This window comes from Phaseolus vulgaris, chromosome 5 (assembly GCF_051622355.1).
Source record: "Phaseolus vulgaris cultivar YP4 chromosome 5, ASM5162235v1, whole genome shotgun sequence".
NCBI lineage: Eukaryota > Viridiplantae > Streptophyta > Magnoliopsida > Fabales > Fabaceae > Phaseolus > Phaseolus vulgaris.
Genome location: NC_143502.1, coordinates 15,278,012 through 15,350,100, shown reverse-complemented (window position 1 = coordinate 15,350,100; position 72,089 = coordinate 15,278,012). Strand labels below are relative to the sequence as shown.

General features: G+C 41.0%; 2 protein-coding genes across 2 annotated transcripts; both read left to right on the top strand.

Moving 5' to 3' along the window:
- The first annotated feature begins 16,676 nt into the window (after nucleotides 1-16,676).
- LOC137835205 (protein SRG1-like) lies at nucleotides 16,677-19,433 on the top strand. The gene is made up of 4 exons (XM_090302749.1): nucleotides 16,677-17,076; nucleotides 17,419-17,666; nucleotides 17,816-18,140; nucleotides 19,146-19,433. The coding sequence occupies exons 1-4, from the start codon at nucleotides 16,825-16,827 to the stop codon at nucleotides 19,386-19,388; spliced, it is 1,068 nt and encodes a 355-aa protein (XP_090158875.1). The 5' UTR covers nucleotides 16,677-16,824; the 3' UTR covers nucleotides 19,389-19,433.
- Nucleotides 19,434-33,556: 14,123 nt separating this feature from the next.
- LOC150027503 (uncharacterized) lies at nucleotides 33,557-52,335 on the top strand. The gene is made up of 3 exons (XM_090302873.1): nucleotides 33,557-34,909; nucleotides 35,322-35,470; nucleotides 51,993-52,335. Exons 1-3 carry the CDS (start codon nucleotides 33,557-33,559, stop codon nucleotides 52,333-52,335), a joined length of 1,845 nt encoding a protein of 614 aa, XP_090158999.1.
- The last annotated feature ends 19,754 nt before the right edge of the window (nucleotides 52,336-72,089 follow it).

Genomic DNA, 72,089 nt, shown 5'->3' with positions numbered 1-72,089 from the left:
TATCCGCAAACCCATACAGGCACCCCGTGTAGGGCCTCAACAGGTCGGGGGACAACCGTAACTTATTAAACGTCGACAAGAACATGACGTCCGCCGAACTTCCCTGGTCGACAAGGACTCGGTGCACCTTTCTTCCCGCTGTGACTACCGAAATGACAACGGGGTCATAATCGTGCGGCACCACGTCTCGGAGGTCCCCTCTTGTGAATACGAGGTCCGACTCCCACGTCTCACCCGAGATCCTTTCTTCAATCGAGTTGACCCCCCTCGCGTATTTCTTTTGCTGGGAGGCAGTGGGTCCCCCGCCGGAAAAACCTCCAGCTATGGTATGAACCTCGCCGAGAACCGGCGTCTCGTGTACTGGTTCTTCCGCCGCCGGCGACAAGGTGGCGGTCGTTGTGGGCTCCGCGACATAATCCTTCAAAAACCCAGTTCTCACCAGCTCATCTAGCTGGTAACCCAACGACAGGCAGTTATCAATGTGGTGCCCGAAAGCCTCGTGGAACTCGCACCAAGAGTCTTTGCGAGGCCCTAACACCTTGTCAGTTTTCGCCGGTCGCCTCAGCCTCTCAGCTATATTAGGCACGGCGATCAGGTCCTTCAGCTCCACAACAAAGTTGTACCTCGCTGGTCTCGCTCTTTCTCTGGCCGGGCGATCGCCTCCCGCTGGACCCCGGGGCTGGGGCTTTCTGGCCTCGTAGGGGCGTCTCGCATCCGGCTTCTTTCTTCCCGTCGTGGTCTCATTGACCCTGACGGGTTGAGCTCGCGCCGGTCCCCTCAGGCGTGAGGGCACGACGCTGGTGTGCTTCACGCACACCTCCCCTTCAGAAGCAATATGTTCTACCGCCCGACGCCGTAGCTCAGCGAAAGTCCTAGGGCGGTTGCGAATAATGGATTCTCCAAAAGGACCGAGGCATACGCCTTTCACGAACGCGTACACGATCATAGGCTCCTCTGTCGTGCCAACCTTCAGGACCTGGGCCCCGAAGCGATTGATGTATTCCTTCAGGGTCTCCCCTTGATACTGCTTCACATCAAACAAATCGTAGGAGACCGGCAGCGGGGCCTTGTTTGCTAAGTATTGTTCCCTGAACAATCGTGACAATTGGCGGAAAGATGTGATATGACCGTCCGGGAGGCTGATGAACCAGTCCATAGCCATCCCAGTCAGGGTGCTCATAAAGAGCTTGCACTTGGCAGCGTCAGAACCGCCTACCAGGATCATCTGTGTGTGAAATGCAGCAAGGTGCGTCTCTGGGTCCTCCATCCCGGTGAAGATCACCTTGGGCCCCTCGAACGTGTTCGGGATCACTGCATCTAGAATCTCCTGCGAGAAGGGAGTGGAAAACTCCCTTAGGGGGGAATGGTTCTCCATCTCGTCATGTCCATGCCGCCCCCGATCATTTCTCAGGCCCTGGCGCAATTCCTCATTTACGCGAGGGAGCTCTTCATTCCTGTCATGCGAGGCGTCGAGATCTGCCTGCATGCGTTCCTGTTCCAGCTTCGACTCCGCCATATCCTGCTGCAGCCCCCTCATTATCTCCAGGACCTGTTGCATGGATAGATCTGCTGGGGCTGCGCGTGCTGTACCTCGTTTGGTGGGGGCCATTGTCACTCCAACCTCCTCCAACGTTACTGTAACGTGGTAGACTTTCTCGAACTTGTGATGGGACTGATGTTTTATATCGGCCCCACGGTGGGCGCCAAATGTTCCGTCCGGTTGACTGGGACGTCTTCGTGCGCGACCTCAGCCGTCAGCTAGGGACTCCTTCCCACTGGTTACCTGTGGATTCCTGCAAAAAGAGGACAAAAGGGCGCCCTAGCGGCCGTTTGCACTCCGACGCTCAAGTCAGCCAGCAAGAAACACCAAAACTGTGCACATCCGTGTCTGAGCACCGCGTGTGGCACTCTAAAGGTGGTAAAAAAGGAAACTGTGTGTAGTGTGTATTCTCCTTCTAGCAAAAATCTTTCCCTAGTCCCTTGAGCATAACCTCAAGGATCGAGCAAGCAACTAGAGAGTTTCTGGGAAATTTGCCAAAAGTTCCAACCCCGTTCCCAACATTCTCCGCGCTATTTAAACTACCCAAGCATTTAAAGCGCCTTAAAGCGCTTTTAATCACAAACGTAACACGCTCAATTAAAGCGTCTAATTAGAAAACGTAGCGCATTTAAGACGTTGAAACGCTTGGGAGCCATTATAGTACCTGAACGCTCGAAACGGAAACTGTATTGAATGACTTTAATTACCTGGCACCTGGCTAAAGGGTGTTTCTATTCTGACCTGGCTGTCGTACACGTGGAGGGCCTCACGACGCCATGACCCCATCTGGGGGCGTTTCTACGTGTGAGTCCTCCTGCCTGGGAGTGCTACTGCGCTAGGGGTGACTTTTTGGGTGCCAACTCATGCCCTCAATCATCTAGCCACTCACTGTGAGAGCGTATCTGCCTTCCTCTTGTACCCTGCACCCGGCTACCCTGGGCGTGACCTTCCTCTTGAGTCGTATCTGTCCCAAAGGCGTCTCTGGGGCGGCAGGGGTACTTCACGAGTCAGGCTGCCCTACACTGGTGTTGTTACTATGGCCTTGAAGCCACCTTTCTCTCCTCTTTATTACTGTTCCCTGGTTATCCAGGGTTTGGGGCCTTCCCACGGCGTCGGCCCCTCCATGGTCTTTCCTACCCATGGGTATCGGGGAACCACACTGTGATTGCCTTGCTTTAGTAACGTTTGCCTTGGCGACGCCTCTCCTTGACGACGCTGGCACTTGGTGTCTCTTTACCTCGGCGACGCCTTGTGTTGACTTTGACCCCTGGTGTTGACTTTGACTCCTGGAGTTGACTTTGACCTTGACTTAGTCAACGCCCGGATATGGGACGGTACAAGGTCCATGGCAAAGAGGATTCAAGAAGATTGAGATTCTGCTACTGATGGCAAAGAAATGTTTCTTTATATGTTCAAAGAGGACCACAAGAAGTAAAGCCCAAGCCATAAGAGCTAGTTTCTTTATTTGTAATTTCAGTAGAATAGGGTTCATTTAGCATAATGGAGGGGTGTGCTTATCATTGTAGCTTGAGTAAAGCCTTTTAGGGTAAGAAGTTAACCTAGCTTCTAGAACTTTGCTCCTAGGGTGCGACATTAACTTTAGTCAAAACCCTAGCAGCCGCTCTTTTGTGTATTCCCCTTCCTACCCTTGCTCCTTGTTCTCCAAGGCACTTGAACCTATATAATGGGGTGCTTGGCTCATGTTTTAATAAGATCAATTTTATGAGTAAATTGTTGCCGAATATTGCAAGCTTCTACTCCCTTGTCTAGTCTCTCTAGGTTAGACACTTTGATCTTCACCTCCACCTTTCTCCAAGTGATATGGCCCAACCAATCACTCTCCATACCTTTCATGCACCTACAAGGAACCCATAGCTCTATATGAGCCCTCCTTGATCCATCACATCCATTGCTTCCGCCACCCTTTTCAAATCTCCAAGAAGAACAACCCATCTTTTGGTATCAACCCATCATTAACCATAAAGCTAAAAGAGTCACATGCAAAACTCATGCAGAGACAACCCTATCAAGTTCAAAATTTGACTCAAAGAAAAGGGCAAAAATGAACTTACTCTGTTTAAGATTTTGATCGGAAAATCTTGTAGAGTTCATTGCCAAAAGTCTAATGGTAGACTCCGATCGTCAAACTAATAACTGAGGATGTCAAAATCATAAAGAGAAGGAAAGGAAAGGAAAAGGGGACAAAAATAAACTTACTCTATCGGAGATTTTGATCGGGCAGTCCTGTAGTCTTCGCTAGCAGGAGTCTAATGGCGTACTCTGATCGTCAAACTGATGAACGAGGAGGTCAGAATCTTAGAGAGAAGGGAGAGGAAAGGGAAAATAAAACTTTTAGAGAGATGGTGGTTCTTTTAAAATGAAACCTGAATAACTAAATTTTCTTTTTATATGCTCTTTTCATTTTAATAATAAAATATTCAGGTGTCATTTAAAATGTATCACTGCTGCTCTAAGGTTATTTTATATATCCTTACAGGCCTCACACCACTTTCTCACGTGTTTACATTCCACACCCGTGTTTCACACAACAAGGCCTTTTTTTTAATGATCACACTACCTTTTACCACTCATTCTCCAACTTAAGGTTCTTACAATAATCAAGCAATCAATAATCAAAAATCACATTCAATGGTAGCAATCACAAGCTTAAAATAAAATTTTGATATCTTAATATCGATGAAAGAAAAGTAGTGAAGAACAATTTCACTACCATCAAACAAGCATGACAATTACAATATATAGAAAAAAAAATATATGTAGACAGGACACTTGAAACTTAGAACTTTTAATAAACATAAAGTATGCACGGGATGATTGCTATTTTTTTTTTTCTTCATCTTTTTTTTTGTTTTCCTCGTCTTCTTTTCTTCTTTTTTTTCCTCTTCTACTTCTTTTTTCTCTATTTTTCACTTTTTTTTTCTAAAAGATGAATAGTACCGTTAACAGTGTCGTGAATAGTACCGTGAACAATACCGTGAACAGTGACGTGAACAATACTGTAAGCAGTCATGAATAGTATCGTGAACAGTGATGAAGAAAAAAAGGATACACAATTGTATTATCACTCAAACATTTATTGTGAATACCAAATGATATGATTTCTGATTCTACTTTTAGTTCTATTTGGAATCATATCAGTCACACCAAAGTAGATGGCATATGCGACAAATATAATAAAAGAATAAGATACGACTCCATGATATTTTCTTAAACTACATCTATACTCTATATTTTTTATCATTACAATAATTTTCGTAAGGAATGCATGTGTAATATTAAAGGGTGCATGCGTAATGTTTTTAAAGCATAAAAAGGCGAGGTGTAATGTAAAAGGAAAATATAATTATCTTTAAAATAAATGGAAAGTTTGTGTAGAATTTTAAAACAGTTAGAATGTTAGTGTAATTCGAAAAAAAATCTCAAAAGATGTAGTGTAATTTACTTTAAAGAATATAAAAGCAATGCCACTTCTACCAACCTCATCCACAAATACATTCAAATATTTGATAGACAGAAATTTATTATATGTATATTTTTAGTATTCAAAACTAGAATAAAAAAAGTCATTTGACAAAGATATCTTACTAACTCTCATGTTTAATAATTCAATAACTCATTGACGAGAGCGAAAGATATGGAGTATGTTTGAATCTCATAAACAAAAAAGTAGCATACTATGACTTAAGATGATAAGATTCGCCTAGACAAAAAAAACAATAAATTTTTGTTCAACCTGTATGATCATAATTAATTGAATGAATTTTCTCTTTGCTATATATATTCTCATATTAAGTCAAATAACAAATTCAAATTAATATGAACATCAAAGTTTAAGCATTAGAACCATTTAAACGTATAATATAAGTTGCTGATAATTAAGAGATAAAACAATAAAAAAATGGAATATGGAGATATAAAACACTCAATATTTAACTCAGATTCATGTGTTGAATATGGTTCGTCATATTTCAGAAATAAAAACAAGCATCAGAGATCAAAAGATAAAACCTGAAACATGTTAAAATTTGATTCTGCCGGTTGACCAGAGCGCAAGAGTCTTGTCACGTCAAAGGTATCTTCCTCTGGATCGACTCTGCACCACGCTAGCTTCCGTCCTTCACACCTCGATTCTCCTCAAGAACCAGCAAAAGACAGAGTGGCGCCGCTGCGGCTGATCGCGCTCCGACGCTCAAGTCAGTGACGGAATCACCAAAACTCTAAGAGAGAAGAGCTAAAACTCAAGGAACCGTGCAAAATCTCTCTCTCAGCGTACTCAAGTATTCTCAAAAGCGTAAAGAAGTGTTCTAAACGCACGTACCTCAGAATCTGTTAAGAGTTCCTTATATACCTGTGCATTTTCTCTCTCCTGACGGTTACACCTCTGGACACGTGGCTCATATCCAGCTGTACACGTGTCACCATCTGGAATGTCTTCTACTTGAGCGTCACTTCTACTCTTCAGGCTGTTCGGCTAAGTTACTTAGGTGAGGAGCAACTCGGTGCATAGCTGCCTTGGAGCGCGATCTTCTTCTAGTGGCGAGCACGGGGTGTCACCATGCACACCTTCTCTGTGGTCTCGCCTGCCGCTATCACGATCTGCATTACTTGCTCATCGTGCATGCTCTGGTAAACTGTTCCCTTGCCTCAACCTCTGGCCAGGGAATGATCATCTGATAACTTCATCCTTCGTACTCGTGCCCTTTGAAAGCCTTGAACAAGCTTCCCTGATCTTTCGGCGATGTCCCCCTCTCGGCGATCTCTGACCACTTGGTCGTCTAAGCTCGCAGACGGCGACTACGACACAAGCCTGGTGACCGCCGGTTTAGATATGCTAGAGATCGGAGCACGCCAACTTAACGATTGGCGACTACACAGACCTCCTGATGTACTTCCCTTCTGTCAGCCAGGTGTTCCGCTTAACACGCCTATATTATCGCTCGCTGCCACGTCATCACTCCCGACTACCTGGTCGGTACACAAGCCCCTCAGTCTTAAGCGGAGACTTGTCCAGCGAAAAGACTAAGAGGTCACGCCACCGTCGATCTACGTGGCGCTAGCGCGGGTTTTCGTACGTCCGTACCCTCTGCGTTTCTGACGCTCCACCAAACCCCTTTTTCCAATCGCTCGACACGTGGCTTCATCAACGGTCATCTTCAGCTGTCATTTGCGCTTCCGAAAACGTTCGAAAAACCCTTAAACCCCTTGCGCTTCCACTGTTCCATCATCTTTTTGCACTCTCAAGCGTTCTAAGTTTTCTTTCTGCAAACCCACAAAGCTTCTCAACTCTCTCAATCTCCAACTCTCTTCAACGCTCATCCGATCATCAAAAGGTACCCCTTTTACTTCTTCTGTTGATATTTGCTGCATTTTAACCGATTCGCATCATCCATTATCTGTCTGGAGCATACGTTGTGGGCTGTTTTTCCTTTTCTCCTTTCTCGTAGCTTAGGGCTTCGTTCTTCGTCACATTCATCCCAGCGAACTCTTGTTCATTCGCTCTGTCTTCTTCGTTCTCAATCGAGTCGTTCTCTGTTAGCTTCGTTTTATCCTTTTTCTTTTTCCCTTGCAGTTCTTGCGATGGCTCACACGAAGTCCACCGCGAACCCTCCTCCTTCGTCGCGAAACCCTCCACCCCAAGCGCGTAACCCTGGGGTTGCTCCTGGGGCAAATCCTCCACCAGCGCGTAACCCACCACGAGCATCTGGTGCTCCTTCTACCCAGGCTGAGAGGCCTGCAACTTCTCACGCCAACCCCGCTCAGGCAACTCCGCCAGTCGCCGGAGGGGCTTCCTTGCCTCCAAAGGACTACAAGGAACTATATCATTGGGCCACCCCAATCTTGTTAAAAGAAACTTCTTTAATAAACACAGAGTTGGGCGTGCACCGACTAAGGAAAGGAGACCAGCCCGACCTTTCCTTCCATAAAGAGCACGATAGCAAAGTGGCCGTGCTGTCCTGCCTCCCGGATGAACCGTTCTGTGCGGACGATAAGGGGAGCAACGGCGAGTTGTTCTGGTTCATCTACACCACCGTGTTCAAGAAGGTGAAGCTTAGGCTTCCTTTCACCCGCTTCGAGAGGGAGCTGCTTACCGAGCTCAATATCGCCCCCGCCCAGCTTCATCCGAACAGCTGGGCGTTTATAAGAGCATTCCAAATTCTTTGTGCACACCTGCTGTTACCGGCCTCCGTCGACGTCTTTCTCTTCTTATTTGAGGCAAAAAACCCTGGAGATCGCCTCTGGGTCAGTCTGAACGGGATTGCTGGGAGATCCATCTTCTCAATCTTCCAGCAGTCTTACAAAGATTGGAAGGGGAAGTTCGTGAAGGTGTGCCAAAACGACCAAGATCCTTCCCTGCTCAACGGCTTCCCCTTATATTGGGTGCATAAGGGGGACAAGGACGCCAAGGACAACTTCAGAAGACCAAGGAGCCCTGACAATATGGGGGAATTGGACAAGGACCTTTGCCTCTTCTGGAAGAGCGTAGCTGTCGCCAACATTACCTTCCCCACTGCCTCGATCATTCCCTACAAGTTCTTCGAAAGCCAACTCGAAATACACATAGGTTAGCTCCTATACCAAGTCCTTCAATTCAAGTTAATACTTAACTTAGCGTCTTTGTCGCTCTGCTTTGGCATTCTATTACTCTGTGTTGACTCTGATCTTTCCATCTATGTATTGTTTATGTTGTCTCCGCATAAATGTGCTTGTATTATCTGATTCTGTTTTGATTGCTCAACCGTGCTTTACCTCATGCAGATAACATGTTGGGGAAGGGGAAACTAGCAGAATTGAAGGTGATCGCCCGATCCCATAAACTAGCGGCGGGCTCCCAAGCCGTATCTAACCCGGTGGTGGCGATCGCCGCTACTCAAGACAAAACGCCGCCCCGAGGTGCAACCACTTCCGGGGTACTACCCGCCCCCCAAAGGAAAAAGCTTATCCTGAGGAAACCAAAGAGGAAAACTCCTCAAGTGGTACAAGAAGAAGAGGATGATGTGGTGACTGAAGATGGCCTTGTCACCAAAAGAACCAGGGTGGCTCCCTCTTCACCACCTGCACTCCCAACTCCTACACCGCCTTCACCCCAGCTCCAACACCTCCTTCACCTCCAGCTCCAACACCGCCAGTCCAAGCAACACCCTTGGCTGTCGCGCCCCCTGTGGTTGAAGGCAGCGAGCCCAATTTTATTGAGAACCCTCTAAGCGCCTCCACGCCATTTGTATCTGCTGGAGAGGGTCCTCCTTCAACCACCTCCATCGCTGGGGCTGCACCAGGAGGAGATGAGGGTGGCCATAACTCGCCAATCCTGATAACGGAGTCTCCGACTTCACCGCCACGCCAAGAAGCCCACCTTGCCATAGAAACTCAAGAGGGTGGTGGTGAGAGTCAACACCAGACTCCTCCAGCAACTCCACCAGCAACAAATTCGAGCCTCCCACCCTCCATTGAAGAGATCATGGGGCCTTTCACAGCCAAGCTGAAGATGATGGCATAAGATCTCCCTGCGATCGTATGAAAGTTGTGAAGGACGCCGTCAAGAAGCTCCAAGAAGAAAACTCAGCGCTCAAGGAGTCAAACTTGATAGCACAGGCTGAGGTGGGAAAGCTCTCATGCCACTTGACGATGGCCGAGTTGGAACACTCGAGGCTGGAGGATGCGATGGATGCCGAGCTCAGGAGCACTCGCCGGGAAGCCTCCGCCCTTCGCCAGAAACTGCAGCTCCAAGCGCAAGAAAAAATCGAACTGGAGAGCAAGTTGGTCCCTTACAGGCTCAAGGTGACCAACTTGGAGGCTGCAATGAAGGCGGACGCGACCAAGGTGGCAAACCTTGAGAAGAGGTTAGCTGACCGGGAAATCCTCCTCGGAAAAGTTGAAAAAGCAAGGGACGACGCTCTTGCTGAGCTCGCTGAGGCTCGAGAAGAGGCTACGAAAATCGATGCAGAGCTGGCCCAGGCTCGGGAGGAAGGGAAGAAAACTGCCGAAGAGCTTGCTCGGGCTCGTGAGGAAACAGAAGAGCTGAAAACACAAACCCACGAGCTCGAGCAAAGTGCCGCCCAAATCCTCACCGCCGGGTTTGACGCCGCCCTGGAGCAAGTCGCTTGCCAATACCCCGAGGTTGACTTGACCATGGTGTCCATCTGCAATGAGGTGGTGGATGGGAAGATCGTTCCTTCTGAAGATTAGCTGCATCTCCCCATCACCTCATTTTTGAACTGCTGCTTATCTTTGATTGTAAAAACTTTATATGTAATAGCTGCTTACGTACTTGATCACATTTGCGTTCAAACTTGAACTGATGCTGCTTTATACAACTTCTTCTGCTAAGATGTTGTTTTCTGCTACCTCTCTTTGAGTTCTTCTTACTCTTACTCGCTGTGTGACTAACCAATGTAACCGGTAGAACTTTACTCAAATAAATCACCTCAGCGATACTCGGGCTTAACCGTTTACTCATTACTTGGAACTTGAACAAACTGTTAATCTTATAATAATTTATCAAACAGTTAACTCAAGGTAAAAATTGAGCAACCATTAACTCTCAAACGATGACATTTTAATAAAACTTGTGAACTTAAGGTAACAAACTTCAGCGTGAAACTACTTACTAAACAGCAAGCTTTAACTCAAACTGATGTTTAAGATACAGTTCATCTGATCTGCCCAACCGAAGTGGGCCCTTACTCCTGTCATCGCCTGTGGTTCTTCTGATCGTCGTAGTATTCTGGCGATGTGACCTTTCTCATCTTCATAGCTTGATCATTGTTCCCTCATCTGGGGGTAGAGGCGCCTTTCGAATCCTTCTCTACCTCCCTGAGTTTCAGAACAATGATCTGGTCTTACTGGGTCAATATTGATGTTTCACTTAAATGGGGAAAGGCATTTTCCTTCCCTTCCCACCATTTAAGGTCACAAACACCCCTGACTTTTCAGCTCATCTTGCCTGAACTCACTCTGCGGTGAGAAGGACTTTATCTTACCTGAACTCACTCTAAGGTGAGAAGGACTTTATCTTTCCTGAACTCACTCTAAGGTGAGAAGGACTTTTTCTGGTGCCTCAACTTGCCCAGGGTGTACATCTCCTCCCCCCTGGATACACTGAGGACTTTTAATTTTGCCTCTATCTGCTGGTGTAGAGAGGTCTTTTAATCTGTTCCAGGTGCGAGGAATCGCCCCTCCTTCTAACGTCTCTAAGAGGTAGGCGCCGTTCCCGAGCACCTCGGTTATTCTGAACGGTCCTGTCCACTTAGGCGATAACTTGTTCTCCATCTCGTACTGATGGGCCTTCCTCATCACCAGGTCGCCCTCTCTAAACTGCCTTGGCACCACCTTGGAGTTATACCTTCGCTCAATCCTCCTTTTCACTGTCTCGGCCTTTACCCTTGCCTCCTCCCTGACCTCATCCAGTAAATCCAGATTCAACCTTCTTTCTTCGTTCGAGTCTTCCTCCACAAAGTTCTGGAATATCGGCGAGCTCTCCTGGATTTCGACTGGAATCATTGCATCACATCCATAGACCAAGTTGAACGGGGTCTCGTGGGTTCCTGACTGCTCGGTGGTATGGTACGCCCAAACTATGTGGGGTACCTCTTCAGCCCATGATCCCTTAGCTTTCTCTAGCCTTCTCTTCAAACCTCTCAGCAACACCCGATTGGCAGACTCTACTTGGCCATTTGTCTGTGGGTGCTCGACGGATGCAAACACCTGCTGTATTCCCACCTCTTCGCACAGCTTCTTCAGTAGGTGACTTGCAAACTGAGTCCCATTGTCTGACATCAGGCGCTTAGGCACACCAAACCGACACACGATGTTCTTCCATACAAAGCTCTCGATCTTGTGTGCGGTGATCTGGGCCACTGGTTTCGCTTCGATCCACTTGGTGAAGTATTCAATCGCCACCACCAAGTACTTCATCTGCCTGACTGCCAATGGGAAAGGTCCCAGAATGTCAATTCCCCAAGTATGAAACGGCCATGGGCTGTAAATGGTTAGATAGAAAACAATTTAGAATAACATTAAACAATTATCGTCTAATGCTGATAGAAACGTTAGATAGAAAATTACTACAAACACTAGATGTAAGACACGGGAGCAGCTACGCCGCCCCCATCCCCCACACTTAATGTGTTTTTTTTGTCAGTCAACACTTTCTCTCTTCTCTCTTCAATCTCTCTCATATACTTTATTTATTTTAAAATCTGATCACGTCATATTGTAATTGTTGAGTCAGGTACATCTCTATGTTTTTCTCATCAATCTTAGATTTTAGAGTGGTTATCCTACCCGAACATGAATTTCCTCGAGATAAGAAATTACACGTAAGGAAAGCTAACTTTAATTTTTTTTAATAGTACTCTAGACTAGAAGATCTGAATATGGAGGGGATGCGGTCAAAATATTCAATTTATCTTGCAGGGATATTGTTTGTTTATATATTGTTTAAACTTGTAAAAATATTAGATTTTGATGGTTTAGTATTTAAGTGTTATTTTTTTATGTGAAATAGGACTTTTAATGTTGTGGTTTGCATTTTGAATGATATTGTATGATAAAAATAATATGGAATTGAAAGGAATTATGTATAGACTGATGTTTGTTTGTGTATTAAGTATTGATGCCTATGTGGTAACAAAGATCTCCGACCTTCAATAATGATCTAAGTTACATAAACTAAGATATCGGGGGTGATCCTCCAGGTTGACTAAGCGCAAGAACGATGCCTCGTCACGGTCTTTCCTCACCAGCTTTGACACCACGTACCCTTCAAGTCCACGCTACAGATTTCCTCTCTGAGAACCTGAAAACACAAGATGGCGCCTCTGCGACCGGTGGCGCTCCGACGCTCAAGTCAGTGACAAGAACACTGAGAGAAAACTAAGTTCTGTAGAACCGTACTAAAGTGCACTCAACCAAAAAACAATGAGCCGTCATGAACGTCCCTCTGCAAATTCTGTTAAGTTTACCTTTATACCTAGGTTTTTTCTCTCTCCAGGCAGTTACGCTTTGGACGCGTGGCTCGCATCCAACCCTGCACGTGTCATCATTTGGGTTGGGGTGACTGGTAGCACCCAACCCTACACGTGTCATCATCTGAGCTAGGGTAACTTGAGCGTCATTTCTATGTAACATCCAGTCGCGTGACCAAGTCTCCTATTCAAGGAGTAATCTAGCACGTAACACGCTCTGGAACACCATCCGACAAGGCGAGTATCGGATGCAACAAAGTACACCATCTCTGTGATATCGCTTGTCGCAAGTGCCACCCTCCTCATTACCACACAATGCATGTTCTAGCTGGGGAAACCTCGCCATCGACGAATGTCCACTCTGGGAATCCCGTCGTCGATGAGCAAGTTGTTTCCTCCAACTCACTCAACCTTCACGCTTCATGCTGACGTAACAATGATCTTTACTGAACTTACACGCTTGAACTTACTCGCCTGAACCTCCAACAGCTTCAACTAAGTTTACTCGGAAGCCCCGACGATGTGCTTCTTGTGGCGATGTGAGACCACCTGATCTTCCATTATCTAACACGGCGATGTGCTTCTTGTGGCGACAACCGACTATGTACACTGCAGAACGCCACTTCCACAAACGGCGACTATGCTCACTTCTGGACCATTCGTCTTTCTCTTGTCCACGTGTCCCGCTAAACACCGCCCACGTAGTCACTTACTATCCACGTCGTCACACCCAATGACCTGGTCGGTACTGGGGTTGAGAAGTTGATGGGGGAATTCAAGCATAGTGTGACAAATGAGATGCACGACTTGGGTTGTATTGAACTTACCCTAATCCTTTCTCTTGGATTCGCTGGTAATCTTTGGATCATGTGTTAGTCTCTGGTAGGAGTTACTTAATACGGGTTTTCCACAAGGTGTTAGTTCTTATTCTGTTTGTTGAATATCCTATATGTGTATATGCATGTGGGATCTATGTGATTATTTTATGTTGAGAACAGAAGAAGATTGAATAATTGAGAAATTGATCTATGTAATTTGGTTTTCTCTTTTGATTGAATTGTGTATATTATAAAATTTATTTTCACTAGCTTACCCTTGTTTTTCTTGTTGTGTTTAAACTACAATGATTGTGCTATGTACACGAGCAAATAATCATACAAGTGTAGGAGGGCTTGGAAGGCTTTAGAGTCTTGTTTTGAGCTATGAATTGTAAATTTTTGTATTACTATAAGTCATAATAATGTATTAGGAATGTTTTGAAAAACTCAAAACTTGTATAAAGACCAGTAGAACTTGTATTGAAATAGTTAGATGTATTTTTTAAGATATTATACTAGACAATTAACGCCTAGACTACGACAACAGTAGATAGTCATCGTTTGAACCTCGACCATGACAGTCTTTACATAACTATCTAACTTAGTCAAAAACATAAGGCAATCATTATAATACATAAGATGCACATAGTATCATCCGACGATGACTATTTAGCCCATAACATTGATCGTCTACTCCTCCAAAATAATTGTTTTAACATCATGATAAGTGTAAGATGAATCAACCCTTAGAATTCCTAAAATATCTAAAATATCAAAGATAGTATAAAAGAGAGACAATATGAAGCTCCTAATAAAGTAATATTTTCACAATTCCACAAATAAATTATTTTAATTGAAATACAAATATTTTTAGAAATTATTCTCAAATGTTATTGTTCCGTCCGGTTGACCTGTGACGTCTTTGTGCGTGACCTCAACCGTCAGCTAGGGACTCCTTCCCACTGGTTACCTGTGGATTCCTGCAAAAAAAAGGACAAAAGGGCGCCCTAGCGGCCGTTTCCACTCCGACGCTCAAGTCAGCCAGCAAGAAACACCAAAACTGTGCACCTCCGTATCTGGGCACCGCGTATGGCACTCTGAAGGTGGTAAAATGAACTGTGTATTGTGTGTATATTCTCGCTCTGGCAAACAACCTCTTTTCCAGTCCCTTGTGCGTAACCTCACGATTTCGAGCAAGCAACTGGAGTGTCTTCTGGGAAAATTTGCCAAAAAACTTCCAACCCTGTTTCCAATTCTCGGCGCTATTTAAACTGCCCAAGCATTTAAAACGCCTTAAAGCGCTTTTAATCATAAACGTAACGCACTTAATTAACGCGTCTAATTAGAAAACGTAGCGCATTTAAGACGTTGAAACGCTTGGGAGCCTTTATAGTACCTTAAACGCTCGAAACAGAAACTATATTGAATGACTTTAATTACCTGGTACCTGACTGAATGGTGTTTCTATTCTGACCTGGCTGTCGTACACGTGGAGGGCCTCACAGCGCCGTGACCCCATCTGGGGACGTTTCTGCCCATCTGGGGACGTTTCTACGTGTGAGTCCTCCTGCTTGGGAGTGCTACTGCGCAAGGGGTGACTTTTTGGGTGCTAACTCATGCCCCCAATCATCTAGTCACTCACTTTGAGAGCGTATCTGCCTTCCCCTCGTACCCTGCACCTAGCTGCCCTGGGCGTGACCCTCCCCTTGAGTCGTATCTGCCCCAAAGGCGTCTCTGAGGCGGCAGGGTTACTTCGTGAGTCAGGCTGCCCTTCACTGGTGCTATCACTATGGCCTTAAAGCCACCTTTTCCTTCTCTTTATCACTGCCCCGGATCATCGGGACCTGAGGCCTTGCCACGGCGTCGCTCCCTCCATGGTCTTTCCTACCCATGGGTATCGGGGAACCACATTGTGATTGCCTTGCCTTAGCGATATTTGATCTTGGCGACGCCCTGGTTGGGCGACGCCTTGCCTTGGCGACGCTTCCTCTTGGCGACGCTGGAACTTGGCGTCCCTTCACCTAGACGACGCTTTGTGTTGACTTTGACTCCAGACGTTGACTTTGACCTTGACTTTGTCAACGCCCGGTTACGGGACGGTACAGTTATTTTTTATATTGCCTTATTATGTACACTATTTCATTGTCTCTCTTTTGAATATTTATGTTAAAAAATATTTTACTTTTTTTTTATCAAAATATATTTAATAAAAAAATAATGTATCATTTCAACGCTCTATAAATCCTGAGTGGACATATGTTTTTCTTAATTTGTATATATTTTTTATTCATATTTTTATTTAATTGTATTATATATATATATATATATATATATATATATATATATATATATATATATATATATATATATATAAGGGAATCAAAACTCAAATTGAAGATCTAGAAAATTCGTTTCTCAATTGGAGGGCGCACCGTGTATATATATATATATATATATATATATATATATATATATATATATATATATATATATATATATATATTTTTTTTTTTTTTTATTTTGTGAAGGGAATCAAAACTCAAATTGAAATTGTAGATCTAGAAAATTCCTTTCTCAATGGCGGGCGCACCATACATGTATAACATTTTTTTCCATGCTCTTTTGGTCACGTTTATCATGATTTAAATATTGATTAAATATATTTGAATTGTGACTCAATTACAAGTTCTATAAGTTATTTTTTTTTAGTCTTCTGTTGGTTGTTTTGTGTGGGTTGAGTGTCGGTTAATTGAGTAGTTGAGTTGAATGTTAATTTTAGGTGATATCAGTTTTTGTTTATTTGAGTTGTTGTTTTAGGTTGAGGTCCTGTTTGTTAGTGTTTTGGTTTCTTTTGTTATAGGAAGACCTTTTTCTATCTGTTGGGAAAAGTTAAGTGAGGTGTGCTCTAATTTCATAATCTGTATAAGGGCTAGATCACCCATAAAATAATTCTATTTATTCATTCTTTTTTACTAATAAAAATTATAAATTATAAACTATAATTAAAATAAAAAGAATAATATATTCTATAATTGCACTTAAAAAAATATTAATGAATAAAATAAACTTTGGTGAAAGTATTATTTTCTAGTAACTAATACTAATGTAACTAATACTAATGAGAAAAAGATAGATTATTCTGAACCACGCCATCACATTTTTTTCATGAAAAATAACAATTCAATTTCAAAATGGTATTGAACAAAATTACATGTAGTAAAAACACAATCTACAAAGTGATCATGGAAATCCTATGCATCCAATTTGGCCCATATCATTCAACGAGTCAGCAATTATATTGGATTATATATCAGCAAATGACCAAGTTTTAAGGTCCCCACTCTTTGACCCAAGATCATGCCCCTAATGATGCATAATAATTATGCTCAAATACTGCGTTTCACTCTCACATACCATCATCACACTTACAACTATTTATAGCTTCTTATATTGAGACGAACATAGGACACTGATTCAAGCCATGGAAGAGACCAAGAACACATCAGGGACTTCACTTTTGGTACCATCAGTTCAAGAGTTGGCCAAACAAAATTTGTCTACTGTTCCACAAAGATACATTCAGCCTCAACATCAAGAACAAATGGTGCTAATCTCTCAACAACCTAACCTTGAGATTCCAGTCATTGACATGCAGAGGTTGCTTTCTCAAGAATCTGGAAATTCAGAATTGGATAAGCTTCACCTTGCTTGCCAAGAATGGGGATTCTTCCAGGTTTATTCAGTGTCCTCCTTTTTTGTCTTCAATATTGTGTAGCGGTTACATTTCTGTTTGATTCTGGACTCTAGAAACTCTAGATATGTATTAGAAATCACTACAAAGCTTAAACTATAAGACAAAACTTTGATAAAGTGTGTTGGAAAATTTTGTTGTTTAATTGGAATTGAAGTTTATTCTCACTGATTTGCACAAACATTAAATAATAACAACATACTTTGCCAGTAAAACTCTTTCTAATGACAGAAAACACTATAATTTTTTTTTGTCCATATACTGCTAAATTCAATTTTTTGATTTATGATTTGATTTAGTTGTTAATTGTTAATCTCCTTGTAGCTGATAAACCATGGAGTTAGCCCTTCCTTAGTGGAGAAAGTAAAGTTGGAGATTAAGGAATTCTTCAACCTTCCAATGTCAGAGAAGAAAAGGTTTTGGCAGAGTCCAGAACATATGGAAGGTTTTGGACAAGCTTTTGTTGCGAGTGAAGACCAAAAGCTTGATTGGGCTGACATTTTCTTTGTGACTGTTCTTCCAAAACAATTGAGAATGGCCCACTTAATTCCTCACCTCCCTCTTTCTTTCAGGTTCTCTCCCTCCCTCCCTCTTTCTTGTGTATGATTACATATATAGGTGCATAGAGATTATTTTCCGAGAAGTTTATTAAATGTATGTGCATAGAGATTTTTTAAAGAAATTTTATGTAACAAACTAAGTATTGATATGTGTGATGCAGGGACAATTTAGAACTTTACTCACAGGAACTTCAAAATCTAGCCAAGGTTGTTGTTGAACAAATGGGAAAATCTCTGAAGATGGAAGAAACAGAAATGAAAGAGTTATTTGAAAATGGGATGCAATCTATGAGGATAAACTATTATCCACCATGTCCTCAACCAGAGAAGGTTATTGGCCTCACACCCCATTCAGATGGAGTTGGCCTCACTATCCTTCTTCAAGTGAGTGAAGAAGAAGGGCTGCAGGTAAGAAAAGATGACATGTGGATTCTTGTCAAACCCCTCCCTAATTCCTTCATTGTGAACATTGGTGACATGCTGGAGGTAATATATTTTCTCTTATTGCTTTCATTTCTCAGCTTTATTATATGCTGATTTGCTCACTAAAGTAAATATCAACTAAAATAACTTAAATAGTGATTATTTTTAAGGGTCATTTTTTTAGTAATAGTTTAAGAAGATTCTTCAAATTTAAGTAGCATAATTGATTTTTTTTAGTATAACTTCAATTTTATCTTTTATGTAGTGTTTGTAAACTAGGGATCAAGAAGCGGGTTCGTCCTGCTAGACCAATGGGTCACCATCATTTAGGAAAGACAGGTTAACTTTTTGAATCCGTAAATTCGTATTAGCCCGACCCGTTTAAGATGTCAATTTGACGGTCACAAGGAGGATGGGACGAGCTAACCCGTCCTTCTTTATTTTTTACACTTTTAAAAAAGAATCTTATACTTTTGGAATTAAAGTTAGTGATAATCAATGTTTTATATAAAAAATTATTTATATTAATTTCTTTATACATTATCTTATTCATTGAAATATTGTTGATATTTTATTTTGTTAGTCATTAAGTTTCTTCTTTGATTAGAATATTAAAGTTTGATTCTATTTTATTCTTCCTTGCATTTTTATTGTTCAACAAACAAGTGATATTAATGACTACAACCAAGTAAATAGATCTAAACTAAAATAATTATAAAAAAAGAAAAAAAATACGGGTCAACCTACCAGTTCATCAACCCACCATATGACGAGATGGATTACTAATTTCAATCTTTATAACCATGACGATCAGTCCACTCCGTCTTATTTTTTACGGATCAGTGATAGGTTCAGCCTAGACAGACCGGGATGACTGATTTTGTCACTCCTATTTGTGAGAGAGATTTGTTAATTAATATATCTCTAATCTATTTGGGTGTGAAAGTTATAATTTTCATTATCTAAAATATCTCATGATAAATTGGTGTCTAATTTTTCTTATGTATTCCGATTCAACATTGATCTCTGATTGATTTTGGTTTTGATTGAATATGTTTTACGTGACAGATTATAAGTAATGGAACATACAGAAGTGTTGAGCATCGTGCAATAGTGAACTCTGAAAGAGAAAGGATTTCAATTGCTACATTCCACACTTCAAAACATGATGGAGTGCTAGGTCCTGCACCAAGCTTGATCACCGAAGAAACACCACCACAGTTCCAAAGAATTGAATTGAAGAAGTTTTTGACCAACCTATTTGCTCGTAAACTGGATGGAAAGTCTTACCTTGATACCTTGCGACTGTAACATTACTTTTTGAGAACTAAGAGTTATAGAAGTAAATGTTCTAGACTTGTTCAAGTAAATAAAAGAAAAGAATAAAATAACTTAAATAACACTATAAGAAAAATTATTATATATAAACTATTTTTTTTAAAAAAATAATTTATATATTTACTAAATTAGATACTATTTTAAAAATTAAAAAATTATTATTATCTAAATTAATTTTTATTATTAATAAATAATTTTTAAATTATTATCTATTTACTTATGAAGATTTTAGTTATCAATTTTAGAAAATTTAGTTAGTAACTAAAACCAATCTTAATAGCTAATTATATGTCAGTTTAAAAACTATTTATTAAAATTAATTTATATTTAATTTAGTTAATATAATAACTAATTAATTTATATTTAATTTAGTCATTATAATAATTATTTTTTTAAAATTAATTTTTATTCAATGATTTTATATAATAGTGTAAGTTTGAACTCATTAGTAGATAACCTATCTAATTTTAAGAGCATTTAATGGTTTTTATTTTAAATTAGATACTTAATAAATTAATTATCTTGGTCCCGTAGTATCACTTTTATTGTTCTCACGATTATAATAAGGTGGTTGTTAAATTGTTTTTTTCATGATATATATTGACATGCTATATCATTCCATAATCCAAAACATATTAATTTTTAGGATAAAAGGTTTAGACTCTTTTTTTTCCGAAACTTGTACTAAAATAATATAACTAAATACAATATTTAGGAACTTAATAAAATTATTTAATTTATTAGAGCTTATTTTTTAAAAATTATATGATTTTTAAAATAAAAATGGATCACATTATATTTGAAATTTATTGAAGCCTAGAATAATTAAACTTTATTGTAATTATGGTTTCATTGATATGTTGTATCTATTTTAAGAAACATATAATTAAGATGGAATCATAAAGAAACTTTGAAATATTTGTGTTATAATGTGCTCACATAATTTAAGTAAAAAGTTGATACAGAACAAGAAATCGAGAAAAAAAAAATTTGATTGCAGGTTAAATGTTCTTCAAATATTTAGCTAAAAATCAAGATGAAACATTTTATAAGGAATGAGAGTTATATGAAACATGAGAGATTGTTTTCACCACAGTGCACAAAGTTTTTTTTTTTAATTACATCATACAGAATCATTTTGAAAGTTTTTTTTTCTTCTATTTTAATATATCAAACTATAAATATTAAAATATTTCTTGTACAAATTGTTTTGGCAAACATATCTATAGGGATTTGTTGTTTAATAATGGCAAACAAATTATTTCATTTTCGTTTTCTTGTATCACAACCTATGAAACTCGGACACTCCTTTTAAATGACGTGTTGGTGTCCGATACGACACTCGTATGACACTTGTAGAACACGTATCCGTGAAATGTCCAATTTAAAAAGTATTTGTTAGATTTCTGAAAATTTTAGTACGATTCTAACACAATTTTAAAAAGGAAAAATACATTAATTTTCTAAAAATTCAAACTTTATTGTACAAATTGTTATTATGATTATAAAAATAAGAAACAAATCCTTGTGAACCAGTCATGAAAAACATCTTTTTGCTCCAAAAATAATCTGAAACATATTTGTGCACTTAAATCTTTATTGTCAATTTATATAATTCATAATTATATAATATATAGATTTGTGTTCCCGTGTCCTACATTTTAGAGATTTTACGTATATCTGTGTATGTATGTTAGTGATACATAGATTACAAGTAATTAATAATGATTAATAATGGTTTGGGTAATGCAGTGATGACCGTGACTCACTAATGTTAATCAATCAAGAAGTCATCATGTTCACACACTATGCATATTTAATGTCAATGTTTTAAAATTTAACTTCAAAAAGGTGTTTTTGTACCTTTAATAATTTATTTATTTCCACTAACTTTGTGTTGATTTTAATAATGTTTTAATTTTTTAATTTCTTAATTAGATTTCACTTTTTTTAGAAAACATATTTTTTTTTCTTTCATATTGATAAAAATACTATTAACAAATGGTGAGGTGATAAGTATATGTTATCTCCAAAAAAAATAAGATAAATCATAAAATAGGAAACACAAATGCACACACCTTAAAATGAAAAAAAAAAACAAATTCCTTTTAGATTCTTTCATATATTAAAATATTAAAATATTAAAATATAACTAAAATATACAATATTGTATTATAATTGGGTTTAAAGCAAGCTATTAGAATAAGTGATAACATAACAATATTTTCTTCAGGTCGGATGATTTCAATTAGAAATGTCTAGCATCTAAACAACCAATTTTTTTTTTTAAAAAAAAATAGTCCAATAAGTGAAGAACTACTTTACAGTTGACTAATCCAACCATAATTGAAAAGATAATGATTTAATATTGATAATATTTAATCTGACATATTAATAGATATTTCATAAATTAAAAGTTAGACTTAAAAAGAGTAAAATAAGAAAGAATTAAAAAGATTGTTGTTCTTGCCGGTTGACCTGGTCGTTGGTGGACTTTGAAGACAAGTTCTGATCCCGTCTGTCTCTGCTAGAATTTGCACGTCCCTTTGGATGTGTTGGAACGCGACTCCGTTGAAACAGAGAGGTCCTACCTGTTGATTGCAATCCGACGATCAAGTCAGTACAGAGCTTATAGAAACAATAAGTAAGTAAGTAGTTTTAGTCTTAGAAACAGTGTACCTTTATTTGGGATCTCGAGTCCCTTTTATAGACTACTTTTAGGTTACTTCTTGTATTAGCCCTCTCTCACAAGAACCTTATCTCGAATGAAAGCATGTTTAATGGGAGGAGAGTCTGTTACAATGCGCAGAATCTTAGCACGACAACTGCACAGAACCTTATCTCTTTGGAATGCATAAATCTTAACAAAATAGTCGACAGGGTACCAACTCATGTACAAACATTAGGGGTCCAATCTGTCCATTGTAGGCGTACAAGCCACTACGTACCGTGCATGGAACTTATTCCCCAAAACCGTAGCGCTCTTGGGCTTAGGCTTTATATAGAGAATGTTTTACTTGTGCTATATATGGCCTTAAACGGGGGGGGGGGGGGGGGGGGGTGAATTGTTTAAGAGGGGTTTTTGAAAACTTTTTCAACTAGAACAAAATCCTTTGTATGAAACTAGAAATTCAGTTAGACAAGATATTAAGCACAAAACAGCAAAGCACCAGAAAAACAATCGGTTGTTTATACCAACAAAGCAATAACAACTGAATTTAAATGAGTTTAAGGGAAGAAAGAGACACACTGGTTCACTCTTAAACCAAGAGCTACATCTAGTCCCCAAAAGCCACTGGGCAATCAACCAAGCAATCAAAACAGATTACACACAAACCACCAAAGAAGTGACCTTGAACCCTTTAAGAAACACACTCTCTTTGGCACAACACACACCAAGAATGATGATCTTGACCACCTCAAGAGCACACAACACTCCTTGGCAACAACACCAGAATATTCAGAATGAATTACACTTGTTTATAGAACAATATGAAATCAATACAGATGTAATCCTATTCCACTATCTCTTGAGAAAACTCAAAGCTTGATGTGAGTGTTCAAAACTTGAAAGTAATCTTTCACAACTGAAAAACTCAAATTTGTTTTTCCTTGTTTGTTATAAAACATAAACAAACTATTTATATCTTTCAAAGATTGGTCAAAGCATTTAATAGAGGATCGTATTCAGTTGGAAATCATTTAAAGCACACCGAACTAACAAAACAAAATTCTGTTAGGATTTTCAAAGAAACAATCGATTGTTTTGGTGTGACAGCAAGTCAACCAACCAAAACAATTTTCAACCTTTCCAAAAACACCTAAGAGTAAAACAATCGGTTGTTTCGACAAAACAACAGGTTGTTTTTCACTTAGTTTGAAAAACACTTGAAACTTAAAAAGGTTTTAAAACACATTAGCTTTAGATTCAACAAAGAGTGGATTACACATTTAAACTACCCAAATCCTATCCTAAACACAACAACAACTTCAGCCTTGCATCAAACACATGGATTTGGATTCTTCAAAGTCTTTGATCACTCTTGATCAACAATCTCCCCCTATTTGATGAAGACAAATCCCTGGTTGCATGTGTTGGACTTTGTTTGAATCTGAAGTAGTTCCTGCAAAACAAAACTTATGCAATACACAACATCTATAGCAGCAAGTTAGAATAACACATTTAGCTTGTTTTCTGCATAACCATTACAGCAGAGAAAACCAACCAAAAAAGGCAAACCATATTCAAACTATAAAACATCAGCAACAACAACATAATAAAATCCACTTAAGCGGATAGAGTTTGCAGAGTTTTACACAACACAACACAAAATTCTCCCCCCATTTGTCTTCACAAATAGACTTTAGGAAGAGATAAAACAGAAATTGTTCCAGATAAAATAGAATATGAAAAGAAAGAGCAATAAACCTTCCATAGACCAAAAACAATCGGTTGTCCCGAGCATTCAACCGATTGTTTTCCTTCAGTCATCCTTGCCATATTGCAGCTCAAAGATCTGATTCTGAACAACTTCAATCTGTTCATCCAGGGTCTGAAAGCGAGTGTCCATGCTCTGGAATCTGTTGTCAATGTTCTGGAAATTTGTAACACAAAGATCATGGAGATTTCTTTGATTTTCAGCAAAGCCATCAAGTCTATCCACCATGTATCTTTCAAATGAAGACATTGAGGGAATCCTATCCCCTTGATGTCCAACACTTGTTCCAACATCAAAGTCAGTTGCAGGCTGTTCTTCATTGTGAATATTCATATCAACATCTTGATCTTCTTCACCTAAATCAGCAGCTGCAACACTTGAGGAACCACCATGATCACCATCTTTGCTTACCCATCTTTCATTGATCTTGGTGAAACCCATTTTTCTTAGTGAACCATTGTTCACTTCTTGTGTTGATTTTACCAACTCAGAGGTTTCATTTTCAAGATTCACTTCAAAATAGAGTAGAAATTTACAAATTAAAACAACATAGGGGTAATGGTAGTCACTTAACCTCATGGACTTTTGCATATGCTCTTTGGTGATATGAATCCAATTGATCTTAACTTTCTTCATGATGTAGTAGATATAGACAAGATCTTCTTCTGTCAAAACAGAATGGTTGCTCCCCCTTGGAGTTAGAATCCAAGTGACAATGAGAGCCAACACCCTCTCATCTAATTTCAGTCCTCCAACTGAACAAGTTCTTACTTGAGCTTGTGGATTCTTCAAACAACTTTTGTAGTATTGAATCTTGTTGAAATCTTCCACTACACCAATGTTTCCTTTATTGATTCTAAGACCAACATACTTCAACCAGTTACAGCAGCCCATACATCATGGGTAATCTCCATGTCTACACCCTTAACATGTGAAACAAGATTGTTTCCTTCAAACTTCAAGTTTGTGTAGAACACCCGAATTAGATCTAGATATATGTTCCCCTTCATCTCCAAGAACCTCTTTAGTAGCTGTTCCTTGAGAAGCCTTCTCACATTGTCCAACTTTTGGCTTTTCAACCAATCAAAGGAGACAACTTTTGGATTGTTGATCACTTTTGTACTTGTTTCAAAGTGATACCTCTCAATGAATTCATTATCTCTTGAAAACCAGCCCTCAAGCCTTCCTCCTGACCTCACAACCCTCGTTTTGATCCTTTTGGATGTAGGTGGAGTGGAATCCATGAAAGCAGAATGAGACAAAGGCACACACATAAGGAAAGAAAGAGATGTTGCAAGAGATGAGCCAATGGGTTGTTTTTGTGAAGGAAAACAGCTGCAACAAATTTTATAGCAAAGCAGAAACCTTCTTTGATCCTTTGGTGATAGTGGGTTCAGTTTTCAAGATAGGAAACTGGTCCAAGCTTTGCACAGAAAACGTCAACATAGAGCAGAAAAATTCATGGTCAGCACATGTGACTTTTGACTAGACATAAAGGCTCTTGAATTTCCAAGATATGGAATATATTCCTTTATGACAACTTGTAACTTCCTCCAGAACCAAATTAGGCTTTCAAGATTGCTTTATTGACTCAAGATCCCTTTATGATTGAGATCTGCAACAGACATAATGTATATAGAAATTAAATCAATTATTCACAGTGCTGTCAGAGGAGAAACAATTGGTTGTTTCGAGGAAATAATCGATTGTTTCGAGGAAACAATCGGTTGTTTTTTTGCAGCAGTTTAACAGAATGTGAATTTCAAGCATAAACTGAGAAAGGTTCAAAACATATGTAATTGCTCATAAAAAAATGAAATTAATCATGAATTAGTAATTTGAAAAGTAAAGACAAGGAAGGTCTTATCCTTTTATGAAGTCCTTTTAACGAGTCATTGTTTGTGATCAAGAATGCTTCTTTTGGCTTTTGAAACAGCTTGGACTGGTACACACCCTTAATTCAGTTCCAGTCACAATCCTTTTCTTCCAAGAACTTTATCAGATAACTCAGAACTTCATGTTTCTCTAGTGATGAGAATCAAATAAAGGAGGCTTTTATTAATGGAGGAAGAGGACATCCACCCTCACATTTGAAGTTCTTCCTTCTAGTCTTCTCAAAATTAAAAGAAGAAATAAAATAAAGATGAGGCCCAAGCCCAAAGCCCAAGCCCAAGCCCAAGAAGGCCAAAGCCCAAAGAGCCCAAGTCCATCCCATGAGGGGCAAGGCCAAGCTTTGAAATACTCTTGTATAGTTTTAGGAGGTTTGGTTATTAAATAAAGGTGTGTGAAAATGTAAAATAAAGTCACATTGTCCATGTGACTTAGGAGAGTGGTGTAGGTGTAGTTTTTGGGAGGTGTCATAGTAGAAAAAGGTCACACCTCCCATGTGACTTGTTTTTGGTGGGAATTTCAAATGAGTTTATTTGAAATTTCCCACCTATTTTTCAGCACCTTAGGCTATAAATAGAGGTGCTTCCTTTGTAAAATTCAGATTTGAATTTTATCTAAAGAAACTATACTCAAAATTGGAGTGAGCATTTGGAGAGCTTTGAGCTTCTTCTCTAGTCTTATCTTGAAGGACCATGGTTTCCTCAAGTGGCGGCTTCCACACTCATCTAGGAGCATCCATTCTTCTAGTGGCGTGATCATCCAACCATTCCTCCATCTTCATGAGCATTCTCTTCTCCTTCCTTTCTTCTTCTTCAATTTGTTCTTATTGCCTTGAGTTTTGAGTTGTTTTTGTTTCGGTTCCTTTAATTTTCCAGCACCTATTTTCTGTTTAGTTTTTAAATTCTGTTCGGTTCTTTTGTTTTGAAGTTCAATTCTGTTCGGTTTGTTCTTTTCCTTCTCCTTTGTTGATTCAATTTGACAATATTTGGTTCATCCAAATGAGTTTGGGATTTGGTACTTGTTTTGGTGAGTTCTTGATCTTAGAACTATGATCCAACTTCTAAGAAAGTGCCTCTACATTTTCCAGCTCAAGGTGATTCCTCAAAGTGTCAAGAATCTTGTTCTATGTGGCTATTGGAATCACATCATGTGGTATCATGAGTCTTAGGTTCATTCTTGTTTAATTGTTGAGTTGTGTGCACTTTATTTCAAGAGCTCTTTAATTTTTCTTGCAATTTAAGTTTCTGTTTTAGAATTTTAATTGAGTATTCTTGCTGTTTTTCTTTTGCTCCAAGTGTTTGTGGAAAGGTTTATGGCACTCATAATTCTTATGAGTATGGTTGCTCTTTTGGAATGGCATTATCCTTCCTAGAGTTTACCTTAAGCTTCCTTCCACTTGTTACAATTTGTGTTGTGTCTTTTAATTTTTGAATCTTGTTAAGTTTTGTCTTAGTCATGTTATTCCATATATGTCATTACTTCTAGTAGTACTTTTATTGTTTTGATTGTTTCTTGCTTTGGTGTCATATATTTTTCTGAATTGATGTTGATCCTTTGAGCATTTTCTTTTTAGCATTGAGTTCATACTTGTATTCTAGACCTATACAAGTTCCAATACATCATTTTCTATTATGTCTTTGCTAGTTCATCATCCTGTTTTTTTATTCCTATTAGGATTCCTCTGTTTCTGAAAAAAGTGCTTACTGTTTTTCCTTATTGCAATTGATTTACGTACTGTAAAATTCTGAAATTCTGGATTTGAGATATTGAAAGTGTTTCGCCAAGCCATCAAGGTAGAATCCTATCTTTTGAAAACAACTTTCAAAAATACTCATGATTATAATTTCTACAACTCTTCTAGGAAGGATGCCAACAAAATGTCTACTCAAAATTGTCCTTCCAATTTTTCCAAACAAACCATGTTTCCAAACAAAGTTTCTACTACAAATCTTTCTACTCCTAAGTCACCTACCAAAACTTCAAATATCAAATGTTTTAAATGTTTAGGTTTTGGGCACATAGCTCTTCATTGTCCACAAAAGCAAATCTTAAAGATAAACAAGGTAACACAAGACCTAACTCACCCACTTCCCACAAGTCAAAATAAAAAAGACAAAGAAGAACAAGTTGACATGAGTCTTCTCCTTTCACCTCCAAGGTGTTTTCCTTCCTTATCTTTTTCATTACCCAAGGTTTCTATTTCAACACCATCTTGGTTAAAAAGTGTTAGGGATGATTTCATACCTCCTAATGGTTTTCACCATTTAAGATGCCTTTTCCCAAAAGATATCATCATTCCCAAACAAATTTTTCCAACTTGGTCGATTTATAGAACCTCCTTTTCTGAAATCCCATTGTTTACAAAAGATAAGTCATGTTTACATTTTTCTTCCACTTTTAATTGTAAAACTAAAATGACTTTGTTATATGCAGGGATTCAGAATTCGTGGACGAATTCTCTCCAACTCGAGGAGTATGATGAGAATCAAATAAAGGAGGCTTTTATTAATGGAGGAAGAGGACATCCACCCTCACATTTGAAGTTCTTCCTTCTAGTCTTCTCAAAATTAAAAGAAGAAATAAAATAAAGATGAGGCCCAAGCCCAAAGCCCAAGCCCAAGCCCAAGAAGGCCAAAGCCCAAAGAGCCCAAGTCCATCCCATGAGGGGCAAGGCCAAGCTTTGAAATACTCTTGTATAGTTTTAGGAGGTTTGGTTATTAAATAAAGGTGTGTGAAAATGTAAAATAAAGTCACATTGTCCATGTGACTTAGGAGAGTGGTGTAGGTGTAGTTTTTGGGAGGTGTCATAGTAGAAAAAGGTCACACCTCCCATGTGACTTGTTTTTGGTGGGAATTTCAAATGAGTTTATTTGAAATTTCCCACCTATTTTTCAGCACCTTAGGCTATAAATAGAGGTGCTTCCTTTGTAAAATTCAGATTTGAATTTTATCTAAAGAAACTATACTCAAAATTGGAGTGAGCATTTGGAGAGCTTTGAGCTTCTTCTCTAGTCTTATCTTGAAGGACCATGGTTTCCTCAAGTGGCGGCTTCCACACTCATCTAGGAGCATCCATTCTTCTAGTGGCGTGATCATCCAACCATTCCTCCATCTTCATGAGCATTCTCTTCTCCTTCCTTTCTTCTTCTTCAATTTGTTCTTATTGCCTTGAGTTTTGAGTTGTTTTTGTTTCGGTTCCTTTAATTTTCCAGCACCTATTTTCTGTTTAGTTTTTAAATTCTGTTCGGTTCTTTTGTTTTGAAGTTCAATTCTGTTCGGTTTGTTCTTTTCCTTCTCCTTTGTTGATTCAATTTGACAATATTTGGTTCATCCAAATGAGTTTGGGATTTGGTACTTGTTTTGGTGAGTTCTTGATCTTAGAACTATGATCCAACTTCTAAGAAAGTGCCTCTACATTTTCCAGCTCAAGGTGATTCCTCAAAGTGTCAAGAATCTTGTTCTATGTGGCTATTGGAATCACATCATCTAGTATCCCTGCATCAAAATGAATTCAAGCAACAAGATTTGGTCCCCTTACAAATGTGGTTCCATTTTTGATTTATTTTTGTCATTTGAAACCTCACAACCTTTGGGAACCCATTTCATGAAACCTCTGGGAACAAAATATTTCCTTATTTTACAGAATCTGACTGAATGGCCTCTTTTCATGCAATAAAAGCATGTAACAACCGGTTGTTTCGACTTAACAATCAGTTGTTTTCCTGGCAGTTTTGAAAAAGACTTTGAAAACTTATCTTGCTTGTTTTGTGGATTGAAACCTAATCCAACTTTTCCAAAAACACAGTTTTGAGATGCCAAGACATTCTCAAAGTTGGATTTACCCTTTGAAAGCTTATCCACAACTCTAACAAGATAATGAACTTTCTTTTCAAGATTTTCACAATTTTCACAAACAAGAGAGTCACACACATGATTACTTTATGGATTACATACATATGAGGTCGGTAATGCGTGATGGGAAGGGAAGGCAAGCTCGCCATTTGCAAAGATACGATGGGATTAGCTCAGGTCAAGAACATAAGGGAAGGGAAGCTCGCCATTTGCAAAGGCAAGTCGGGGTCCGTGCAGGTCAGAAACACAAGTATGACTTCACCACCTTCTTCTTTTCTAATTTTCCAAATGGGTTTAGAGAGATGGATATGCACAAGGTCTTCCAAAGATGGGCAAGAGTAAAAGAAGTGTTTATTTCTCGAAAGCTGAACAAGTGGGGCAGGAGATTCGGTTTTGTCCGTTTTTTTGAGGTGAGACATGTGGGGAAATTAGAGAAGGAGTCGGATCAAATATATATAGGTAACATGAAGCTTCACGTGAACATACCGAGGTATCGAAGACTTGAGTCAGAACCCAGAAGGGAACAGAGAAAGGGCGAAAAGACACCTTTTTTGGAGTCACAAGGAGGACCTGGGAGGTGGGGCCAGGCTGATGGCCCAGTAGGAAAAGGAAGGGCGATCAGGAAGGAGATCTGGGTGGAAAAAAGAGGGAAGAAATCTTATGCAGAGATAGTCAAAGGAGACAATCAGCAGAAGCGGAAGGATCCAGCTATTGCAACTCATAAACAGATTCTACCGTGGATGGAGAATAGTGTCATTGGCTAGTTCAGTGAAGATCTAGACTTTGAACAGCTGGAGGATGAGGTTCTGAAGGGGGGCATGAGCATGATAAATGTATGCTACTTGGGCGATAATCTAGCCATGCTGGCGCCAAGAGAAGGGGAGAGTATGGAGAATTTGATAAATCTCAATAAGGATTGGTTTGAGAGTGTCTTTGACAGCATCAACCCGTGGTCAGAGAATCACGTAGCGGGTCATAAAATTGTGTGGGTAAGGTGCTATGGGATACCCATCTCTCTCTGGACCAAGGATTGTTTCTCCAAAGTAGTAGGTGAAATGGCATCGTTAGTGTCAATTGATAAATCTACTCTCCTATGGGAAAACCTCGAGTATGCTAGATTACAAGTCCGGCTACTAATAAATCAGAATGCAAGGCTGGAGAAAAGTATGTGGATCAATGACCATCTTTTCAACATACTTGTAGAGGAGGAAATACCTTGCGGAAACAGAGGTCCGTGTAAATGCAGCTATGAAGGCTTTGCTTCCTCTGATAGCATCTCCTCGTCGGAGACCTATGTAGAGGAAACTGCGTGCTCTATCAATAGTTGTGAAGAGGAGGTCGGGAGGAGGGACCGAGAGGCACGATGGTCGAAGGAGGAGGTGAACGGAGGAGAGGTGGAGGGAGAAGGAGAGAGAAAAGCAGAAACGACAAATTGTTTGGTATTAGAGGAAGATATGCTGCAGGGGGTACAATGTCAGAGTAAAAGTAATAAAGGTTTCACATATGAGGTAAGGGGGGCCCAGAGGTTGTCAGGAGAGGCTGCGGACCTGAAGTCTTTTAATCAAAAGGTTGTATCTTCCCAATACAGCCCTCTCAAACAGGATGACATGGCCAAGTTAGTGGTCGACGTGGAGTTTGGTTATGCTATGACTGAATCCTTCATGGGTTTGGGCCAAGTGGGTGCAAGGGTGGGCCAGAATGGTCAAGGGCAGATTAAAATTTTAGCCCAAGAGGAAGAAGGAACTAGTGAGCGCATACATGCGGGATGTGGGTCAACATGTGAGGAGATAAATTCTAGTACAAACCAGCTCAACCCAAAGGCGGTGCAGGAATTAGAGCAAAGTCACGAAGAAGGAAATATGTTGAAAGGTCTACAAGATGGTGGTGGAGCAGGGGATAGTGAGTGTCACTCCCCACCACGTAGAAGTAGGATGAAAGGTTTGTGGGAAGTGGGGTAACCAAGTACACACCCACGACGATCAGCTAGAATAAGTGCAAGGTATAACCAGGTGAGAAATAGTCCCTTCCTTAAAGCTGGTACCTTCTCTGCTTCTGTCTCTGACGGGGAGATTGCTAAATGCAATTCTCGGTTTCGGGATCCAGAAATTAGGATGGAACCAGTAAAGTTGTGGGACTTAGGTAAGCATATGGGAATTGCTTGTAGAGGGGTTGAGGAAGAGGCTGTTCAGGAAATGCAGTGTATGGAATTGAGAGACGAGGAGTTTATGCAGAGGTTCGAGGAGGGTGTAAAAAAAGGTTTTTTATGCTGATAGTTAATCTGAATATAAGAGGTTTGGGGGGAGGAACGAAGACCAGATATTTGAGACAATTAATTGCTGGGGAGGGAGCAGAATTTGTAACTTTACAAGAAACGAAAACAACAAATTTCACAGAAAGCAGATGCTTTGCCCTATGGGGGGATAATCGAATTGGATGGGTTCACAATGAAGGTGAAAATGGAGGAGGGAGCTTACTATCCATGTGGCACAAAGAAGCCTTCTGCTATGAGAGCCATATGATGGGGAAGGGTTTTGTTGTTATTGTTGGCCAACACTTAAGTTCTAAAAGAAGATGTGTTATAGCAAACATCTATTCTGCTTGACATTAAGAGATAAAAAGATGCTTTGGGAGGAGCTCACCAATATCAAAGCGGCCTCTCAGGAGTCGGTTTGGTGTTTCTGTGGGGATTTTAATGCTGTAAGAAGTAGAAGGGCAAGAAAAGGTTCTAGTGGTAGAGGGGACCAATCTGGTAACCACACAAGCGAGATCAATGGTTTTAATAGGTTCATAGATTCCAATTTGTTATTGGATCTACCTATAGTTGGCAAGAAATACACGTGGTTTAAATCAAATGGTTCAGCTAAGAGCAGGCTTGATAGAATTCTTGTTTCTGAAGAATGGATGAATATTTGGCCAATGTGTAAGCAGTATGTCCAGCATAGGGAAGTTTCAGATCACTGTGCTTTGGTGGTGAAGTCCATGGAGAAGGACTGGGGTCCTAAACCGTTCCGAACCATTGATACATGGCATATGGAGGGAGGCTTTAATGGGATGGTGAAGGAAAAGTGGCAGTCTTATTCTGTACAGGGGAATGAAATCTTGAAAATCAAGGAAAAGTTGAAACTGCTAAAGGGGGATCTGAAAATCTGGAATAGGGATGTGTATGGTAATCTGCATACTGCAAAGAGGAACATTCTGAGAGAAATGGAGGCTCTTGACAATCAGGACTTTGAGGGAGATGCGGTAGGAAGCGTGAGCTTGGTAAGGATGGATCTAACAAGTCGGTTAAGGGATGTAGATAGAAAGATAGACTCACTGATCTGCCAAAAAGCAAGGTCAAACTAGTTCAAGTATGGGGATTCTTGTACCAAATTCTATCACTCATCTTTGAGATGGAGAAGGCTTAGAAATGAAGTGAAGGGAGTAGAAGTTGGGGGTCAGTGGTGTGAGGAGCCATGCACGGTCCGAGTTGAAGCGAAGAAACTGTTTGAGAAGAGGTTCAAGGCTACAAGAGATTTTGGCGTAAGGCTTGATGGTGTACAGTTTAAGGCTCTATCCTCAGAAAAAAACCTGACCCTCATATCTACTTTCAGGGAGGAGGAAATCAAGGAAGCGGTGTGGCAATGTGATGGGTCAAAGAGCCCTGGTCCTGATGGGTTCAACTTTAAATTTATCAAGGAAAGTTGGGCGTACATAAAAGATGAGCTTATTAAAGCCTTGGCCTTCTTTCATGAGTCTGGTACCATACCCAAGGGGTGCAATCCATCCTTCATAGCCCTGGTTCCAAAAGTTAAGGAACCCTCTAAGCTAGAGGAGTATAGACCTATCTCTCTAGTGGGGGCCATTTATAAAATTATATCGAAGGTGTTGGCTGGCAGAATAAAGAAAGTGTTAAACTCAGTCATCAATGAAAGGCAGTCTGCGTTCCTAAAAGGTTGAGGGATGTTAGATAGTGTGGTCATGGCTAATGAAGTGGTGGAGGACCTTAGAAGGAGCGGGAGGAGAGGTTTATGCTTGAAGGTTGACTTTGAAAAGGCCTATGACTCGGTGAGATGGGAGTTTCTATACGACATGCTACATAAATTGGGGTTTCATAATAAGTGGATTATGTGGATGCGAGGGTGTCTGGAATCGGCCACAATCTCAGTGCTAGTTAATGGAAGTCCGACAGAGGAATTCAAACCAACAAGAGGCTTGAGACAAGGTGACCCGCTTGCCCCCTTTCTCTTTTTAGTGGTAGCTGAAGGGCTAGCTGGGTTAGTAAGGCAAGCAAATATGATTAATATGCTGTCAGGAGTTAAGTTTGGTAGAGAGAAGATAGAACTAAGTATCCTGCAATTCGCAGATGATACTTTATTCTTATGTGAAGAATCACACAGTAATGTGGTAACCATGAAGGCGATCTTAAGGGGCTTTGAGTTAGCCTCAGGCTTAAAAATTAATTTTCATAAGTCCAAGATTGCAGGAGTGAATGTTGAAAGTAATGCCTTGCTAAGCTATGCAAAGACTCTAAATTGTGCTCAGATGGGAATACCGTTTAAATATCTGGGTGTAGAAGTGGGAGGAAACCCAAGGAAGACTAAATTTTGGGAGCCCGTACTAACAAAGTTAAAAGCTCGACTCAGTGTGTGGAAAGGAAGATTTCTATCCTTGGCAGGGAGAATTTGTCTAATTAAATCAGTCATCTCCGCGATTCCTCTTTTTTACCTCTCCATCTTTAAAGCACCAAACTCCATCTACCAAAGTATAATCAGAATTCAGCGGAGGTTTCTGTGGGGGTGGGGGAAGGAAAAGAGACCGATCTCATGGGTCAGCTGGGAAGACGTATGTAAAACAAAAGAGGAGGGACGCTTGGGGATTAGAGATATCCAGAAGTTCAATTATGCTCTCCTAGCTAAATGGAGATGGCGTCTTGTGTCGGAAGAAAAAGGGATGTGGAAGGACCTCTTGATCATAAAATATGGGCAGGATCAGGATAACCAACAAACTCCAGTGAAACTGCAAACATGGTGGTGGAAAGACTTGCAGAAAGTATGTAAAGAAGGAGAAGGAGCAGGTTGGTTTCAGCAGCAGCTTAGATGGAGACTAGGAGGGGGCGAAAAAGTGAAATTTTGGGAGGATGTGTGGATTGGAAGCAGTAGTCTTAAATCTTTGTATCCCAGGTTGTTCTCACTATCGTTAAATCAAGGTCAAAGGGTGAATGAGGTTGGGGAGTGGGAAGATTCAGCTTGGCAGTGGAAAGTAAGGTGGAGGAGGGCCAGATTTGAGTGGGAAGTTCCTTTGGAAGCTGATCTTACTCACCAAATATCCCAGGTAAGTTTGTTTAGGGAAAGGAAAGACGTTCAGATGTGGGGGGGGGGGTGAAGATACAGGAGTCTTCTCTGTCAATTCAGCGTATAGGTACCTAACCAAGCAGACCAGGATTTCTCAGCAAGAGGTCTTTATATCTATTTGGAAGACCAAAGCACTACCCAATGTCATAACCACAGCTTGGAGGGCCCTCCTAGGTAGACTTCCAACAAGAGTGAACCTGAGGAGGAGGGGGGTGTTGCTCAGCTCGACTTTATGTGTATTTTGTTATACTAAGGAGGAAACCTGCCAGCATATCTTCCTTGAATGCGAATTTGCCCAAAAGGTGTGGACCCTGTGCTTTAAATGGATAGGCGTACAGTTTGTACAACACAATGACCTGCTGTTTCACTTTGAGAATTTCTCTCTGTCACAGTTGAACTGTAAACAAAATCTTCTGTGGAAAGGAGTATGGGTAACTATTGTGAGGTGTATTTGGGAACATAGAAATTCCAATGTGTTCAAACAAGGAGTTGTAGATGTGGAAGAGATATTCCAGATGGCTCAACTCAAGATGTGGCAATGGTTAAAACACAGGAGTCAATCCTTTAATTATTCCTTTTCAGACTGGATTCTAAATCCACTGATCTACTGCAGAAGCTTTAAGTAACAAGATGGTGGTGGGAGAGTAATTGCGAAATCAGAGCTGGAAGGATGTATTATCTATATGAGGGTGAGGTTAATGCTGAAATACTCCTAAGGGGTGAAAGGTGTGGTTTGTATGAGGCAAATTCCGCCATGATCGACGAAGTTATAAAAGGTCGATGAAACGGCGATCTCCACGCGGGCGTAGTCGGTGGTCGTCGAAGGTCTGCAAGGGTCAACATGAAACGGCGATCTCCATGTGTGCGGAGTCGGTGGTCGTCGAAAATCATGCGTGCGTAGTCGGTGGTCGCCGAAGGTATGCAAAGGCCAACATGATCGCCGGTTAATGAAGCGGCGTTCTGTCAACATGATCGCCGATCGAAGAAGCGACGTTCTCCATACGTGTGTAGTCGGAGGGTGCTGAAGTTTTACAAGGACAACATACCGGCGATCTCCATCAACATGATCGCCGGTTGATCAACGGGCGATCTCCATGTGCGCGGTCGGTGGTCGCCAGAGGTATGCAAAGATCAACATGATCGCCAGTTGATGAAGCGGCGATCTCCTTAGGTCAACATGACCGCCGATCGATGAAGCGGCGTCCACTATATGTGTAATCGGTGGTCGCCGGTGTTGGTTATATTTTGCTGCTGAGGTGCCAAAGCTGGGTTCAGTAATTGTTGGTTTGAACCTTGGTTCTATCGTGAAAAGTGAGCTTGTACGTGGACCTAATTTCAATTCTTGTGTGCTACTTAAAGCTGTGAAATCTTAAGAGGTAAGTGCCGAAGCAGGGAAGTCTTGAAGGAGTGAATTGGAAAGGAAAGAATTGTATTGAAGTTTGGAGCTGTACCAAACTTGATACCAGCAGTGCAGCAGCTGGTCCTTGATGGTTTGAAGGTGGTGGTTTGGTGTGATGTCCGGGGTAGGATGAGACTATCTCATGAAATACGGGATGGTTCAAGGTGCCAAGGTATGAGAAGAGTCGACCCCGTATGGTGGTTGTGGAGAAGTGGGATTGTATTCCATGCTGCTGTGGTGAGAAAGTGGGCATATGTTTCTGCTCTTTAATACGTGTTGTGTCCCCCTTTTTTTTCACATAGAAGCTTATGCTTGGGTAGTTGATTTATAGGGTCTTATGTGTTTTTTCTCTACCCTGCTTTTCTAAAGTTTTGTAGGCTAGATTGTGGTGGTTTGTATAAGGGTTGGGATACCCCTGAAGTATCCCCTTTAATTTATTTAATTCTTTGCTGATCAAAAAAAAAAAAAAAAAAAGAGAGTCACACACATGAGAAGAGTTTTTGCAATGCTTTTCAAAATTATTTTTTGATTTTCCAGTTCTTCTTCAAGTGTCTTGACCCTTTTCTCAAGCTAGTTATTCAACCCTTTCAATCGGTTGTTTGAGAGAGCCAATCAGTTAGCTTCTTCATGAGTTCCTTTAAAAGCTTGAAGTAATTGACTATAATTTTCAGCACTTAGGGAAGCACATGAACTTACACTGCTTGAGTTGCTTGAATTATCATCTCCTTATGCAATTAAGCATATGTTGGATTTTTCATCTTCACTTGATGAGGAGCTTGATGAGGAGACTTCATTTTCATCCCAAGCAATATATGCTTTTCTTGATTTTCCCTTCTTTTCCTTGTAGCTTGACTTCTTTTCATTGCTTTCTTTATTTGGACAATCAGCTTTTATATGCCCTTGCTCACCACAACCAAAGCAAGTATAATTGTTAGAATTGAAATCACTAGTTTTCTTGTTTCCATACCTTTCTTTGTTGGCTTCTTTGTTGCGATTTCTTTTCAAGAACTTACTAATCTTTTTGGACAGCAAGCTAAGGTTTTCTTCCTCACTTTCATCACTTGAATCTTGTTTGCTTTTGTGTTTGGCAGCTTTCAAGGCAATGCTTCTCACATGCTTGTCTTCACTTTCTTAAACATTGAGTCTATTCATCTCTAACTCATGTTCTCTAAGCTTACCAAACAATGAAGCCGTTGTCAAGGATGTCAAATCTTTTGATTCAGAAATTGTTGTTATCTTACGTTGCCAAGTTCTATTAAGCCACTTGAGAATCTTGATGTTTAATTCTTCTTTATCAAAGGTTTTCCCAAGGCTCATTAGATGGTTGATGACGTGAGTGAACCTTTTTTGCACTTCAGCAATAGATTCTCCCTTAAGCATTCTGAACATCTCATACTCTTATACTAGAGTATGTTTCCTTGCTCTCTTCACATCATTTGTTCCTTCATGGGTGACTTCCAAAGTGTCCCACATTTCCTTGGCCGATGAACATTGTGATATCTTGAAAAATTAATCGAATTCAAAGCAGATGTTATGATATTCTTGGCAATACAATCAAACTTGGCCTTTTTATTTTCAGCATCAGTCCATTGGGACCAAGGTTTTTGAATAGAAGATCCATCCTTTTCAAATTTAGGAATAAAAGGGTCATTTTCAATTGAATCCCAAATTCCTTTATCAAGAGATTCAACAAAGATTTTCATTCTAACTTTCCAGAATTGATAATTCAAACCACAAAACAGAGGTGGTCTGTTAATTGAGGCACCCTCCCCAAAAGGTAGTTTTTCAGCTATTGGAAAAAGATTTTAGGATCAAACTTGAGTATTTTTCAGGTACCAAGCTCTGATGCCAATTGTTAGAATATATGGCCTTAAACAAGAGGGGGGGGGGTGTGAATTGTTTAAGAGGGGTTTTTGAAAACTTTTTCAACTAGAATAAAATCCTTTGTATGAAACTCAATCAGAAATTCAGTTAGCCAAGATATTAAGCACAAAACAGCAAAGCACCAGAAAAACAATCGGCTGTTTCTTCGAAACAATCATTTGTTTATACTAGCAAAGCAATAACAACTGAATTTAAATGAGTTTCAGGGAAGAAAGAGATACACAAACAGTTTATAATGGTTCACTCTTAAACCAAGAGCTACATCCAGTCCCCCCAAAAGCCACTAAGCAATCAAAACAGATTACACACAAACCACCAAAGAAGTGACCTTGAACCCTTCAAGAAACACACTCTCTTTGGCACAACACACACCAAGAATGTTGATCTTGACCACCTCAAGAGCACACAACACTCCTTGGCAACAACACCAGAATTTACAAAATATTCAGAACGAATTACACTTGTTTACAGAACAATCTGAAATCAATACAGATGTAATTCTATTCCACTTTCTCTTTAGAAAACCCAAAGCTTGGTGTAAATGTTCAAAACTTGAAAGCAATCTTTCACAACTGAAAAACTCAAATCTGGTTTTCCTTGTTTGTTATAAAACATAAACAAACTATTTATATCTTTCAAAGATTGATCAAAGCATTTAATAGAGGAGCGTATTTAGTTGGAAATCATTTAAAGCACACTCAACTAACAAAATAAAATTTTGTTAGGATTTTCAAAGAAGCAATCGATTGAAATCAAGAAACAATCGATTGTTTTGGTGTGACAACAAGTCAACCAATCAAAACAGTTTTCAACCTTTTCAAAAACACCTAAGAGTAAAACAATCGGTTGTTTCGACAAAACAACAGGTTGTTTTTTACTTAGCTTGAAAAACACTTTAAACTTAAAAATGTTTTAAAACACATTAGCTTTAGATTCAACAAAGAGTGGATTACACATTTAAATTACCCAGATCCTATCCTAAACACAGCAACAACTTCATCCTTGCATCAAACACATGGATTTGGATTCTTCAAAGCCTTTGATCATTCTTGATCAACACTAAACACACTCTTAGGTCCATCAACACTCTTCATTGACCTGTCCAAGCCTTTCACGAGAAGGATTACATCAAGTATATGAATGAAAGTCAATACACACATACCTGGAGAGGATAAAAAAATAGAATTATAACACTGCACTCAAGTAAAAAGCAATCAACCAAAATTAACAAAAAATGTACTACATAACATTGATGACATTATAGGATAAACATGACTTGACAAAACTTATATGGATTCAAAAATCAAAATGACTCAAACACAATTAATTTGTACCAATTAAAACAGCAAGAAAGACTCAATTAAAGCAAAAAAACAGAATAGCTAACACAAAATCCCAATTAAAATGCCAATCAACTCATTTTTCTTTTGAACACAACCATAGCTTTAGATACCACATGATGTGAGTTGATAAGGAGATTCATTAATTTTTGACACTTTAAGAACATGATGAGGAATTGACTAGAAGAAGAGAAGGTGCAACAAAATAAGGAGGCTTAAGGAAACATCAATGGAGTTCAATGCCTTCCAAATGATGAGCCAAACTCATGAACACAAGTGTCATATCCTTACACAACAAATGAATGGAAAGGAAACAAGAACAAACACATGAACAAGATTATATTGCGAAAATTAAAAGAAGAACAAGATAACAACATTGAACCGAATAGAAATACATCACAATGCAAATGAACCAATTAAAAGGAAGAACAACACAATCTAACCGAATATAAATGAAGAACAAGACAAAACAACCGAATAGAATTTGAACATAGGTGCGGAAATGGAAAATGGAAGATGAAAGTAAGAAGAACTTATGTGAATGAAGCCATGGAAGGGAAGAACACGCCACTTAGAAGGTGATTGATCCAAGATAAGTGCATGAATGATGCCACTTGGAGCTCCCAAAACTCACAAGAAAAGACTAGTAGAAGGAGAACAAGTCTCACACAATTCTCTCTCAATTTGAGTTGAGTAACTTTTCTTCAAATTCCAAATCTAAATTTACATGAGTATAACACCTCTATTTATAGTGTGAGAGGGTTGAAATTAAAGTGAGAAAATTCAAATGAGAAACATTTGAATTTGGTGCCTAATACTTGTCACAATGGAGGTGTGACTTGGTTTCTTTCTTTGGCACCTCCTAAAACTACACCTACACCTTCTTTTTATGTCACATGGAAGGTGTGACTTATCTTTGTACATTAGCACCCCTTATATCTATATCTACACCTTCCTTTTATGTTCTACTTAATTTCTACTCTAAAGAAATTATAAAAAGATACATCAATTTATGCTCATCTATTATTGCTTGTGCCCTTGCTCTTAATAATTTTTTGAGGCATGATGGAAGATGAAATCATGTGTTGGGCTTGGGCTTTTGTTGGGCTTGGGCCTCCATATTAAGAATACTATAAGAAGAACTTCAAGTGTTGTGGTCCTTGACCATTCCTCCTATTGTGGTACCTTTATTTGCTTGTTGAGATGACCCTTCAAGTATAGCATCCTTAGTCATCTTCATGTATTTTTGGTTCACATCATGGAGCCCACTCTTGTGGCCCATCAACTCGACCCAAGGACCGGGCTGACCTGTTTGACACCGACGCCGATGTCCGATCACTGAGCGTTGAGCTCAGTGCTCTGGTCCAGTACACAAGCCCCCCAGGCTCGAACTGAAACTTGTTTCAGTGAAAAGGCTAACTGCTTGCCCACAACGACCTACGTGTCTTGTGACTGACGCGATGCACACAGTGTTCTGATGTGACGTCTCACCACACTCCGTTTGTCTTTGTTTTTTGGTTCTTCGTTCCTTTTCTTTTTCGAATTACACGCGTTTCTCATATCTGAGCATTTTGTCTGTTTGTGTGCTTTACTTGTTTTTTAGATTCTTTGTATGATGGATTACAAAACCCTGTATCCCTGGGCTCCTAGTAATCTGTTAGAGGAAACCTCTGAGTTCACCATGCGCGAGAAGATAATATTGTATAGGAAAAGTGAGCATCCTAAGAAGATATGTCTTTTTGGTAAGGAGGATGATAGGTTTGTTAAGGTACTGTCATGTAAGGTAGATGAACCAGTTTGTTGTGACAAATCATCGGACCCAGAAGGCCCTTTCTGCTTCTTCTACTGTACCGTGTTTAAGAAACTCCTCCTCCAACTACCCCTATATAACTTTGAGAGAGCCCTCCTTACTGAAATTAACATCACCCCTACCCAGCTACATCCGAATAGTTGGGCGTTTTTTCGGGGTTTCTCCATTCTTTGCCACCACTTTGGCCATTTGCCTTCAGTGGACGTGTTCCTGCATTTCTTCAAAGCTAAACGCCTGGGTCGCCAACTGTGGGTGAGCTTCAACAGGATTGTTGGGAGAGTTTTATTGTCCCTCTTGCAGTAATCTTACAAAGGTTTCAAAGGCAAAATTTTCAAAATCCGTTGCAAAAACAACGAGCCAACCCTTCTGGACGAGTTCCCCCTATACTGGATTGAGGAACCTAGATTCCAAAAGCCCAGGCGCCTAGAAGACCTGCCCCAGTGAGAACAAGAGGTGTGCCTCTTCCTCTCCAATCTCAAGGTCCTTTTTGAAACCCCTGCCTTGATAAAGCAGGAGTTTTGCCTTGTAGGACTCAAAGCATATATTGGTATCCTTCTTTCCCTTACTCCTGCTAGTGATATCTTCCATGTGTGTGTTATTGATGGAGATCAAATAAGAGAGGATTTTACCAATGGAGGAAGAGGTCATTCACCCACACATTTGAAGTTCTTCCTTCTAGTCTTCTCAAAAATTAAAGAAGAATTAAATAAAGAGAGAACCAAGCTTAAAGCCAAAGAAGACTACAAGCTTTCAAGAATGGGCTTCAATTAATATCTCTCTTTATAGTTGCTTTCAATTTGTAAATAATATAGAATAGTGTTTAGGTAGGTGCTAAGAGGGAAACCTAAAGATACCTCTTAAGTAAAGCATCTTTAGATATTAGTTTTAGAACATTCTAGTAGATTGACCCTTCATAGCTCACTATAGGCGCTAGAAATGAGACATGTGCAAGGGACCTTAGGTAGCTTCCTTTGTAAGCTTCTTTACACTTTCATGACCGGTCATCCTTCTATAAAAGGAGGGGCTAGAGTCTTCATAAAACAAAATTGATATTTTGAGTAAAGAATCTCTCCCAAATTGGTGAGTGAGTGAGTGAGATTTGTCTTCTCCTCTTCTAGTCTCATCTTGAGTGCTTCTTGGATCCTCAAGTGGCGGCAATTCACACTTATCTTCGAGCCTTCACCCTTCAAGTGGCGTGAAGATCCTCCCTTGGTCTACAACAACATAAGTCACTCTTTCCATCTTCCATTTTCTTCCATTTTTGTGTTTCTTGCTTGTGTTTTCTATTCCATTCGGTGCAATCTGTTCTTTGCTGTTTTCCCTTTCTTTTTCTGCACTTTATTTCTCCTTTAATCAGTGCAGTTGGGCTGTTCCTTGTTGTTCTTGGTTCGTCCATTTTTTATATCCAATTACATGTGATAATCTTGTTGTTTTCAAATTCCTTTCCATGGGTTTTGTTGTTTAGCTCACCTCATCCGGTAGATCCTTTGTATGCTGCGTTAACTTGCTGTTCTTGGCACTGTTCTTGTGATTCCTGAACTGTTCTTGAGTAGTTCTTGGGGTTTACTTGCTGTTTTAGAGTTACCCATTCATTCTATATCCATATCATGTTATTGGAATCATATCATGTGGTATCACGAGTCTTAGGTTTGTTCTTGTTTGTGTTTGAGTTGTTGTGGCACTTTTAATTCAAGAACTTTACATTCTTGTTGTTACCTTTCTGTTTTAGGATTATTTTTGGGTATTTCTTGCTGTTTTCTTGTTCTTATTACATTGTGTTTGTGTCATTTTGATTTTTGAATCCTTATAAGTTTTGTCAAAGTCATGTTTCTCCAACAATGTCATCAATTCATTGTGGTCCTTTTGTTGTAATTTTTGTTTCTTGATTTTGTGATAATTACAGTTTGATGTGTTTGTTTCTTGATCCTTTGGTGCATTTTCTTTTTAGTATTGAGTTCATACTTGTGTAATGGACCTATACAAGTTCTTAAAACATCATTTCTATTATGTCTTTGCTAGTTCTTAATTCTGTTTTTTTTTTTCATTCCTGTTAGGTTTCTTCTGTTTTCTTGAAAACGTGCTGATGGAGATCAAGCTCAAGAGGACATGGAGGCCAATCAACAAGATCAAGAAGAGGTAGAGGCACAAATGGAGGACGCCCATGGAGGTCAAAGCCCACCTCAAAGGCTTACAAGAAGCATGTTCAAAGCTTTAGGAGCTAGGGGACATTTATTTTCTCTTTTTGTAATTTCTTTGGTTGAAGGTGCTTAGAGGGAAACATTAGAAACCTCTTTTGTTATAGCATCTTTTAGGCTTTAGTTAGGAGCTTTAGGAGGGGGGGTGTGTTAGTAGATAGGTGTAGGAGTAGAATAGGAGGTGCCAAAGTGAAGGAAGAGGTCACACCTTCCTCATGCCTTGTAAATAAGTGCCGGTTCTAGAATATGTTTAGGGGGGAAATTTGAATTTGTGTAGCTTACATTTCAGCACCTTAGGCTATAAATAGAGGTGCTCCCTTTGTAAAATTCAGATTTGAATTTTAGAGAAAAGAAACTATACTCAAATTTTGAGTGATCATTGGAGAGCTTTTGAGCCTTCTTCTCTAGTCTTATCTTGAAGGATCCATGGTGTCCTCAAGTTGCGGCAACACACTCATCTAGGAGCAACCATCCTTCTAGTGGCGTGATCATCCAACCATACATCCATCTTCATGAGCACTCTCTTCTCCTTCCTTTCTTCTTTTGTTATTTCCTTGTCTTAGCTTGTTTCCTTGTTGAATTTGGTTCGGCAGTTTCAGTTTTAATTGTGTTGCTTCGGTTCTTTTGTTGTGCCTTGCTGTTCTTCATCTTTCTTCTTCATTTTCCAGCTTTTAGTTCGGTACAATTTAATTTCCAGCATTCTATTTCAGTTTGCTTAGCTTTTGTGCCTTTTTGTTCGGTTCAATTTGACTATAATTGGAACTTCTATATGAGTTTGTGTTTTGGCACTAGTTTTGGTGAGTTCTTGTTCATAGAACCTTGATCCATTTCTATGATAAAGTGTCTATCTCTTAACCAACTCAAGATGATTCCTAAGAATGTCAAGAATCATTCTAATTGTGCTAGTGGAATCACATCATGTGGTATCATGAGTTTAGGTGTGTTCTTGTTTAATTGTTGAGTTGTGTAGCACTTTATTTCAAGAGCTCTTTTATTTTTCTTGCAATTTAAGTTACTGTTTTAGGCTTATTTTGAGTTTGCTTGCTGTTTTAATTCTTTTGCCTATCATATGTTTGAGTATTTGCCTTTTTGAATCATGTCAAGTTTTGTCTTAGTCATGTTATTCCATAATTGTCATTACTTCTAGTAGTACTTTTATTGCTTTTGATTGTTTCTTGCTTTAGTGTCATATAGTTTTTTTGTTCTGAATTGATTTTGATCCTTTGTGCTTTTTCTTTTTAGAATTGAGTTCATACTTGTATTCTAGACCTATACAAGTTCCAATACATCATTTTCCATTATGTCTTTGCTAGTTCATAATTCTGTTTTTTATTCCTATTAGGATTCCTCTGTTTCTGAAAACAAGTGCTTACTGTTTTTTCTTTATTGCAATTGATTTACTCACTGGAAAATTCTGAAATTCTGGATTTGTGATATTCAAAGTGTTAGAAAAGAGTAGAAAAAAGAATCATTCAAAAATTCAAAGTACACAAAAAATGATAAATAAAATAAAAAAAATGTACAATTCTGCCGAAAAGAATACGGTAATCTGGCAGCGATTTTAAAAAATTTATCTCAATTAATTGGCTTACTGTTTTTAATTGATTCCAGTTCCATTATTGAGTTAACATCTTGAAGTTTCTATGGTTTAAATTTCATAATCCAGTTCGCTCTAAATCATTCCAGTTAAATCAGTGAATATCAAGCACAGTTGCATTAAATTCTTTTTTCCAGTAGCTAAATTTTTGTTTTCTTCATCTACTCTAGTGCTTTTCCTTAAGTATTCTTTTGTGTGCCTACTTTCTCATTGAGTTCTTTATTTTCTTGATTGTCTTTCATTCCTTACTCTTTGAGTTTGTCTTACATATTGTTTTCCTTTTGCAATTACCTTTCTTTGCTTATACCTTTTCTTGTTTGTCTTTATTGTTTCATTGGTTTTGTGGTGGTTGCCTTTGAGATTGGTGTGCTTGCTTTGACATCTTTCATTTGAGGATTCCAAGGCCTCAAGATCATATTGGTGCAAGGACATTATTTCTTTGAGAGTGACCTCTTTTTCTGCCTCTTTTCACTTCGGCATTCTTGCTGGACACACTCACTGTTTTTGCTAATTTTTGTTTCTAAACTTGTTTTCTGTTTTTGTGTGTTTGCTGTTTTTTAATTCCAAAATGGCTGGATTTTCAAGTGATGCATCATACAAGCAGAATTCTCCTTCCAAAGCTTCAATCCTTGGTGAATTACATGAAGCTCAAAGAACCATTAGACGCTTGGAGGAGAAATTGCAAAAGATGGAGGTGCAACAAGCTAGACCATCTCCTTCAGTCCATGATGAGCATCATAGACCTTCAACAAGAGCTTCTTCCAATGATTTTAGCCGTGAAGATGAGCATAGGAGAAGGAGAACTCCACCCCAAGTCCATGGACAAAGACATCATCACCAAGGGGAAAGAACTCACTACGGCAATGGCTTCTATCATGATGCAAAGTCTAGGCTTCCTTCGGTCAAGCTTCCTTGTTTTAATGGCTCTAGTGATCCTAATGTATATTTAGATTGGGAGGCTAAGTGTGAACAAATATTTGAGATCCATGAGATCCAAGATGAGCATAAGCTTAAGCTAGCCACCCTAGAGTTTAGTGATTATGCCATGAAATGGTGGCATGGAATTGTAAAGGACATTATCTATCACAAGGGTCCTCCTGTGGACTCTTGGAACTCTTTAAAGGATCATATGCGCGCTAGGTTTGTGCCCCCACATTTTAGGAAAGACCTCATGTTGAGACTCCAACGGTTTCAACAAGGCACGCTAAATGTGGATGAATATTATAAGGAGCTTGAGACGCTTGTGCTTAAAATTGAATTAGAAGAAAGTGAGGAAGCTATGATTGCTAGGTTTGTGAGTGGTCTTAGGAAGGATATTCAAGACATTGTTGAGTTACAAGAGTATTCATCATTGGGCTCTTTAGTTCATCTTGCAATGAAGGTGGAAGCCCAACTTGCTAAGAAAAACTCTTTCAAAAATTCTTCCAATGATGGATACTACTCCAAGTCTTGGAGAAACAAAAATTCTTTTTCTAAACATCCTTCTAAAGATTCTTCTTTCAAACCCAAGGAAACTAAGCCATCTACTTCTAGACCTAAGTCTCCCACTAGAACATCCAATACTAAATGCTTTAAATGTATGGGTTATGGTCATATAGCTGCAAATTGTCCTTCCAATCGAAGTATGTACATGCATGAGGGCATTGTAGTTAGTGAGCATGATTCGGATTCTCCTAAACATTCATTGCATTCTCATGCATCTAGTGAGGAAGAGAGCGAATGTCCACTTGAAGGGGACTTGTTAGTTGTGAGAAGACTTCTTGGACAAGTTTCATAACCTTTTGATGAAAGTCAAAGGGAAAATATTTTCCATACAAGATGTCTTATTCAAAACAACATTTGTTCCTTGATAGTGGATGGGGGTAGTTGTGCAAATGTGGCTAGTACAAGAGTAGTAGATAAGCTTGGATTGCCTACTATCTCTCATACAAAGCCCTACAAATTACAATGGCTTAGTGAAGTAGGAGAAATAATTGTCAATAAACAAGTCCTCATCCATTTCTCCATTAGAAAATACAAAGATGAGGTATTATGTGATGTTGTGCCCATGGAAGCCACTCATGTTCTTTTGGGAAGGCCTTGGCAATTTGATAGAAAAGTTTTACATGATGGCTTTACCAACAAACTATCTTTTGAATTCCATGGTCACAAGGTTACTTTAAAATCTCTCTCTCCAAGAGAAGTCCATGAGGACCAAGTTATCATGAAGAAAAAGAGGGAGAGTGAAAAAGATAAAAAAGATAAAAAAGATAAGAGTTCTAAGCCTACACTCCTTGTGTCTAGGCGTGACATTGAAAGGGAAATAGTGGCTCATCATCCTCTTTTCTTAGCCATCCCTAGAACTCTTAGAGTAGAATCACTTGTTGATAGTCCTCATTGCTTGGAAAATTTGGTAGAAGAGTTCCAAGATGTGTTTCAAGATCCTCCAAATGGACTTCCACCTTTGAGAGGGATTGAGCACCAAATTGATTTGATACCGGGCTCTTCTTTACCAAACCGTCCAGCATATAGGACCAATCCAAGTGAAACCAAGGAAATTCGCCAACAAGTTGAGGCTTTGATTGAGAAAGGGTGGGTGCAAGATAGCATGAGTCCTTGTGCTATGCCTATCATCTTAGTGCCAAAAAAGGATGGCACATGGCGAATTTGTTCGGATTGTAGGGCCATAAATAACATAACAATTAAGTATAGGCATCCCATACCTAGACTAGATGATTTGTTGGATGAATTACATGGTTCAAAAATCTTTTCAAAGATTGATCTTAAAAGCGGCTACAATCAAATCCGTATCAAACCGGGTGATGAATGGAAGACGGCTTTTAAGACCAACTTTGGTTTATATGAGTGGTTAGTTATGCCTTTTGGCCTAACTAATGCACCAAGTACTTTCATGCGCCTCATGCATCATGTTCTTAGACCTTTCATTGGTAAGTTTGTTGTTGTTTACTTTGATGACATTCTCATTTATAGCTTATCTTTGAATGACCATAGGTTGCATGTTAGGCAAGTTTTAGAAACCCTTAGGAAGGAACATTTGTATGCTAACCTTGCTAAATGTATGTTTGCTCTTGATCATATAGAATTCCTAGGGTTTGTTGTGAGTTGCAAAGGGGTCCATGTGGACAAAACAAAGGTGATGGCCATTCAAAACTGGCCTACACCGAAATCTTTGAATGAGGTCCGAAGTTTTCATGGACTTGCTTCTTTCTATAGAAGATTTGTCCCAAACTTTGGTACCATTGCCGCACCACTCAATGACATAGTGAAAAAGGATGTGGTCTTTCATTGGGGAGAAGCACAACAAAATGCTTTTGACACTTTGAAAGAAAAATTGACTAATGCTCCCATCTTGGCCCTTCCTAATTTCACTAAGACATTTGAGATTGAGTGTGATGCTTCAAGCATAGGTATTGGGGCTGTTCTCCTTCAAGAGGGCCACCCCATAGCCTATTTTAGTGAGAAATTGAAGGGAAGTCATCTCAACTATTCCACCTATGATAAGGAATTATATGCACTTGTTAGGGCTTTGTTTACTTGGCAACACTATCTTTTTCCCAAAGAGTTTGTGATACATAGTGATCATGAATCTCTTAAATATTTGAAAAGCCAAAACAAACTTAACAAGAGGCATGCTAAGTGGGTGGAATTCATTGAGCAATTTCCTTATGTGATCAAACACAAGCAAGGCAAAGTAAATATTGTGGCGGATGCTCTTTCTAGAAGATACACTTTGCTAAATCTTTTAAGCTCTCAATATCTTGGTTTTGATCACATTAAGGAACTTTATCATGATGACCTTGATTTTTCTCTCATCTATCAAGAGTGTCTTAAGGGAGGACACAAAGACTTTTTTATTCAAGATGGCTTTCTTTTTAAAGGAAAACGTCTTTGTGTCCCTCAAAGCTCTATTAGATTATCTCTTGTTAGAGAAGCTCATGAGGGGGGTTTAATGGGTCACTTTGGGGTTGCTAAAACTTTGGATGTGTTGCATGAACATTTCTTTTGGCCTCATATGCATAAACATGTTCATAGTTTGTGTGATAAATGCATAGCTTGCCGCAAAGCTAAGTCTAAAATGCATCCCCATGGTCTATATACTCCTCTTCCTATCCCTTCAATGCCTTGGGTAGATATATCTATGGATTTCATCTTAGGCTTACCCAAGACATCAAAGGGAAAGGACTCCATTTTTGTGGTAGTGGATCGTTTTTCAAAGATGGCTCACTTTATTCCTTGCCACAAAGTGGATGATGCATGCCACATTGCAAACCTCTTCTTCCAAGAAGTGGTTCGCCTACATGGGATTCCTAGGTCCATAGTGTTCGATAGAGATCCCAAGTTCTTGAGTCACTTTTGGAAGACCTTGTGGGGCAAGCTTGGGACTAAGCTCTTATTTTCTACCACTTGCCACCCACAAACTGATGGTCAAACCGATGTGGTAAATAGAACTTTGGGACAACTATTGAGATGTTTTATTTCGGGGAATCCTAGAGTGTGGGAGAATTTACTACCCCATGTTGAGTTTGCATATAATCGTGTAGTAAATTCTACCACCTCACATTCTCCTTTTGAGGTGGTCTATGGGTTTAATCCCCTAACACCTCTTGATCTTCTTCCTATTCCCATTCTTGGAGATGTCTTGTGCAAAGATGGGGATGAAAAGGCTTCTTTTGTGAAAACTTTGCATAAAGACATCAAGAAGAGAATTGAGAAGAAGGTTGGCAAGTATGCTGAACTTGCCAATAAGAGGAGAAAAGCATTGTTGTTTGATGAGGGCGATTGGGTTTGGCTTCACTTGAGGAAGGATCGTTTTCCTACTCAAAGGAAGTCCAAACTAATGCCTCGAGGGGATGGACCTTTCCAAATCCTCAAGAGGATTAATGACAATGCTTATGAGTTAGATATGCCTGATACATTCTTAGGTAGTCATACTTTTATTGTCAGCGATCTAACTCCTTTTTCTGTAGGTCTCCAGAATTCGTGGTCGAATTCTCTCCAACTCGGGGAGTATGATGGAGATCAAGCTCAAGAGGACATGGAGGCCAATCAACAAGATCAAGAAGAGGTAGAGGCACAAATGGAGGACGCCCATGGAGGTGAAAGCCCACCTCAAAGGCTTACAAGAAGCATGTTCAAAGCTTTAGGAGCTAGGGGACATTTATTTTCTCTTTTTGTAATTTCTTTGGTTGAAGGTGGTTAGAGGGAAACATTAGAAACCTCTTTTGTTATAGCATCTTTTAGGCTTTAGTTAGGAGCTTTAGGAAGGGGGTGTGTTAGTAGATAGGTGTAGGAGTAGAATAGGAGGTGCCAAAGTGAAGGAAGAGGTCACACCTTCCTCATGCCTTGTAAATAGACGCCGGTTCTATAATATGTTTAGGGGGGAAATTTGAATTTGTGTAGCTTACATTTCAGCACCGTAAGCTATAAATAGAGGTGCTCCCTTTGTAAAATTCAGATTAGAATTTTAGAGAAAAGAAACTATACTCAAATTTTGAGTGATCATTGGAGAGCTTTTGAGCCTTCTTCTCTAGTCTTATCTTGAAGGATCCATGGTGTTCTCAAGTGGCGGCAGCACACTCATCTAGGAGCAACCATCCTTCTAGTGGCATGATCATCCAACCATACATCCATCTTCATGAGCACTCTCTTCTCCTTCCTTTCTTCGTTTGTTATTTCCTTGTCTTAGCTTGTTTCCTTGTTGAATTTGGTTCGGCAATTTCAGTTTTAATTGTGTTGCTTCGGTTCTTTTGTTGTGCCTTGTTGTTCTTCATCTTTCTTCTTCATTTTCCAGCTTTTAGTTCGGTACAATTTAATTTCCAGCATTCTATTTCAGTTTGCTTAGCTTTTGTGCCTTTTTGTTCGGTTCAATTTGACTATAATTGGAACTTCTATATGAGTTTGTGTTTTGGCACTAGTTTTGGTGAGTTCTTGTTCATAGAACCTTGATCCATTTCTATGATAAAGTGCCTATCTCTTAACCAACTCAAGATGATTCCTAAGAATGTCAAGAATCATTCTAATTGTGCTAGTGGAATCACATCACGTGCTGACTGTTTCGATTTATTGCAATTTATTTGCTCACTGGAAATTTCTGAAATTCTGGATTTGAGTTATTCAAAGTGTTATAAAAGCATAAAAAGAAGAAGTACAAAAAATTCAAAGTACAAAAAATATGATAAATAAAATACGAACAGTGTGTAATTCTGCAAAAAAAATACGGTAATCTGGCAGTGATTTTACAAAATTTATCACAATTAATTTGCTTACTGTTTTTGAGTAATTCCAGTGCCATTATTGAGATATGATCTGGAACTTTCTGTGGTTACAATTTCATAATCCAATTCGCTTTATATCATTCCAGATAAATCTGTAAACATCACACACAGTTTGCACAAAAATATTTTTCCAATAGTTATGTTTTTGTTTTCTTCATCTAGTCTAGTGCTTTTCTCTAGGTCTCTTTTGTGTGCCTTCCTTTTCATTGAGTACCTTATTTTCTTGCTTGTCTTTTCTTCTCTATTCTTTGTGTTTGTCATAATTCCTGTATTCCTTTTGTGTAGCCTTTTCTTGTTTACACCTTTTCTTGTTTGTCTTTGATTGTTCTTTGGTTTTGTGGTGCTTTGGCTTTGAGATAAGAGTGCTTTTGCTTTGACATCTTTCATTTGAGGTTACTAAGGCCTCAAGAGCAGATTGGTTAAGGGAAGTATTCTTTCTTAGAGTGATTTGAGTGACTTCTACCTTCGGCAGTTTGTTATATTTGTTATTGCTAACATTGTTTTCTTAACTTTGGTTTGCTCTTGTGTTTGCTATTTTCTTTTCTAATGGATACATATTCAAGTGCTGAATCTTCAAAACCACGCTCTACTCATAGGGTTTATGTTCTTAATGAGTTAAAAGAAGCAAGGAAGGCCCTTGCTCGAAAAGATGAAGCATTGCAAAGATTGGAAGAACATATGGCCAAGATTGAATTGAAGCAAGAAGGAGTTGCCCATTCTTTGCATGGTAGACACACTTCTCCTTGGCATTCTTCCAAGAGCTCTTCAAATGCTCACGACAATGGAGAGGATACTAGAAGAAGGAGGCATCGTCATCCTTCCAATGGGGGAAGCCACCACCGTGAACAAAGACATCAACAAGAGACCAAGCCCCAAGTTCATTTTATGAAAATCCCTAGCTTTTAGGATTACCCAAGACATCAAAGGGAAAGGATTTCATTTTTGTGGTAGTGGATCGTTTTTCAAAGATGGCTCACTTTATTCCTTGCCACAAAGTGGATGATGCATGTCATATTGCAAGCCTCTTCTTTCAAGAAGTAGTTCGTTTGCATGGGATTCCTAGAACTATTGTGTCCAATAGAGATCCAAAGTTCTTGAGTCACTTTTGGAAGACCTTATGGGGTAAGCTTGGTACTAAGCTTTTATTTTCTACAACTTGTCACCGACAAACCGATGGTCAAACCGAAGTGGTCAATATAACTTTAGGTCAACTATTGAGATGCTTCATTTCCGGGAATCCTAGAGTGTGGGAGAATTTACTACCCCATGTTGAGTTTGCATATAACCGTGTAGTAAATTCTACCACCTCACATTCTCCTTTTGAGGTTGTCTATAGGTTTAATCCCTTAACACCTCTTGATCTTCTTCCTATTCCCATTCTTGGAGATGTCTTGTGCAAAGATGGGGATGAAAAGGCTTCTTTTGTGAAAACTTTGCATAAAGACATCAAGATGAGAATTGAGAAGAAGGTTGGCAAGTATGCTGAACTTGCCAATAAAAGGAGAAAAACATTGTTGTTTGAGGAAGGTGATTGGGTTTGGCTTCATTTGAGGAAGGATCGCTTTCCTACTCAAAGAAAGTCCAAACTAATTCCTCGTGGTGATGGACCTTTCCAAGTCCTCAAGAGGATTAATGACAATGCTTATGAGGGAGATATGCCTGATACATACCTTGGTAGTCATACATTTAATATCAGTGATCTAACTCCTTTTTCTGTAGGTCTCCAGAATTTGTGGTCGAATTCTCTCCAACTCGGGGAGTATGATGGAGATCAAGTTCAGGACCAAATGGAGGCCAATACTCAAGGACAAGAAGAGGAAGAGGCTCAAGTGCTAGACACTCATGGAGTTGGTAGTCCACCTCAAAGGCTTACAAGAAGTCGATTCAAAGCATTAGGAAATAATGGGAGGTTGTTCTCTCTTTTTGTAATATCTTTGTTTGAAGGTGCTTAGAGGGAAACATAAGAAACCTCTTTTGTAAAAGCATCTTTAGGTCTTTAGTTTAGGAAAATATTAGGAAGCTTGGGGGGTGTGAGCTTAGTAGAGGGGTATAGGCGTAATAGGGAGGTGCCAAACCAAGAGAGGAAGTCACATCTTCCTCATGCTCTAGGATTGGCGCCACATTTATGTCATTTGGGGGGAATTTTGAATTTAATTAGCTCTTCATTTCAGCACCTCTTAGGCTATAAATAAAGGTGCTTACCTTGTAAAATTCAGATTGGAAATTAGTAATAGAGAAACTCTACTCAATTTGAGAGAGAATTTGTGAGAGCTTGCTTCTCCTTCACCTTGTCTTATCTTGAGTGCATTTGGTTCTCAAGTGGCGGCACTAGCTCACTCATCTTGGAGTCTTCATCCTCTAAGTGGCGTGATCATCAAACCAAAGCATCCATCTCCATAAGTTTTTCTTTCTTTCATCTCCATATTCATATGCAATTCCTAAAACATGTTTAGCTTCCTTTTTTGGTTCGGTATTTCAACCTCTTTTCCAGTTTTGTTTCGGTTCTTAGTTCATTGGTTGTTCTTAGTTGTTTCTTCTTCAATTCTAGCTTAATTGTTCGGTGCATTTCTGTTTTTGAGCATTTTAATCGGTGCAATTGCATTTTTACACAATTTGTTCGGTTCAATTGGCAATAGATGGCTCCTCCATATGAGTTTGGTGTGAGGTGCAAGTCTTGGTGAGTTCTTGAAACATAGAACCTTGATCCAATTCTATTATAAGTGCCTAAGCTATCTCCAACTCAAGTTGAGTCCATAGAATGTCAAAGAATCATCTCTTCTTTGCTAGTGGATTCATATCAGATAGTGATCCAAATGTATATTTAGATTGGGAGGCAAAATGTGAACAAATTTTTACAGCTTATAAGGTAGAAAAGGATCAAAAGGTGAATTTAGCCTCTTTAGGATTCATAGATTATGACATGAAATGGTGGCATAGTATTGTAATGGACATTGGCTATAAGAAGAGACCTCCTGTGGTCTCTTGGGACGATTTGAAAGAGTGTATGCGCCTTAGATTTGTGCCACCACACTTTAGGAAAGACCTAATGTTGAAACTCCAACGGTTTCAACAAGGCACGCTAAGTATGGATGCCTATTTTAAGGAGTTAGAAACGCTTTTACTTAAAGTTAATTTGAAAGAAAGTAAGGAAGTTATGATAGCTAGGTTTGTAAGTGGCCTAAGAAGGGATACTCAAGATGTTGTTGAACTTCAAGAGTATTCATCTTTGGGATCTTTGGTTCATCTTGCAATGAAGGTTGAAGCCAAAATTGCTAAGAGAAATGCTTTTAAAAACTCTCCCAATAATGGTTACTACAACAACTCTTGGAAAAATAAAAAGTCTTTTTCAAACCTTCCTTCTAAGCATTCTTCTTTCACACCTAAAGAGTCTAAGCCTTCTACTTCTACTCATATATCACCCATCAAATCGTCTAGTAAGAAATGTTTTAAATGTTTGGGATATGGTCACATTGCTGCTAATTGTCCTTCTAAAAGGAATATGTTTGTGCATAATGGGGTAGTAGTTAGTGAGCATGATTCCAATTCATCTAGGCATTCTTCACCTTCTAAACCATCAAGTGAGATTGAGAGCGAAAGTCCTTGTGAAGGTGACTTATTGATGATAAGGCGTATGTTGGGAACAATTCCAAAATCTTTGAATGATACCCAAAGGGAAAATATTTTTCACACCCGCTGTATTATCAAGAACAAGTTATGTTCCTTGATTATTGATGGGGGTAGTTGCACTAATGTGGCTAGTACAAGAGTTGTGGAGAAGTTAGCCTTACACACTATCTCTCATACCAAGCCTTATAAATTGCAATGGTTAAGTACCGAAGGTGAAATAATGGTTAACAAACAAGTCCTCATTAACTTTGCAATAGGAAAGTATAAAGATGAGGTTTTATGTGATGTTGTACCCATGGAAGCAACTCATCTTCTTTTAGGAAGGCCTTGGCAATTTGATAGACATGTTTTACATGATGGCCTATCCAATACAATGTCTGTTTCCTTATAAGGGCGCAAGGTTATCTTAAAACCCCTCTCTCCCAAAGAGGTTCATGAGGACCAAATAAAAATGAAAACTAAAAGAGAAAATGAGAAAGAAAAAGAAGTAAGTACTAAACCGAGTCACACCACTTTATCCACTAAATCCCTCATGTTGACTCGTGCTATGCCTCAAGTTGAACCTCTAAGGTCTTCTTCTTCTTTATCTTTTTCATTACCCAAGGTTCCTATTTCAACACCAACTTGGTTAAAGAATGTTAGGGATGATTTTTTCATACCTCCTAATGGTTTTCACCATTTAAGAGGACTTTTTCCAAAACAATTTTTTCCAGCATGGTCTGTTTATAGGACCTCCTTTTCTGAACTTCCACTGCTTCCAACTTCTAAGTCATGTTTGCCTTTTTATTCAACTTTTAATTGTAAAAATAAACTGACTTTGTTATATGCAGGGATTCATAATTCGCGGTCGAATTCTCTCCAACTCGAGGAGTAAGATGGAGATCAAATAAGAGAGGATTTTACCAATGGAGGAAGAGGTCATTCACCCACACATTTAAAGTTCTTCCTTCTAGTCTTCTCAAAAATTAAAGAAGAATTAAATAAAGAGAGGACCAAGCTTAAAGCCAAAGAAGACTACAAGCTTTCAAGAATGGGCTTCAATTAATATCTCTCTTTATAGTTGCTTTCAATTTGTAAATAATATAGAATAATGTTTAGGTAGGTGCTAAGAGGGAAACCTAAAGATACCTCTTATGTAAAGCATCTTTAGATATTAGTTTTAGAACATTCTAGTAGATTGACCCTTCATAGCTCACTATAGGCGCTAAAAGTGAGACATGTGCAAGGGACCTTAGGTAGCTTCCTTTGTAAGCTTCTTTACACTTTCATGACCAGTCATCCTTCTATAAAAGGAGGGGCTAGAGTCTTCATAAAACAGAATTGATATTTTGAGTAAAGAATCTCTCCCAAATTGGTGAGTGAGTGAGTGAAATTTGTCTTCTCCTATTCTAGTCTCATCTTGAGTGCTTCTTGGATCCTCAAGTGGCAGCAATTCACACTTATCTTGGAGCCTTCACCCTTCAAGTGACGTGTTCATCTCCAAGAACTCCAACCACATAAGTCTTCTTCTCTTGTCCATTTTAATTCATCCATTTCCATGTCCATATAAACTCTAAAAACATGTCTTAGGCTTTTCTTGCACTTTTGTTCGGTTCTTTTGGTTCTTACCTTGTTTTGTTCGGTTCATCTCTTTCCTTTACTGTTTTAATCGGTTCAAATGATGTCTTTCATGATTTTGTTCGGACCAATTGATTTCTAGATATTTTTAATCGGTTCCTTTGCTTTCTTGTGCATTTTAATCGGTTCATTTGACAAGAAATGGGTTTCTACATGAGTTTTGGTTTGGTGGCTTAAGTTTTGGTGAGTTCTTGAATGAAAGAACATTGATCCAATTCTAGAAAAGTGTCTATTCATATTCCAACTCAAGTTGATTCTGTTAGAATATATGGCTTTAAACTAGAGGGGGGGGGGGTTGAGTTGTTTAAAGAGGGTTTTCGAAAACTTTTAAGCCAAGAATGAAATTACTTCGAGAAACAAATGATAAGGAATTCAGTTTGCCAAAACACAAAGCAAAAACAACAGCACCAGAAAAACAATCGGTTGTTTCACATAAACAATCGGTTGTTTATACCAGTTCACAAATATTGAAATTGAATTTAAAGAGATTAAGGATAGAGAGAATGCACACAGATGTTTATACTGGTTCACTCTAAACCCATAACTACATCCAGTCTTCTCAGAAACCACTGAGGAATTCACTAAGCAATCAAACCTATATCACTTACAACACAACCATGAAAGTGACCTTGATCCCCTCAAGACACACACTTTTCTTGGCCAACACACCAACACTAAGAATGCTGATCTTGATCCCCTCAAGAACACACAACACTTCTCAGCAACCACACAAAGATTCTTGTTTAACAGATACAAGGATTACACTTGTTACAGAAACAAATATGAAATCAATACAAGCAGAAATCCTATTTCACACACTTTGATCAAACTCAATCTCTAAGAAATCTCAACTTTTCAAAATCTCAAAATTTCCATTGTTAAAACTCAAATCTGTTTTTTTGAATATATGAAAGATGTTGTTTTTTATCAAATCTTAACAAACTATTAATTGCATTTAAAGATTGGTCAAAGCATTAAAAACTGGAGCGTAAACAGTTAGAAAATCATTTAATGCTCAGTCAAAGCACAAAACAGTTTTTCTGTTATGGTACCAAAACAAACAATCGGTTGTTTCCTCGAATCAATCGGTTGTTTTGGTTTTAACAGCTCAATCATTTGAAAAACAGTTTTCAATCTTTTCTAAAAACACCTAAGTATAAAACAATTGGTTGTTTCGACAAAACAATCGGTTGTTTTTCACTTAGTTTGAAAAACACTTTTCTTTTAAAAAGATTGAGAATGCTTATACTTTGGATTCAATCAAAGAGTGGATTACATACACAATCTACCCCAGATCCTATCTAGGACAACTCAGCAACAGCAAGCACAACCTAACCTTTAACATCCTTCAAAGGGTTTGGATTCTTCAAAGCTTGAACACTACTTGGTTCAATATTGGAATCATATCAATTATTCAACTTTTTCTCATTTTTCATGTAGACAACATGTTCAAACTCAAGAAAAAGGACTTGGCAGCTATGGCCAAAAAGATAAAAACTGTTTCCCAAGCCTCTCCTGCCAAGGACTTGAAGCTGAAGGCGGTGGTTGAGGTGGCCCCTTCATATGTCGAGGACATGTGCTCAGGGCCTGTTTTCTAGAGAAGGCGAAAGTCAACCTTTACGCCCACCGAGCATTTAGCCTCAGATGGTCGGGCTCCCTCACAACAAATCCCTCCATCCAGCCCTTCCCCTGCTCGCGACATTAGGGTGTAGGAGAGTAGGGGGAGAATTTGCGAAGGGAGGATTGTGGGATCCTTCCTTGGATGCCCCTTCCTTACTTGAGAAGACCCTACTTCCCACGAAAGCCCAAGAAGAGCTGAACAACTTGGAGGAAGATCAGTTGATTGGGCAAACTGTGAGGCAACTGGGGCAGGCCTGAGCTGCGAACTGCCTCGTCCTCTCCAAGCTTAGGAGAAGGAAAGATTTGACCAAGGAGGAGGCCCTGAAAGTTGCTAAGTAGGTTGGGGAGCTTCAAATGGCGTGCCAAGAGACCGAGGCCCTCCTGACTGGGAAGTCCAAGGAGGCCTTGGAATTATCTGCAAAGAATGTTGAACTTCATGCTGAGGTGGAGAGATTGAAAGGAAAGATGACCAAAAGAGAGGAGGAATTGGTGCAAAAGGATGAGTCCTTGGAGAAGACCAAGGAGGACCTGACAAAGGATGCTGCCAACTCCTATATGATGGGGTTTGATAATGTTGTCGCTTAGACCACCTGCATCTTCCATAAGTTGGACCTCTCCTAAATTGGTTTAGGCAAGGTTGTGGTAGATGAGAGGTTAGTAGATGAAGAGTAGCATAGTAGGTTTCCTTGCTATCATCTTCCTCTTGTAACCTTATAAAAAATTTATAATTTTTGTACATGTATGAATGTTTCTATTTATGTAGCGTGCCTTTCTTTACCATACTTCGACTAGTATAGTGACAATGCATGCCCATAATAAACACGACTATCATAACTTAACCCCTAATGACAAATACTTTTGACTGCCTCATGCTTAAGTGACATAGGCATCATGACAAATCAACTAATAACGAATCCCGTCACACCAACATGATAAGGGTAACTTACAATTAATTTATGGAATTAACCATCCTAACAAGGTAACGTACCCATTAAGCATGGCGAACCATGGCGCTCTTGGCAGAGCTATCTGCAGGACAACCTGTACCTCTTGGTCGCAGGGGTTGTGTCGTTCCTCTTTGGTAGTGCAAGTCTTATACACTTACCTTCCACACATCCCTCCTCGAGACCAGGGACGAATCGAGGGGTTAACTTGGGTGTTGACTCTCCCCTCAAGTTAGCTCGAGCCAAACGATAGCTAGTTGCGATTAAGGGTACCTGAGCTCAGATCCTTAATGAGCAAGAGGTCATCGCGCTTGAATCACTATCAATTTTTACGTTCCCAATCTTATAATCTTACCAAGGAGAACTTGGCTCGAGCCAAACGATGGCGAGCTGCGATTAGGGGTACCTAAGCTCAGAGTCTTATTGAGAAAGAGGTCCTTGTTGATCAAGTGTGATCAAAGGCTTTGAAGAATCCAAATCTAAGTGTTTTAAGCAAGGCTGGAGTTGCTGCTGTGTTTAGGATAGGACCTGGGTAGTTTAAATGTGTAATACACTCTTTGTTGAATCTAAAGCTAATGTGTTTTAAAACCTTTTGGAGTTTAAAGTGTTTTTCAAACTAAGTGAAAAACAACTTGTTGTTTTGTCAAAACAACCGATTGTTTTACTCTTAGGTATTTTTTTGAAAAGGTTGAAAACAGTTTTGGTTGGTTTACTTGGTGTCAAACCAAAACAATCGATTGTTTCATGGTTTCAATCGATTGTGATCCTGCCTATTGACCGAAACGTTGGAGCCTTGCCTCGTCAAACTTGGATCGGCTTCTGCGCCGTGTTAGCCTCCGTCTTTCACCGCGATTCACCTCAAGAACCTGCAAAAGAACAGAACGGCGCCGCTGCGGCCGATCACGCTCCGACGCCCAAGTCAGCGACTGAACCACCAATTACTAAGAGTAAAAGTCAAGAACTCTGAAGGAACCGTGCAAAGTTCTCTCTCAGCGTACTCTCGTTCTCGCAGTTGTAAAGAAGTAATCTAAACGCGTGCGTACCTCAAAGTTCGTTGGAAACTCTTATATACCTGGGCACTTTCTCTCTCCTGGCAGTTACACATCTGGACACGTGGCTCACATCCAGCTGTACACGTGCCATCATTTGGAGCATCCTTGACTTGGGCGCCACTTCTTACTCTTCAGGGTTTTGGCTAAGTTACTTATGCACGATACAACTCAGTAACTTGCTGGAATTTTTCTTTATCTTCCTAGCTTCTGTCGGATCCAGTGGGAGGAGGCCATCTGCCAGGAACCGCTTGTACTGTGTTATTCAAGTGTCTGGCTCATGGGTGGCGCAGACCTGCATCACATTCACCTTCTCTCCTCGACATGCTCTAATTCTCGGCGATCTCAGAGTTTCTTGCGTCAAGGACTTATGGCTTCTCGCTGCTTTCTTCGTCGACTTGCTTATCTGAAGGACCAGGTGATCTGCTACAAATGCCCTTGGCGTCTTCAGAGTTTCTTGAATCACCGTCCTCTGCCTACCCCCCTTGCCTGAGCTGGCGAGCTTAGCAAGCAAATCAGCTCGGGCATTCTGCTCTCTGGGCACATGTACTACTTCAAAGGAGGCAAAGGAACTCTTCAATTCCTGCACATATGCCAAGTAAGCCGCCATTTGTGGATCTTTAGCCTGGAACTCGCCTGTTACTCGCCTGCTTGATTGTTACTGGCTTTGAAGGCAAATCTCAACGATTGTTCGATCAGCACGCCATTGGGTCCCTCCAATATGACTCCAGCACCGCTGCCCTGCTGGTTCGACGATCCATCCACTGAAAGTACCCAACGGAAATCGTCCCCTTCAACTCGCGTTGCCTCAGATGAGAGCTCGACCACGAAATCTGCAAAGATTTGCCCCTTAATCGGGCCTCGGGGCTCATATTTGATATCAAACTCTGACAACTCTACGGCCCACTTCACCATCCTTCCCGCAACGTCAGGTTTCTTCAAGACCTTCTGGATGGGCAGATCGGTCATCACCAGTATGGTGAAACTATGGAAGTAGTGGCGCAACCTCCTCGCCGAGAATACCACGGCCAGTGCAGCCTTCTCCAGGGCCTGATATCTCGTTTCTGGGCCCTGCAACACCTTGCTCACAAAATGAATAGGCTTCTGAGCCTGATCTTGATCCTGGGCGAGCACCACACTCACCGCCCTCTCAGTTACAGCAAAATACAACCTGAGAGGGATTCCCACCAGCGGTTTGCACAGAACCGGCAGGCTCGCCAGATACTCCTTCAGTTTGACGAAAGCTTCCTCGCACTCTTTCGTCCAAACGAACTTATTATTGCGCCGCAGACACTGAAAATAGGAATGCCCCTTTTCTCCGCTGGCCGATACGAAGCGAGATAGGGCTGCCATCCGACCTGTTAGCTGCTGGACTTCTTTCACCGTAGCTGGGCTCCTCATCGCCAAGATGGCGGCACACTTGTCTGGATTGGCTTCTATTCCCCTTTCAGTCAAGAGGAAACCCAAAAACTTTCCAGCCTCCACGCCGAAAATGCATTTCTCCGGATTGAGCTTTAACTTGAACTTGGCGATCGTCGTGAACAATTCTTCCAAGTCTGCAACGTGCTTGCTTTTTTCCGGCGAGGTCACGACCATGTCATCGACGTAAGCTTGCACGTTCCTTCCCAACATTGGTGCAAGTACTCGATCCATCAGCCTTTGGTACGTGGCCCCCGCGTTCTTCAGCCCAAACGACATCACCTTATAGCAGTAGCACGATCTCTCCGTCATGAAGGCTGTCTTCTCTTCATCCATGGGATGCATCTTGATCTGATTGTATCCCGAGAAGGCATCCAGGAAACTCAGCAACTTGCACCCTGCAGCACTATCGACCAAGGCATCAATGCTTGGTAAAGGATACGAATCCTTTGGGCAAGCTTTGTTCAGGTCGGTGAAATCGACGCACATGCGCCATTTCCCGTTACTCTTCTTTACCAGCACGACATTTGCCAGCCATTCAGGGTACTGGACTTCCCTGATGTGGCCTACAGCGAGGAGTTTCTGTGTTTTGTCCCTGATCGCCTGCCTCCTCTCCTCGTTGAACTTTCTTCTCCTTTGTCGCACTGGTTTCACCAAGTTGTCCATCGCCAGATGATGACACAAGAAGTCGGGATCAATCCCGGGCATGTCCGAAGCGGACCATGCAAACGCGTCCAGGTGCCGCTCAATCACCTTGGCGATCTGGTCCTGGAGCTCGACCTCCAGAGATCTTCCCATCTTGAAGATCTTTCCCCCGATCTCCTTTTCGAGCCACTGCTCGACAGGTTTTGGCCTGGATTCTCTAGCGATCACCGCCCTGGCGATTCCCTGCTCCCTCGCTTCCTCAGGGCGATTCCGCTCCTCTTCCTCCTCCAGACCAGCATTCTTCTCCCCCAGCTCAGCGTCCACCATCTCCACATCTCTTCCGGCGGCCTCCTCTATTACCGTCGATCTAGGCTTCACGCCGGGAGGTGGGGTGGTTGTTACGTAACTCACCGACCTCTTGTTTTTCAGGCTATTCTCATAGCACTTTTTCGCTTCTTTCTGATCAGACTTGATCGTGATCACCACCCCCTCCATAGACGGCAACTTTACCTTCATGTGCCGGGTCGACGGGATTGCGCCTATCCTGTTAAGCGTGGGCCTTCCCAACAGGATGTTGTATGCTGAAGGAGCGTTCACAATGAGGTACTTGATTTTCTCCGTCCTTGATCCAGCCTCATCTGTAAACGTGGTTCTCAGCTCAATGTACCCCCTGACCTCCACCTGGTCGCCAGCGAACCCATATAGACACCCTCCAAAGGGCCTTAGCTGGTCAAGGGGCAACTCCAGCTGCGTGAAAGTCGGCCAGAACATCACGTCTGCCGAGCTCCCTTGGTCCACCAGAACTCTGTGGACCTTCCTTCCCGCCGTAACCAACGAAATGACTATGGGATCGTTGTCATGAGGCACAACGTCCCGAAGATCCTGCTTGGTGAACGTAATGTCCACTTCCGGCGAGTGATCTTCAAACATATCCACTGTCATCACCGATCGCGCGTACTTCTTCCTCTGCGATGCGGTGCATCCACCACCTGAGAAACCCCCTGCAATGGTGTGGATTTCCCCGTGGATAGGCATCTCATGTTGCTGGGCTTCCCCACCTGCTGGCTGGGTACTCGACGCTCCCCCGTCCTCCTGTCCAGCAGATAGTCATTTAGGAACCCGCTCTTAACCAGATCGTCGAGCTGATATCCCAAAGACAAACACGAGTCCAAAGTGTGGCCAAAGCCTTGGTGAAACTCGCACCAGGCATCTGGCTTTGACCCCAGCACCTTGTCGCCCACCTTCTCAGGCGCTTTCAGCCTAGCAGATATGTTAGGAATGGCGATCAGATCCGCCAGTCCCATGACAAACTTGTGCTTAGGCGGGCGATTGTAGTCCCGGCGTGCTGGTTGCTGGCGCGCTTGGCTCCTTCCCTTGTTTCTCCTATCGTAGGGATGGCGAGTCCTCTGGTCCTTCCTGGCCGCCGCCGCTGTTTCCAGCACCCTCTGCGGCTGGATCCTGGTCTGGGCGCGTGGCCTGGCGGGAGCCACGCTGCCTCTCTTCTCGGCGACTTCACTTTCGTCGGCGATGTGAGCCACCGCAAGTCGCCTGACTTCAGCAAACGTCGCGGGGTGAGCCCTGATCAAGGCCTCGCAGAATGGTCCTGACTGCACGCCCTTCTTGAAGGCATAGACCAGCATTTCTTCATCCTTGGCCGGCGATCTGACCATCTGCGCTCCAAAGCGATTCAGGTAATCTCTGAGGGACTCCCCCTGGTACTGCCTTATATCAAACAGATCATAATACACCCTGGGAGGTGCCTTATTCACGATGTACTGCTCAACAAAGATCTTCGAGAACTGTTGAAAATTGGTTATGTGGCCGTTCGGCAGGCTCACAAACCACTCCATCGCCGTTCCCTGGAGCGTACTCACGAACATCTTGCAGTAGACGGCGTCTGACCCTCCCGACAGCATCATCTGCGTATGGAACGTGGTTAGATGAGCCTCTGGATCCTCCACGCCGGTAAAGACAGCCTTAACCGGAACCACGCTCGTGGGAATAGACGTGTCAGTAATCGCCTGAACAAAAGGCATTGGGAAAACATGAGGTGGCGTCGACGGCGCCACCTCTTCAGCAGAAGAACGCCCTTGCTGCTCCTGAAGAGCTTGACACAGCTCCTCAGTCACCTTGCTGAGCTCCTCGTTCCTGGCGCGAGAGGCAACCAGGTCCTCATGCATTCTCGCCTGCTCTACGCGTGAGGCTTCCACAGTTGCCTGCAACGAACGCATCATCTCTGCCATCTGCGCCATGGTCATGGCGGCGGCGCCTTCGTCAGCAACGGGCGCAACTGGACTTGAACGATTGCTTCTCATTTTTCTCATGAACTCAGCGAATCTCAGAAAGCAGCGAACGACACTTCAACCACGATCGAATCAGCGATCAATCGGAGAAAACAGTGCGAAACTGCGCAAGAAAACTCAAGAACACCGTAAGCCTTCAAAGAAAACCACAACTTCACCAGAAACCGCCGCTTCCCTGCGGACAACTAAACGAGCGAAAGAACTCGAACTTCCACCAAACAGATTACGTGTAAACAGCAGGAAACCTCATTCCACCGATCGAAAAGCCAAACGAACGGTATAAAACACGAATTCACCGAACGAAACTCAAGCAAACAGCGAACGATGGTTGCACCAGCACACAACCACGCAGAAAACTTCGAAAACTTCCAAGAACTCACGCTGTGGATGGGAGCAAGTTTTACACTGCCCCACGGTGGGCGCCTGATGATCCTGCCTGTTGACCAGAACGCTGGAAACTGCCTCGTCAAGGGATCGACGTGTGCACCGCTTCGAACCTCCGTTCCTCTTCGAGATCCACCTCAAGAACCTGCAAAGAAACAGAGTGGCGCCGCTGCGGCCGATCGCACTCCAACGCCCAAGTCAGTGACAGTATCACCAAATACTAAGAGAACAAGAACCGTGCAAATCCTCTCTCACAGTAAGCTCTATAACTCGCAAGCGTAAAAAGTATAATCTGAACGTGCGTACCTCAGAAAGTTTGTTGAGAACTCTTATATACCTGGTTGTTTTCTCTCTCCTGGCAATTACAGACCTGGACACGTGGCTCGCATCCAGTCGTACACGTGCCATCCTCTGGAGCCTCCTTGACTTGGCGCTGCTTCTACTCTCATTTTGGCTAAGTTACTTATGCATGGTACTGCCCAGTGCATAGCTAACTTGGGAGTGCGACCCCTACTGGAACTGGCGAGTTAGGGGCCTTGATACACCTTCCCTGTGGTCTCGCCGGCCGCCTTCATAATCTGCTTCTCCTTCATCTTTGGCGATGTGCTTGCTCTGGCGATCTCCGATGACTAGGTCGCCTGAATCTACATCTGGCGACTTCATCTTTGACCTGGTGATCGCCGATTCTGGTAAGCTGGAGATCGGAACACGCCAATATGACAACTGGCGACTACACGAGCCCCCCGACTTCCTTCCCTTCTGCCAACCTGACGCCTTGCCAACACGCCTATACTGTAGCAGGATGCCACGTCATCACTCCCGACCACCAGGGCGGTACAGTCACAATGGACTACTTAAATACCAAGTCTGGCCTTAGCCAAAAACTATCCCTCAAGATCTTCACACAAATCTTTCTCTTGGTAAACCACTTAAAACACAACGAAGTTGGAGAAATCAAATTTTTAATGCAAGAAACGATGCAAACTATCTAATCAACCAAGCAAAATTAATAAAGCTTAAACAAGACAAAAACAATTAATAAGCGTAGCTAATTAAAGCAAATGATGTAATTAAAACAATTAACAAATGCTAAGCTAGATAGTTCTAAGCTAGTCGGCCCTAGGTGAGGCTTCTTGGACACTTGGAGCCCTTGAAGACACACTCACCGTCTAAATGTGTAATTAACAAGTAATTAACAAGAGTTAAGTTGCAAAGAAATTAGATGGAACTCCCTTTGTTGATTTTCTATTTGCACTTCCTTTGTTGTCTCTTCTTTGTTGGGCCTTCCAATGTATGTGGTGTATTTAGTATGTGTTTGTTTCTGCCCCTTGCCTTTCTTCCTCTTGGAATTAGGTAATTAATTCTTCAATCCAGCACCTATTAAGCAAACTAGATTCCTCTCAAGTCAAATTCCACTCAAACAAGTACCAATTGATAATTAATCCACCACCAAGCTTAGAGGTCAAAGAAATAAAGCAAGAAACAAATTAATTTGAAAAACAGTACCACACAAATGGAATTAAATGTGACAACTAGAAAGAGTTCCAATGAAATTAGACAAGAAAATAAAAAGGTACTCAAAGAAAGGATGACACACAAAATGGAACCTATGGAATAGCACTAGATTTGATTTCAAAATCAAAAACAGCACCACTGAAACAAATTGTTGTGGTCCAGAATGCGTGATTTTCACAGATTTATGCTGAGCTGGCATTTTAATATTTGCTTCTAAAAATTGATATTCAAACAGATTAAGATCTCAACAAATTTTTGGCATTGGTTTCACTCCAAACGCATGCACCATTTCTTTTTAATAAATTTTCTAAAATCAGTGCTCAGATTCGCCAGTTGTAACGTGAGGATTGCACACTATTTTTGTAATATTTATCATTTCTTTTCTATTTCTTTTTTTGAACTCATTTTTTTTTTGTCCTTTCTCTAACACCTCAATCTTACAAAATCCAAAGGCTCGGAATTTTCTTATGTGGAAATTAATTTTTGATCCTGCCGGTTGATCAGAACGCAAGAGCCTCGCCTCGTCAAAGGTGTTCTTCCTCTGGATCGGCTTTGCACCACGCTAGCTTCCGTCCTTCACACCTCGATTCACCTCAAGAACCTGCAAAAGACAGAGTGGCGCCGCTGCGGCCGATCACGCTCCGACGCTCAAGTCAGTGACGGAACCACCAAAACTCTAATAGAGAAAACTAAGAACTCAAGGAACCGTGCAAAAACTCTCTCAGTCACTCAAGTATTCTCCAAGCGTAAAGAAGTGTTCTTAACGCGCGTATCTCAGAAGTTCGTTAGAATCTCTTATATACCTGTGCACTTTCTCTCTCCTGACGGTTACACATCTGAACACGTGGCTCGCATCCAGCTGTACACGTGTCACCATCTGGAGCGTCCTCTGCTTGAGCGTCACTTCTTACTCTTCAGGCTGTTCGACTAAGTTACCCATGCAAGGAGTAACTCGGTGTATAGTTGCCTTGGAGCGCGATCTCTTCTAGGTGGCGAGTACGGGGTGTCACCATGCACACCTTCTCTGTGGTCTCGCCGGCCGCCATCATGATCTGCTTCACTTGCTTCATCGTGTATGTTCTGGTAAGCTGTTCCCTGGCCTCAACCTCTGGCTAGGGAATGATCATCTGATATCTCCATCCTTCGTACTCGTGCCCCTTGAAAGCCTTGAACAAGCTCTCCTGATCTTTCGGCGATGTCCTCCTCTCGGCGATCTCTGATCACTTGGTCGCCCGATCTCGCATACGGCGACTACAACACGAGCCTGGTGACCGCCGATTTAGATATGCTAGAGATCGGAGCACGCCAACTTAACGATTGGCGACTACGCGAGCTCCCCGACTTCCTTCCCTTCTGTCAGCCAGGTGTTCCGTTTAACACGCCTATATTATCGCTTGCTGCCACGTCATCACTTCCGACTACCTGGGCGGTACACAAGCCCCCCAGTCTTAAGTGAAGATTTGTCTAGCAAAAAGACTAAGAGGTCACATCACCGTCGATCTACGTGGCGCTGGCACGGAATTCCAAACGTTCGTACCCTCTGCTTTTCTTACGCTCCACCAAACTCCTTTTTCCAATCGCTCGACACGTGGCTTCATCAAGGGTCATCTTTAACTGTCGTTTACGCTTCTGAAAACGTTCGAAAACCCCCTAAAACCCTTTGCACTTCCTATTGTTCCATCATCTTTCTGCATTCTCAAACGTTCTAAGTTTTCTCTGCGAACCCACGAAGCTTCTCAACTCTCTCAATCTCCAACTCTCTTCAACGCTCATCCGATCACCAAAAGGTACCCGTTTTACTTCTTCTGTTGATATTTGCTGCATTTTAACCGATTCGCATCATCCATTATCTGTCTGGTGCATACGTTGTGGGCTGTTTTCTCCTTTTCTCCCCTCCCATGACTTAGGGCTTCGTCTTCCATCACGTTCATCCCAGTGAACTCTTGTTTGTTCGTTCCTCCTTCTTCGTCCTCCATCGAGTCGTTTTCTGCAATCTTTGTTTATCCCCTTCCTTTTTCCTTTGCAGTTCCTGCGATGGCTCGCACGAAAACCACCGCGAACCCTCCTCCTCCATCGCGAAACCCTCCACCCCAAGCGCATAACCTACCACGAGCATCTGGTGCTCCTTCTACCCAGGCTGAGAGGCCTGCAACTTCTCACACCAACCCCGCTCAGGCAACTCCACCAGTCGCCGGAGGAGCCTCCATTCCTACACAAGACTATAAGAAGCTCTACCCGTGGGCCACCCCAACTTTGCTGAAGGAGACCTCTTCAGTAAACTCTGCGTTGGCGGTGCTACGGTTCAAGAAAGGGGACGAACCCAACCTCTCGTTCCACAAGGAGCATGACGACAAGTTAATGGTGCTGCCTTGCCCTCCCGACGTGCCAATCTGCGCGGATGACAAGGGGAACGACGGCGAGTTGTTCTGCTTCATTAACACCACTCTATTCAAGAAGGTGAAACTCAGGTTTCCCTTCACCCGTTTTGAACGAGAGCTACTAACCGAGCTTAACATTGCCGCTGCCCAACTCCATCCCAACAGCTGGGCATTCGTGAGGGCATTTCAAATCATGTGCGCGCACTTGGGACTACCGGCCTCGGTAGATGTTTTCCTTTTCTTGTTCGAGGCCAAGAATCCCGGAGACCGCCCCTGGGTGAGCTTAAACGGGATTGCTGGGAGATCGATCCTCTCAATCTTCCAGCAATCCTACAAAGACTGGAAAGGGAAGTTTGTCCAACTGCGTCAAAACGATCAAGACCACTCGCTGCTCGATGGCTTCCCCTTGTACTGGGTAAACAAGGGGAGCAAGGACTCCAAAGAAAACTTCAGAAGGCCAAGAAGTCCTGACAACATGGGCGAGTTGGACAAGGACCTCTGCCTTTTCTGGAGAAGGGTGGCTGATGCCCACATTAACTTTCCTACTTCCTCAATATCACCTTCGAATTCCTCGAGGGTCAACTCGAAGCCCACATCGGTAAGCCTCACCTCACCATCAAATTTACCAACTTAGCATTTTTCTCCGTTCTACTTTGGCATCCCGTTATTAACCTATGTACTGCTTGTGTTATCCCTGTACAGACATGCTTGTATCTTCTGCTTCTGTTTTAATTGCTCACCTATTTTTACCCTGTGCAGATAACATGCTGGGAAAAGGCAAAATGGCTGAATTGAGGGCGATCACCCGTTCTCACAAGCTGGCGGCGGGCTCCCAAACCGTGCCCAACTCGGTAGTGGAGATCGTCGTCGCCCAAGGCAAGACTCCTCCTCAAGGTCCAACTCCTTCGGAGACACTACCCGCCCCTCAAAGAAAAAAAACTTGTCTTGAGGAAACCAAAGAGGAAAAATCCTCAGGTGGTACAAAAGGATGAAGAGGATGACGAGGCGACTGAGGACGGCCTCGTCACCAAAAGAACAAGGGTGGCACCCTCTTCACCACCCGCTCTCCCAACACCAACGCCTCCTTCTCCTTCAGCTCCAACACCGCCCTCTCCTCCAGCTCCAACACCGCTAGTCCAAGCAACACCCTTAGCTGTTGCGCCCCCTGTGGTTGAACGCAGCGAGCCTAATTTCATTGAGAATCCTCCAAGCGCCTCCACCCCATTTGTATCTGCTGGAGAGGGTCCTCCTTCAACCACCTCTATCGCTGGGGCTGCACCAGAAGGAGATGAGGGTGGCCATAACTCGCCAATCCTGATAACAGAATCTCCGACTTCACCACCACGCCAAGAAGCCCCCCATGCCCTACAAACTCAAGAGGGTGGTGGTGAAAGTCAGCATCAAGCTCCTCCAGCACCTCCACCGGTAACAACCTCAAGTCGCCCCTCTTCTGTTGACGAGGCCTTGAGGCCCTTCACGGCCAAGCTGAAAATGATGGCGGAGGATCTCCCCTTAATCGTAACAAAAGCTGTGGAGGAGTCCAACAAGAGGCTTTGGGACGAGAACTCAGCGCTCCAGGAGGAGAACCGCCTGACAAGGATTGAGGCAGAAAAACTGTCTTGCAACCTGATGGTGGCAGAAATCGATCATTCAAGGCTGGAGGACGCCATGAGCGCTGAGCCGAGGGGCGCGCGGAAGGAGGCCTCCGATCTGCGCCAAAAACTGTACCTCCTAGCTCAAGAGAAAATCGAGCTGGAGAGTAAGCTGGTACCCTACAGGCTCAAGGTGGCCAACTTGGAGGCATCAATGAAAGCAGATGCGGCCAAGGTGGAAAACCTTGAAAAAAAGGTCAACTGATCGGGAGGTCCTCCTCGGAAAGGTCGAGAAGGAGAGGGACGACGCCATGGCTGAGCTCGCTAGAGCCCAAGAGGAAAACAAGAAGATTGCTGCAGAGCTGGCCCAGGCGCGGGACGAAGGCAAAAAGGTTGCTGAAGACCTTGTTCAAGCTCGCGGGGAAACTGAAGAGCTAAAGAAACGAACCGACGAGCTGGAGCAGCAAACCGAAGAGCTCGAGCAAAGCTTCGCCCAAGTCCTTGCCGCCGGGTTCGACGCCGCTCTGGAGCAAGTCGCTTGCCAATACCCCGAGCTTGATCTGACCATGGTGGATTGGAAGATCGTGCCCTCTGAAGATTAATTGTCTCCCTCCATCACTTTGCTCTTTGAAAACTTCGCACTTATTTCTGTTTGTACGAACTTTACATGTAATTTTTCTTCTTGCGTATTTGAACTGACACTGCTTTTATATAACTTCTTCCGGTTTTGCACCTCGTCTTTCTGTTTACTTCGCATTCTTTAACCTTCATCTGCTTTCTTACTCGCTGTATGGTTGATCAACTTATCTGGTGAAACTCGCTTTAACAAATCAACCCAGCCATTCCTCGGGTTTAACCGTTTACTCACTGCTTTGAACTCGAGCAAACTATCAATCTTATAACAATTCATGAACTGTTAACTCAAAGTAAAAACTTGAGCAACTTATTAACCTTCAAGCGATGACATTTAACGTAACTTGCAAACTTAAGGCAATAAGCTACTTACTAGGCAGCAGGTTTTAACTTAAACTGGTATCACAATACAGTTTACCTGATCTGCCCGGCAAGGTTAGCCTTTACTCCTGTCATCGCCTGGAATTCTTCTGATCGCCATAAGGTTCTGGCGATGTAAGCTTTCTTTGCCTTCATAACTTGGCTATTGTTCCCTCATCTGGGGGGTAGAGGCGCCTTTCAGATCCTTCTCTACCTCCCTGAGTTTCAGAACAATAAGTCGGATAGCGAGGTGTTCTCTTTGAACCTACCTTAGCTATTTTATAAACTTCTTTCACCCTTCACGCCATACCTGAACTCGTTCAAGACGAGAAGGATTTTATCTGCCTTCACACCACCTACAAGCGTGGAAGTCTTCTCTGGTCTTACTAAGTCAATATTGATGTTTCACTTAAAGGGGGAAAGGCGTTTTCCTTCCTTTCCCGCCGTTTAAGGTCACAAACACCCCTGACCTTTCAGTTCATCTTGTCTGAACTCACTCTGAGGTGAGAAGGACTTTTTCTCGCCTGAACTCGCTCGACGGCGTGAAGGACTTTATCTCACCTGAACTCGCTCG

Bases quoted from the DNA above. Each gene is read 5' to 3' on its own strand.
- LOC137835205 (XM_090302749.1), top strand. From the start codon at position 16,825: ATGGAAGAGACCAAGAACACATCAGGGACTTCACTTTTGGTACCATCA. The intron at 17,077-17,418 runs GTTTATTCAGTG...ATCTCCTTGTAG, and splicing joins AAGAATGGGGATTCTTCCAG to CTGATAAACCATGGAGTTAG. The intron at 18,141-19,145 runs GTAATATATTTT...TTTACGTGACAG, and splicing joins ACATTGGTGACATGCTGGAG to ATTATAAGTAATGGAACATA.
- LOC150027503 (XM_090302873.1), top strand. From the start codon at position 33,557: ATGGCTAATGAAGTGGTGGAGGACCTTAGAAGGAGCGGGAGGAGAGGT. The intron at 34,910-35,321 runs GTAAGTTTGTTT...TCTCTGTCACAG, and splicing joins TTACTCACCAAATATCCCAG to TTGAACTGTAAACAAAATCT. The intron at 35,471-51,992 runs GTTAAAACACAG...TACATATTCAAG, and splicing joins CAACTCAAGATGTGGCAATG to TGCTGAATCTTCAAAACCAC.